Source organism: Cinclus cinclus (assembly GCF_963662255.1).
Source record: "Cinclus cinclus chromosome 1 unlocalized genomic scaffold, bCinCin1.1 SUPER_1_unloc_2, whole genome shotgun sequence".
Taxonomy (NCBI): domain Eukaryota; kingdom Metazoa; phylum Chordata; class Aves; order Passeriformes; family Cinclidae; genus Cinclus; species Cinclus cinclus.
In genome coordinates this window covers 1-62338 of record NW_026912032.1, presented here as the reverse complement: position 1 = coordinate 62338, position 62338 = coordinate 1, and the positions used below count along the sequence as shown (strand labels likewise).

The 62338-nt window shown below is 58.4% G+C and overlaps 3 protein-coding genes and 1 non-coding gene across 6 annotated transcripts; 2 read left to right on the top strand and 2 right to left on the bottom strand.

The window, feature by feature from the left end:
* Positions 1–6014: 6014 nt before the first annotated feature.
* Positions 6015–14378, bottom strand: SLC39A4 (solute carrier family 39 member 4). The gene is made up of 5 exons (XM_062514106.1): positions 14358–14378; positions 12610–12673; positions 10222–10377; positions 7901–8088; positions 6015–6632 (listed from the first exon to the last, which is right to left on the bottom strand). The coding sequence occupies exons 1-5, from the start codon at positions 14376–14378 to the stop codon at positions 6504–6506; spliced, it is 558 nt and encodes a 185-aa protein (XP_062370090.1). The 3' UTR covers positions 6015–6503.
* Positions 11695–11767, top strand: TRNAR-CCG (transfer RNA arginine (anticodon CCG)). Its single transcript has one exon. It is a non-coding gene; the product is annotated as a tRNA-Arg (tRNA).
* Positions 14379–29078: 14700 nt separating the features above from the next.
* MAF1 (MAF1 homolog, negative regulator of RNA polymerase III) lies at positions 29079–43818 on the bottom strand. Of its 3 annotated transcripts, none has more exons than XM_062514103.1 (8): positions 43525–43818; positions 42648–42799; positions 40332–40460; positions 38024–38189; positions 34768–34889; positions 32717–32836; positions 30564–30686; positions 29079–30159 (listed from the first exon to the last, which is right to left on the bottom strand). In XM_062514103.1, the coding sequence occupies exons 2-8, from the start codon at positions 42728–42730 to the stop codon at positions 30138–30140; spliced, it is 765 nt and encodes a 254-aa protein (XP_062370087.1). In that variant the 5' UTR covers positions 42731–42799; positions 43525–43818; the 3' UTR covers positions 29079–30137. The 3 variants fall into 3 exon arrangements, with proteins under 3 accessions (XP_062370087.1, XP_062370086.1, XP_062370088.1); XM_062514102.1 differs by having other exon boundaries at positions 42648–42796; XM_062514104.1 differs by lacking the exon at positions 43525–43818 and having other exon boundaries at positions 42648–43492.
* Positions 43819–44062: 244 nt separating this feature from the next.
* On the top strand, positions 44063–61029 carry LOC134057080 (ranBP-type and C3HC4-type zinc finger-containing protein 1-like; the record flags this gene model as incomplete). The annotated part of the gene is made up of 8 exons (XM_062514101.1): positions 44063–44380; positions 45350–45572; positions 46971–47066; positions 53103–53241; positions 54448–54538; positions 55372–55597; positions 58813–58952; positions 60856–61029. Coding segments are annotated over exons 1-8 (1296 nt in total), but the record flags the coding sequence as incomplete, so codon positions are not given.
* Positions 61030–62338: the final 1309 nt, after the last annotated feature.

Here is a 62338-nt window from a genome sequence, read left to right as displayed (position 1 = left end):
GGGGGATAATGGGGGGGTAATGGGGGATACTGGGGGGGTAATGGGGGATACTGGGGGGGTAATGGGGGATAATGGGGGATAATGGGGGATACTGGGGGGATACTGGGGGGGATAATGGGGGATACTGGGGGGGTAATGGGGGATAATGGGGGATACTGGGGGGATAATGGGGGATAATGGGGGGGTAATGGGGGATAATGGGGGATAATGGGGGATAATGGGGGATACTGGGGGGGATAATGGGGGATACTGGGGGGGTAATGGGGGATAATGGGGGATACTGGGGGGGTAATGGGGGATACTGGGGGGGTAATGGGGGATAATGGGGGATAATGGGGGATACTGGGGGGATACTGGGGGGGATAATGGGGGATACTGGGGGGTAATGGGGGATAATGGGGGATACTGGGGGGATAATGGGGGATAATGGGGGGGTAATGGGGGATAATGGGGGATAATGGGGGATAATGGGGGATACTGGGGGGGATAATGGGGGATACTGGGGGGGTAATGGGGGATAATGGGGGATACTGGGGGGGTAATGGGGGATACTGGGGGGGTAATGGGGGATAATGGGGGATAATGGGGGATACTGGGGGGATACTGGGGGGGATAATGGGGGATACTGGGGGGGTAATGGGGGATAATGGGGGATACTGGGGGATAATGGGGGATAATGGGGGATACTGGGGGGGTAATGGGGGGATACTGGGGGGGATAATGGGGGATACTGGGGGGGTAATGGGGGATAATGGGGGATACTGGGTGATAATGGGGGATAATGGGGGGTAATGGGGGATACTGGGGGGTACTGGGGGGGTAATGGGGGATACTGGGGGATACTGGGGGGGATAATGGGGGGGATAATGGGGGGGATAATGGGGGATAATGGGGGATAATGGGGGGATAATGGGGGGATAATGGGGGGATACTGGGGGATAATGGGGGATAATGGGGGGATAATGGGGGATACTGGGGAGATAATGGGGGATAATGGGGGGATAATGGGGGATACTGGGGGATACTGGGGGGATAATGGGGGGATAATGGGGGATAATGGGGGGATAATGGGGGATACTGGGGCATACTGGGGGGATACTGGGGGTACTGGGGGGGTAATGGGGGATACTGGGGGGGTAATGGGGGATACTGGGGGGATACTGGGGGGGTAATGGGGGGTAATGGGGGGATAATGGGGGATAATGGGGGATAATGGGGGATAATGGGGGATACTGGGGCATACTGGGGGGATACTGGGGGTTACTGGGGGGGTAATGGGGGGTAATGGGGGATACTGGGGGGGTAATGGGGGATACTGGGGGGATACTGGGGTGCTAATGGGGGATAATGGGGGATACTGGGGGATACTGGGGGGGATAATGGGGGATACTGGGGGATACTGGGGGGATACTGGGGGATACTGGGGGGATACTGGGGGGATACTGGGGGATACTGGGGGGATAATGGGGGATAATGGGGGATAATGGGGGGTAATGGGGGGGATAATGGGGGATACTGGGGATAATGGGGGATACTGGGGGATAATGGGGGATACTGGGGAGATAATGGGGGGATAATGGGGGATAATGGGGGGATAATGGGGGATACTGGGGGATACTGGGGGGATACTGGGGGGATACTGGGGGGATACTGGGGGATACTGGGGGATAATGGGGGGATACTGGGGGATACTGGGGGGTAATGGGGGGTAATGGGGGATAATGGGGGATACTGGGGGGATAATGGGGGGATAATGGGGGATACTGGGGGATAATGGGGGATACTGGGGGGTAATGGGGGATACTGGGGGATACTGGGGGATAATGGGGGATAATGGGGGATACTGGGGGGATAATGGGGGATACTGGGGGATACTGGGGATAATGGGGGATAATGGGGGGATAATGGGGGATAATGGGGGATAATGGGGGGATAATGGGGGGATAATGGGGGATAATGGGGGGTAATGGGGGATACTGGGGGATACTGGGGGGATAATGGGGGATACTGGGGGATACTGGGGGATAATGGGGGATAATGGGGGATAATGGGGGATAATGGGGGATAATGGGGGGTAATGGGGGGTAATGGGGGGTAATGGGGGGTAATGGGGGGTAATGGGGGATACTGGGGGAATAATGGGGGGATAATGGGGGAAAATAACAGGAAAAATGAGAAAAAGAACAGAAAAATGGAGAAAAAATAACAGGATTATTGGGAATATTTAGAGAGAAAAAATGGAGAAAATTGGGGTGGAAAATGGAGACAATATCAGAAAATAACAGGAAAAATGGGAAAAATAACAGGAAAAATGGGGAAAATGATAGGAAAAAATGGGAAAAAAATAACAGGAAAAATGGGGGGAAACAACAGGAAAAATGGGGGAAAAATAACAGGAAAAATGGGGGAAAAATAACAGGAAAAATGGGGGAAAAATAACAGGAAAAATGGGGGAAAATGATAGGAAAAATGGGAAAAAAATAACAGGAAAAATGGGGGAAAACAACAGGAAAAATGGGGGAAAACAACAGGAAAAATGGGGGAAAACAACAGGAAAAATGGGGGAAAACAACAGGAAAAATGGGGGAAAACAACAGGAAAAATGGGGGAAAACAACAGGAAAAATGGGGGAAAACAACAGGAAAAATGGGGGAAAACAACAGGAAAAATGGGGGAAAACAACAGGAAAAATGGGGGAAAACAACAGGAAAAATGGGGGAAAAATAACAGGAAAAATGGGGGAAAACAACAGGAAAAATGGGGGAAAAATAACAGGAAAAATGGGGGAAAATAACAGGAAAAATGGGGGAAAAATAACAGGAAAAATAGGGGAAAATAACAGGAAAAATGGGGGAAAAATTTAAAGTAGAATAAAATCAAATTATAGCAAATTTATAAAGGAAAAGGATTGCCAAAAAAAAATGAGAAATTGCTTAAAAGCCCTTCCTGAGACCCCTCCCCCCAAATTTCCCCTCATATCCCAAATTTCCCCCTCATGAACCCCACAAATTTCCCCTCAAATCCCAAAAAAATCCCAATTTTTTCCCTCACGGATCCCCCAAATTTCCCCCCAAAATCTCCCCCTCATGAACCCCCGAATTTCCCCCCCAAAATTCCCCAATTTCCCCCTCATGAACCCCCAAGTTTCCCCTCAAATCCCAAAAAAAATCCAAATTTTTTTCCCTCACGGATCCCCCTCATTCTCCCCCCGAAATCTCCCCCTCATGAACCCCCAAATTTCCCCAATTTCCCCCTCATGAACCCCCAAATTTCCCCTCAAATCCCAAAAAAATCCCAATTTTTTCCCTCACGGATCCCCCTCATTTTCCCCCCAAAATCTCCCCCTCATGAACCCCCAAATTTCCCCCTCATGAACCCCCAAATTTCCCTTCAAATCCCAAAAAAATGCCAATTTTTTTCCCTCACGGATCTCCCTCATTCTCCCCCCGAAATCTCCCCCTCATGAACCCCCAAATTTCCCCAATTTCCCCCTCATGAACCCCACAAATTTCCCCTCAAATCCCAAAAAAATCCCAATTTTTTCCCTCACGGATCCCCCAAATTTCCCCCCAAAATCTCCCCCTCATGAACCCCCGAATTTCCCCCCCAAAATTCCCCAATTTCCCCCTCATGAACCCCCAAATTTCCCCTCAAATCCCAAAAAAATCCCAATTTTTTCCCTCACGGATCCCCCTCATTTTCCCCCCAAAATCTCCCCCTCATGAACCCCCAAATTTCCCCCCCAAAATTCCCCAATTTCCCCCTCATGGACCCCACAAATTTCCCCTCAAATCCCCATTTTTTCCCTCACGGATCCCCCTCATTCTCCCCCAAAATCTCCCCCTCACGAACCCCCACATTTCCCCTCAGACCCCTCAAACCCCAAATATCCCCCCCTAAAAAAAAAGGACCGCCCCCCCTCCTCAAAATTTCCCCCCTCAGTTCCCCGATCTCCCCCTCACGGACCCCCAAAACCTCCCCTCACGCCCCCCAAACCCATCCCTACTCCCTCACCTCCCTCCTCCGCCTCCTCCATCCCTCAGTCCCCCTCAAAACCTCCCCAAAAAAAAAACCCCAAAATCCCCCCAAATTCGCGGCACCCACCTCACCGCTCCCACGCGCGCCAAACCCGCTCCCGCCGCCGCCGCCGCTACCACAGACAAACCGGAAGTGCGGCCGGAAGTGGCGCCAGAGCGGCGCCCTCGGAGCCGCTCCGGCCGCTCCCGCACTGACCATAGAGACGTGGAGTCCTCCAGCGGAGCCGGGACTCGAACCTGGGACCTTCGGAGAACCTGCCCCAAAAATTCCGCTCCAATTTTGGGGGTTCTGGGTAATCCCAAAACGGGTTGGAACCCATGGGGTCCTATGGGGCTTCCGCTCCCCCAGTAGCTCCCAGTTCATCCCAGTAACGCCCAGTGCCCTCCCAGTGCCTCCTAGTGACATCCCAGTAGCCCCCTGTGCCCTCCCAGTTCCCTCCCAGTGCCTCCCAGTGTCCCCCCAGTACCCTCCCAGTGCCCCCCCCAGTGCCTCCCAGTGTCCCCCAGTACCCTCCCAGTGCCCCCCCAGTGCCTCCCAGTGCCTCCCAGTATCTCCCAGTGCCCCCCCCAGTGCCTCCCAGTGCCTCCCAGTATCTCCCAGTGCCCCCCCCAGTGCCTCCCAGTGTCCTCCCAGTGCCTCCCTGTATCAGCCACTGCCTCCCAGTATCCCCCTGTGACCTCCCAGTATCCTCCCAGTGTCTCCCAGTGTCCCCCAGTACACTCCCAGTGCCCCCCCAGTGCCTCCCAGTGTCCCCCAGTACCCTCCCAGTGCCCCCCCAGTGCCTCCCAGTGTCCCCCAGTACCCTCCCAGTGCCCCCCCCAGTGCCTCCCAGTGTCCCCCAGTACACTCCCAGTACACTCCAGTGCCTCCCAGTGCCCTCCCAGTATCCCCCAGTGCCTCCCAGTAATCCCCAGTGTCCTCCCAGTATCCCCCAGTGCCCTCCCAGCACCCTTCCAGTGCCTCCCAGTGCCCTCCCAGTAGCCCCCAGTGTCCTACCAGTGCCCCCCCCCAGTATCCCGCAGTATCACCCCGTACCCTCCCAGTGCCTCCCAGTGTCCCCCAGTACCCTCCCAGTCAACCCCAGTGCCTCCCAATGCCCTCCCAGTACCCTCCAGTGCCTCCCAATAACCCCCAGTATCCCCAGTGCCTCCCAGTAACACCCAGTGTCCTCCCAGTGCCTCCCAGTATCCCTCCGTGCCTCCCAGTATCCCCCTGTATCCTCCCAGTATCCCCCAGTGCCTCCCAGTAACCCCCAGTGTCCTCCCAGTGCCTCCGAGTATCCCCCTGTGCCCTCCCAGTATCCCCCAGTGCCCTCCCAGTACACTCTCAGTGCCTCCCAGTATCCCCCAGTGCCCTCCCAACACCCTCCCAGTACCTCCCAGTATCCACCAGCGCCTCCCAGTAACCCCCAGTATCCTCCAAGTGCTCCCCAGTGCCTCCCAGTATCCCCCTGTGCTGTCCCAGTAGCCCCCAGTGTCCCCCAGTGCCTCCCAGTCCCCTCCCAGTCCCCCAGTACCCTCCCAGTATTCCCCAGTGCCCTCCCAGTACCCTCCCAGTCCCCTCCCAGTGTCCCCAGTACCCTCCCAGTATCCCCCAGTGCCTCCCAGTAACCCCCAGTATCCTCCAAGTGCCCCCCCTGTGCCCTCCCAGTATCCCCCAGTGCCTCCCAGTACACTCTCAGTGCCTCCCAGTATCCACCAGCGCCTCCCAGTAACCCCCAGTATCCTCCAAGTGCCCCCCCTGTGCCCTCCCAGTATCCTCCCAGTGTCTCCCAGTGTCCCCCAGTGCCCTCCCAGTACCCTCCCAGTGTCCCCAGTACCCTCCCAGTATCCCCCAGTGCCCTCCCAGTAACCCAAATCCAGACTCCAGCTCCATCTCCGCCTTTATTGCCCCAATTCCCAACCCCGGGGGGAGCTGGGGGTGCGGCCCCCTGCTGTGCCCAGGTGTGCCCAGGTGTGTCCAGGTGTGTCCAGATGTAACCCAGGTGTGCCCAGGTGTAACCCAGGTATACCCAGGTGTATCCCAGGTGTGCTCAGCTGTCCCCAGATGTTTCCAGGTGTGTCTGTGTGAGCTCAGGTGTCCCCAGGTGTATCCCAGGTGTCTCCAGGTGTGCTCAGGTGTGTCCAGGTGTGTCTTCAGGCATGTCCAGGTGTGTCTTCAGGTGTGTCCAGGTGCATTAAGGTGTCTCCCAGGTGTATCCCGGGGGCATGCAGATGCCTCCAGGTGCATCCAGTGGGATCCAGTTGTTTCCAGGTGTGTCCAGGTTTGTGTCCAGCTGCTGATCCCAATGCCAGGTGTGTCCCAGGTGTGTTCAGGTGTCTCCAGGTGTGCTCAGGTGAATCCAGGTACGTCCAGGTGTGTCCAGGTGCGCTCAGCTGCGTCCAGGTGTGTCTTCAGGCGTGTCACAGGTGTCTCCAGGTGTCTCCAGGTGTGTCCCAGGTGTGTCCAGGTGTGCCCAGGTGGGCTCAGTGCTCGTCCCCTCCCTCAGCCAGGGCCAGCAGCAGCAGCAGCGCCCATCCCCCGATCAGCCCCAGGCTCTGCAGCGCCAGCAGCGCCCAGGGCCGGCGGCTGCGCACGGACAGCATGGCCGGTACCTGCGGGACACCTGAGGGTCACCTGAGAGTCACCTGGGCACACCTGAGGGTCACCTGAGAGTCACCTGAGAGTCACCTGAGATACCTGAGGGTCACCTGAGCCCAGGGCCGGCGGCTGCGCACGGACAGCATGGCCGGTACCTGCGGGACACCTGAGGGTCACCTGAGAGTCACCTGGGCACACCTGAGATACCTGAGAGTCACCTGAGAGTCACCTGAGATACCTGAGGGTCACCTGAGCCCAGGGCCGGCGGCTGCGCACGGACAGCATGGCCGGTACCTGCGGGACACCTGAGGGTCACCTGAGAGTCACCTGGGCACACCTGAGATACCTGAGAGTCACCTGAGAGTCACCTGAGATACCTGAGGGTCACCTGAGAGTCACCTGGGCACACCTGAGATACCTGAGGGTCACCTGAGAGTCACCTGAGATGCCTAAGGGTCACCTGAGATTCACCTGAGAGTCACCTGAGAGTCACCTGAGATACCTGAGGGTCACCTGAGAGTCACCTGAGATGCCTAAGGGTCACCTGAGATTCACCTGAGAGTCACCTGAGAGTCACCTGAGATACCTGAGGGTCACCTGAGAGTCACCTGAGAGTCACCTGGGCACACCTGGGAGTCACCTGGGGGTGAGGGGGATGGGGGGGCATGGAGGCAACACCTGGAACAGCACAGGTGGAACAGGACCCCCAATGTCCCTCACCTGTCCCCAATGTCCCCAATCCCCCCAGTGATGTCCCCGATGTCCCCTCACCTGTCCCCAGTGTCCCCTCACCTGTCCCCAGTGTCCCCAATCCCCCCAGTGATGTCCCCGATGTCCCCTCACCTGTCCCCAGCGTCCCTCACCTGTCCCCAGCGTCCCTCACCTGTCCCCAGTGTCCCCAATCCCCCCAGTGATGTCCCCGATGTCCCCTCACCTGTCCCCAGTGTCCCCTCACCTGTCCCCAGCGTCCCCTCACCTGTCCCCAGTGTCCCCAATCCCCCCACTGATGTCCCCGATGTCCCCTCACCTGTCCCCAGTGTCCCCTCACCTGTCCCCAGTGTCCCCAATCCCCCCAGTGATGTCCCCGATGTCCCCTCACCTGTCCCCAGCGTCCCTCACCTGTCCCCAGCGTCCCTCACCTGTCCCCAGTGTCCCCAATCCCCCCAGTGATGTCCCCGATGTCCCCTCACCTGTCCCCAGTGTCCCTCACCTGTCCCCAGTGTCCCCTCACCTGTCCCCAGTGTCCCCAATCCCCCCAGTGATGTCCCCGATGTCCCCTCACCATGTGACACAGCGCCAGGTGTAACAGGAATCCCCCTCCCACAGCCGCCAGCCAGGTGCGAGCAGCGGGCGCCGTCCCCAGGGCCAGCCCGGCCACCACACCTGGCAGCACCGGCAGAGCCGCGGCCACCGCCAGGGCCACCACCTTCCGTGTCCCCAAACCGGACTGGGACAGCAGCAGCGCGTCACCTGTCGGGGGACAGCGACACACCTGAGGGGGACAGTGACACACCTGAGGGGACAGTGACACTGACACACCTGAGGGGGACAGTGACACACCTGAGGGGACAGTGACACTGACACACCTGAGGGGACAGTGACACTGACACACCTGAGGGGACAGTGACACACCTGAGGGGGACAGTGACACACCTGAGGGGACAGTGACACTGACACACCTGAGGGGGACAGTGACACACCTGAGGGGACAGTGACACTGACACACCTGAGGGGTCAGTGACACACCTGAGGGGACAGTGACACTGACACACCTGAGGGGTCAGTGACACACCTGAGGGGGACAGTGACACTGACACACCTGAGGGGACAGTGACACACCTGAGGGGGACAGTGACACTGACACACCTGAGGGGACAGTGACACACCTGAGGGGACAGTGACACTGACACACCTGAGGGGTCAGTGACACACCTGAGGGGGACAGTGACACTGACACACCTGAGGGGACAGTGACACTGACACACCTGAGGGGACAGTGACACACCTGAGGGGGACAGTGACACACCTGAGGGGACAGTGACACTGACACACCTGAGGGGGACAGTGACACACCTGAGGGGACAGTGACACTGACACACCTGAGGGGTCAGTGACACACCTGAGGGGACAGTGACACTGACACACCTGAGGGGTCAGTGACACACCTGAGGGGGACAGTGACACTGACACACCTGAGGGGTCAGTGACACACCTGAGGGGGACAGTGACACTGACACACCTGAGGGGACAGTGACACACCTGAGGGGTCAGTGACACTGACACACCTGAGGGGACAGTGACACACCTGAGGGGGACAGTGACACTGACACACCTGAGGGGACAGTGACACACCTGAGGGGGACAGTGACACACCTGAGGGGGACAGTGACACTGACACACCTGAGGGGACAGTGACACACCTGAGGGGTCAGTGACACTGACACACCTGAGGGGACAGTGACACACCTGAGGGGGACAGTGACACTGACACACCTGAGGGGACAGTGACACACCTGAGGGGACAGTGTCACACCTGAGGGGGACAGTGACACTGACACACCTGAGGGGACAGTGACACACCTGAGGGGGACAGTGACACTGACACACCTGAGGGGACAGTGTCACACCTGAGGGGACAGTGACACACCTGAGGGGGACAGTGACACTGACACACCTGAGGGGACAGTGACACACCTGAGGGGTCAGTGTCACACCTGAGGGGGACAGTGACACTGACACACCTGAGGGGACAGTGACACACCTGAGGGGACACTGACACACCTGAGAGGTCAGTGACACACCTGAGGGGACAGTGTCACACCTGAGGGGTCAGTGTCACACCTGAGGGGTCAGTGACACACCTGAGGGGACAGTGTCACACCTGAGGGGTCAGTGACACACCTGAGGGGGACAGTGACACTGACACACCTGAGGGGACAGTGTCACACCTGAGGGGACAGTGACACTGAGCCCCCTCAGTGTCCCCAAAACTGTCACGCCCCCCCCCCCCCCCTGAAGCCCCCCCGGGACCCCTCCCACACTCTGCCCCTCCCCCTCCCTATCCCCCCCCATTTCCCAGGCCCCGCCCCCACAACAAGCTCCACCCACTTCCGGGACCACACCCCATCACGAGGCCCCCGCCCCCTTTACCCAAGCCCCACCCATTCCCCACAATCACGCCCCTTTCCACAAAGCCCCACCCCCCTCCCTCGAGGCCACTCCCCCTTGTCTGAGGCCCCGCCCCTTTCCACGGACCTGCAGCAGCTCATGGAGTGCCAGCCCCGCCCCATCTTGAAGCCCCGCCCTTTACCCCAAGCCCCGCCTCTTTTTGAGACCCCACTGCAGCTCATGAAGAGCCAGCCCCGCCCCCCTAACCGAGGCCCCGCCCCTTTCACACATCACGCCCTTTACGTGAAGCCCCGCCCCTTCCTGAAGTCCATCCTAAGCCCCGCCCCTTGCCCCAAGCCCCGCCCCTTACTGAGCGCCCATAGCTGCTCATGCAGAGCCAGCCCCGCCCCCGTTTCCGAAGCCCCGCCCGTTCCACGAAGCCCCTCCTCTTTATCCAGGGCCACGCCCCCTTGCCCTCTAGGCCCCGCCCCTTACTGAGCGCTCGGGGCAGCTCGTGCAGGGCCAGCCCCGCCCCCGCGGCGGCCCCGGCGCTGCCGGAAGCGGAAAAGGCGGAGCCGAGCGCGAGCCCGTCCGCCAGGCGGTGAACGGCGCCCCCTGCCGACAGCAACAGCGCCTGCGCCGGGCCCGGGCCTGCCGGGACGGACACGGGACAGACGGACGGACAGGGGATGGGCAGGGGGTTCACAGACAGACAGACGGACACGGGACGGACGGACAGACAGATGGGATGGACAGACAGGGGATGGACAGGGGGTACACAGACAGACAGACAGACAGACACGGGACAGACGGACGGACGGACATGGCACAGACAGACAGACGGGGGATGGACAGGGGGTACACAGACAGACAGACAGACGGACACGGGACAGACAGACAGATGGGACGGACAGACAGACAGACAGACAGACAGGGGATGGACAGGGGGTACACAGACAGACAGACAGACGGACACGGGACGGACAGACAGACAGATGGGATGGACAGACAGACAGACAGACAGGGGATGGGCAGGGGGTACACAGACAGACAGACAGACGGACACGGGACAGACAGACAGACAGATGGGACGGACAGACAGACAGACAGACAGACAGGGGATGGACAGGGGTTACACAGACAGACAGACACGGGACAGACGGACGGACGGACATGGCACAGACAGACAGACGGGGGATGGACAGGGGGTACACAGACAGACAGACAGACGGACACGGGACAGACGGACGGGGATGGACAGGGGTTACACAGACAGACAGACACGGGACAGACGGACGGACGGACATGGCACAGACAGACAGACGGGGGATGGACAGACGGACAGACAGGGGAGAGACAGGGACACAGGGGTCACCAGGTGACACCCGGGTGGCACCCAAAAGTCCACAGGTGACCCTCAGGTGATGCCCAGGTGACACTCGGGGACACCAGGTGACCCCTAATGTCTCCAAGTGAACCCCCCCACGTGTTCCCCAGGTGACCCCAGGTATTCCCAGGTGACCCCAGGTGAGACCCCACGTGACCCCAGGTGTACCCACGTGACCCCAGGTGTCCCCAGGTGAGACCCCATGTGACCCCAGGTATCCCCAGGTGTCCCCAGGTATCCCCAGGTGCTCCCCACATGACCCCAGGTGTTCCAGGTATCCCCAGTTGTCCCCAGGTATCCCCAGGATGTCCCCAGGTATCCCCAGGTGTCCCCAGGTGTTCCCCAGGTGTTCCCCAGGTATCCCCACGTGACCCCAGGTATCCCCACATGACCCCAGGTATCCCCAGGTATCCCCAGGATGTCCCCAGGTATCCCCAGGTGTTCCCCAGGTGTTCCCCACGTGACCCCAGGTATCCCCACATGACCCCAGGTATCCCCAGGTATCCCCAGGTGTCCCTCCCCGTCCCCTCCCCTTCCCGGGAGCGCCCCCAGGTGACGCCGGGCGCGGCTGGCGCGCGCACGGCCCAGTGGCCTAATGGACAAGGCATCAGCCTCCGGAGCTGGGGATTGTGGGTTCGAGTCCCACCTGGGTCGGCTCTCACCTTTTACCTGGCCGGGGTCGGGGGGGGGCGTGGGGAGCTTTGGGGAGGGATTTGGGGGGGGGTTGGGGGGATTTTGGGGAGGTTTTGAGGAATTTGGGGGGGATTTGAGGAATTTTGGGGAGGTTTTGGGGGAGGTTCTGAGGAATTTCGGGGGGATTTGGCGGGATTTTGGGGGATTTGGGGGGATTTTGGGGGGAATTTGGGGGGATTTTGGGGGGATTTGGGGGGATTTTGGGGGGATTTGGGGGGATTTTGGGGGGATTCTGGAGGGGTTTGGGGAGGATTTGGGAGGGGTTGGGGGGATTTGGGGAGGATTTTGGGGGAGGTTTTGAGGAATTTGGGGGGGATTTGAGGAATTTTTGGGGGGTTTAGGGGAATTTTGGGGAGGTTTTGGGGGGGTTTTGAGGAATTTTGGGGGGGTTTGGGGGGATTTTGGGGAGGTTTTGGGGGGATTTGAGGAATTTTTGGGGGGATTTGAGGAATTTTGGGGAGGGATTTGAGGAATTTTTGGGGGGATTTGAGGAATTTTGGGGAGGGATTTGAGGAATTTTTGGGGGGATTTGAGGAATTTTGGGGAGGGATTTGAGGAATTTTTGGGGGGATTTGAGGAATTTTTTGGGGATGGATTTGAGGAATTTTTGGGAGGATTTGAGGAATTTTTGGGGATGGATTTGAGGAAATTTTGGGGGGGATTTGAGGAATTTTTGGGGGCATTTGAGGAATTTTTGGGGATGATTTGAGGAATTTTTGGGGATGGATCTGAGGAATTTTGGGGATGGATTTGAGGAAATTTCGGGGGTGTTTTGGTGAATTTTGGGGGGTTCGGGGCCGCACCGTGATTGGTCAGTTCCTCCCTGCTGTGGGCGGGGTCAGGGGTGGGGTCTCCATCCTTCACCTCCTTGCGGGAGGGGGGGGGGAATTGGAGGAATTTTTGGAACCCCAAAAAATCTCCCTCGGTCCCACCCCCAGGTTCATTAAACCCCCCCCCCCCAAAATTCCCCGCCCCCCCCCCCAAAAAAAAAGAAAAAAAAAAGCAACAAAATCCTCCCAAATCCACCTGAAATCCCCCAAATTTTTACCCCTTAAAATCCCCCGAAAAAAACCCCAAAAAATCCCCAAATATCCCTTCAAATCCCCCCAAATTTTTCTTGCAACCCCCCCCTAAAAAAATCAAAAATTTCCCCCCCCCGAATTCCCCGAAATCCCCCTAAAATTTCCCCCAAATCCCCCTCAAAATCCCCCCCAAAAATCCCCCAAAATTCCCCCTCAAATCCCACAAAACCCCGACCAAAATCCCCCCATAAATCTCCCCAAATTTTTTTCCCCAAAATCCCCCCAAAAAAATCTAAAAATCCCTAAAAAATCCTCCCGAAATCCACCCAAAAATTCGGGAAAAAAAAATCCCCCCAAATCCACCCAAAATGCCCCAAATCTCCCCAAAATTTCCCCCCAAAAAAACAAAAATCCCCCCCAAAAAATCCCAAAAAAATCCCAAAAATCCCCAAAATCCACCAAATCCCCCCCAAAAATTCCCAAAACTCCAAAAAATCCCGAAAAAATCCCCAAAAATCCCCCCAAAAAATCCCCAAAAAATCCTCAAAAAATCCCCCCAAAAATCCCAAAGAAACCCCAAAAAATCCTCAAAAAATTCAAAAAAATCCCAAAAAATCCCCAAAAAGAAATCAAAAATCCCGAAAACCCCCCAAAAAAACCCCAAAAAATAACTAAAAAATCCCCAAAAAATCCCCAAAAAGTCCCCAAAAAATCCTCAAAAAATCCCCAAAAAATCCCCAAAAAAACCCCAAAAAATCCCCAAAAACCCCCAAAAAATCCCAAAAAATCTTCCAAAAAATCCCCAAAAAATCCCAAAAAATCCCCAAAAAATCCCCAAAAAATCCCCAAAAACCCCCAAAAAATCCCAAAAAAATCTTCCAAAAAATCCCCCAAAAAACCCCCCAAAAATCCCCAAAAACCCCCAAAAAATCCCAAAAAATCTTCCAAAAAATCCCAAAAAATCCCCAAAAAATCCCCCAAAAAATCCCTAAAAAATCCCCAAACCTCCCCAACTCCCCCCAAACCCCTCCCCCCCTTGTCCCCCCCCTTGTCCCCAAACCCCTCCCCCCCTGTCCCCCCCGTCCCCAAACCCCTCCCCCCCTGTCCCCCCCCCTGTCCCCAACCCCTCCCCCCCTGTCCCCCCCCTTGTCCCCAAACCCCTCCCCCCCTGTCCCCCCCCTGTCCCCAACCCCCTCCCCCCCTGTCCCCCCCTTGTCCCCAAACCCCTCCCCCCCTGTCCCCCCCGTCCCCAAACCCCTCCCCCCCTGTCCCCCCCCGTCCCCAAACCCCTCCCCCCCTGTCCCCCTCTGTCCCCAAACCCCTCCCCCCCCTTGTCCCCCCCCGTCCCCAAACCCCTCCCCCCCCCGTCCCCCTCTGTCCCCAACCCCTCCCCCCCTGTCCCCCCCCTGTCCCCAACCCCTCCCCCCCCGTCCCCTCTGTCCCCAAACCCCTCCCCCCCCGTCCCCCCCGTCCCCAAACCCCTCCCCCCCTGTCCCCCCCTGTCCCCAACCCCTCCCCCCCGTCCCCACCTGCTCGGGGGTCTCGCCCATCCCCCCCAGCAGCCGCTCCAGGACGAAGCCCCCGTAGAGCCCCCCCAGGACCCCCAAAAGCTCCCAGGGGGGTCCCGGGGGGTCCCCGCGTGTCCCCCCCCGAGGGTTCGTGAATGCCCAAAGCCTGCGGGGGAGGGGACAGGGCCGGTGACATCGCTGTCCCCCCCCGGAATGTCCCCGGTGTCCCCAATCCCCCCAGAATGTCCCCAATCCCCCCAGTGATGTCCCAGTGTCCCCAGTGATGTCCCCAGTGATGTCCCCAGTGATGTCCCCAGTGTCCCCAGTGTCCCCAGTGATGTCCCCAGTGATGTCCCCAGTGTCCCCAGTGATGTCCCCAGTGTCCCCAGTGTCCCCAGTGATGTCCCCAGTGATGTCCCCAGTGTCCCCAGTGTCCCCAGTGATGTCCCCAGTGATGTCCCCAGTGTCCCCAGTGTCCCCAGTGATGTCCCCAGTGATGTCCCCAGTGATGTCCCCAGTGTCCCCAGTGTCCCCAGAGCTGTCCCCAGTGATGTCCCCAGTGTCCCCAGTGATGTCCCCCAGTGATGTCCCCAGTGATGTCCCCAGTGATGTCCCCACACCCATGGAGCTGTCCCCAGTGTCCCCAGTGATGTCCCCAGTGATGTCCCCAGTGTCCCCAGTGTCCCCAGTGATGTCCCCAGTGTCCCCAGTGATGTCCCCAGTGTCCCCAATCCCCCCAGTGTCCCCAGTGATGTCCCCCAGTGATGTCCCCAGTGATGTCCCCAGTGTCCCCAGTGTCCCCAGTGTCCCCAGAGCTGTCCCCAGTGATGTCCCCAGTGTCCCCAGTGATGTCCCCCAGTGATGTCCCCAGTGATGTCCCCAGTGTCCCCAGTGTCCCCAGTGATGTCCCCAGTGTCCCCAGTGATGTCCCCCAGTGATGTCCCCAGTGATGTCCCCAGTGATGTCCCCACACCCATGGAGCTGTCCCCAGTGATGTCCCCAGTGATGTCCCCAGTGATGTCCCCAGTGTCCCCAGTGTCCCCAGTGATGTCCCCAGTGTCCCCAGTGTCCCCAGTGTCCCCAGTGATGTCCCCAGTGTCCCCAGTGATGTCCCCAGTGATGTCCCCAGTGTCCCCAGTGTCCCCAGTGTCCCCAGTGATGTCCCCAGTGTCCCCAATCCCCCCAGTGTCCCCAGTGATGTCCCCAGTGTCCCCAGTGATGTCCCCAGTGTCCCCAATCCCCCCAGTGTCCCCAGTGATGTCCCCAGTGTCCCCAGTGTCCCCAGTGATGTCCCCAGTGATGTCCCCAGTGTCCCCAGTGTCCCCAGTGTCCCCACCTGGGGCAGCACGTGCAGCAGCGCGTCCCCGCTCAGCGCTCCGGCCGCCAGCCCGTCCAGCAGGGGGCGCCACCAGCGCCGGGGACAGCCGCGACATCGGCGACATCGGCGACATCCGTGGGGACAGCGGGAGCACGGGGCACAGCGGGGACACAGCACCAGGGCCAGGGCCACCAATGGCACCAGAGCCAGCGCCAGCGCTGTCAGTGTCCCCAAAAGGTACCCTGGGACAGGGACAGGGACAGGGGGACAGGGGACAGCGCTGTCAGTGTCCCCAAAAGGTACCCTGGGACAGGGACAGGGGCTTGGGGACACGGGGTCAAAGGGACAGCAGGACACTGCCCCATCCCTGTCCCTGTCCCCTGTCCCTGTCCCCGTCCCCGTCCCTGTCCCTGTCCCCGTCCCTGTCCCTGTCCCTGTCCCTGTCCCCGTCCCCGTCCCTGTCCCTGTCCCTGTCCCCATCCCTGTCCCCGTCCCCTGTCCCCTGTCCCTGTCCCTGTCCCCATCCCCGTCCCTGTCCCCATCCCTGTCTCTGTCCCCCTGTCCCTGTCCCCTGTCCCTGTCCCCCCTCCCTGTCCCTGTCCCCATCCCTGTCCCTGTCCCCATCCCTGTCCCTGTCCCTGTCCCTGTCCCCATCCCTGTCCCTGTCCCCATGTCCCTGTCCCTGTCCCCTGTCCCTGTCCCCATGTCCCCATCCCTGTCCCTGTCCCCTGTCCCTGTCCCTGTCCCCATGTCCCTGTCCCTGTCCCTGTCCCTGTCCCCATGTCCCTGTCCCTGTCCCCTGTCCCTGTCCCCATCCCTGTCCCTGTCCCCTGTCCCTGTCCCTGTCCCCCTGTCCCTGTCCCTGTCCCCTGTCCCTGTCCCCTGTCCCTGTCCCCATGTCCCTGTCCCTGTCCCCTGTCCCTGTCCCTGTCCCCTGTCCCCCTGTCCCCTGTCCCCATCCCTGTCCCCATCCCTGTCCCCATCCCTGTCCCTGTCCCCTGTCCCTGTCCCTGTCCCCTGTCCCTGTCCCCACTCACTCTGGGCACTGCTGAGCTCTTCCCCAGCCTCGGTGCTGTTGGTGGCCGTGGGGACAGTGACGTTGTCACCGCTGTCCCCAGAGCTGGAGCTGGGCACCGTGGGGCTGTGCCGGCTCTCGGTGTCCCCACGGGTGGTGGCCCTGTGCTCGACGTCACCGCTGTCCCCATAGCGCCAGCTGTTGTCCCCACAGCAGCTCTCGGTGTCCCCACATTTGGGTCTGGGGGCGTCCCCGGTGTCCCCGATGTCCCCAGGGCAGAGGTGGCGGCCACGCAGCACCAGGACCCCGAGTGCCACCAGCACCCGCCCTGTCCCCACCCTTGGGGACATTCCGCCGGTGGCCGCCAGCACCTCCCGAGCGTCCACGCAGGCCTGTGACACCCAGATGTCACCGTGTCACCTTCAGGTGACACAAATGTCACCATGTCACACCCCCGGACGTGAGGGGCTGGGCGGTGGTGGCAGCGACAGGTGTGTCACCTCCCCGGGACACGCGTGTGACATTTGTCACCTGTCTGTGCGCCACGGTCACCTGCCACTTGCCGCACCGGTGGTCACAGCCTGTGTCACCTCTGCCACCCGTGTCCCAATGTCCTTCTGTCCCTCTGTCCCCACGTCCCCCTGTCCCCAAATCCCCAAATCCCCAAATCCCTCTGTCCTCCTGTCCCTCTGTCCCCCTGTCCCAGTGTCCCCCTGACCCCTGTCCCCGTGTCCCCATGTCCCTATGTCCCTGTGTCCCAATTTCCCCCTGTCCCCCTGTCCCTCTGTCCCCCTGTCCCTCTGTCCCCATGTCTCCTCTGTCCCCAAATCCCCCTGTCCCCATCCATGTCCCCATGTCCCAATGTCCCCAACTCCCCAAATCCCCATGTCCCCCTGTCCCCATGTCCCAATGTCCCCATGTCCTCCTGTCCCTGTGTCGCTGTGTTCCCAAATCCCCATGTCCTTGTGACCCCTGTCCCCATGTCCCCAATGTCCCCAAATCTCCCTGTCCCCCTGTCCCCTCTGTTCCCCTGTCCCTCTGTCCCCCTGTCCCTCTGTCCCCTCTGTCCCTCTGTCCCTCTGTCCCCTCTGTCCCCCTGTCCCCTCTGTCCCCCTGTCCCTGTCCCCGTGTCCCCCTGTCCCCCCATGTCCCCTCACCTGGTGGCCGTTGTCACCGCGGTAGTTTGGCTCGATGGCCGCCAGCAGCTCGGCCACCTCCAGCAGCCCGGGGCCACCGTGGCCAGCGACAGCGACAGCGACGGTGACATCGCAGGTGACATTACCGGTGACATCGCAGGTGACATTACCGGTGACAGCGGCGGTGAATTCACGGTGCAGGGCACGGACACGGCTGGCCCAGGACCCCGTGGTGGCCTCGTTGTCCCCATCGGTGTCACCCTCGGTGTCCCCGCAGGTGGCCGGGGGGTCCCTGAGCGTGGCCACCACGGCCGCCCCCAGCCAGGACAGCTCGGTGGCCCCGAGCCCGGCGCTGTCACCTGGGTCCTTCCCGGCCAGGGCCAGCAGAGCTGGCACCGAGGGACACTGCGGGGACAGGGACAGGGACATGGGGACAGGGACAGGGACAGGGACAGGGGACAGGGACATGGGGACAGGGACAGGGACAGGGACAGGGGACAGGGACATGGGGACAGGGACAGGGACAGGGACAGGGGACAGGGACAGGAGACAGGGACAGGGACAGGGGACAGGGACGGGGGACAGGGACAGGGGACAGGGACAGGGGACAGGGACGGGGGACAGGGACAGGGACAGGGGACAGGGACAGGGACAGGGACATGGGGACAGGGACAGGGACAGGGGACAGGGACAGGGACAGGGACATGGGGACAGGGACAGGGACGGGGGACAGGGACAGGAGACAGGGACAGGGGACAGGGACGGGGGACAGGGACAGGGACGGGGGACAGGGACAGGGACAGGGACAGGGACAGGGACAGGGGACAGGGGACAGGGACAGGGGACAGGGACAGGGACAGGGACAGGGGACAGGGACAGGGACGGGGGACAGGGACAGGAGACAGGGACAGGGGACAGGGACGGGGGACAGGGACAGGGACGGGGGACAGGGACAGGGACAGGGACAGGGACGGGGACGGGGGACAGGGACAGGGGACAGGGACAGGGACAGGGACAGGGACAGGGACAGGAGACAGGGGACAGGGACAGGGACAGGGGACAGGGACAGGGACAGGGACAGGGACGGGGGACAGGGACAGGGACAGGGACAGGGACAGGGGACAGGGGACAGGGACAGGGACAGGGGACAGGGACAGGGGACAGGGACAGGGGACAGGGACAGGGACAGGGACAGGGACAGGGGACAGGGACGGGGGACAGGGACAGGGGACAGGGACAGGGACAGGGGACAGGGACAGGGGACAGGGGACAGGGACAGGGGACAGGGACAGGGACAGGGACAGGGGACAGGGACAGGGACGGGGGACAGGGACAGGGGACAGGGACAGGGGACAGGGACGGGGGACAGGGACAGGGGACAGGGACAGGGACAGGGGACAGGGACAGGGGACAGGGACAGGGGACAGGGACAGGGGACAGGGACAGGGACAGGGACAGGGACAGGGACGGGGGACAGGGACAGGGGACAGGGACGGGGGACAGGGACAGGGACAGGAGCATGGCAAGGAAAATACAGGTGGCACAGGTGGACAGGTGACACACCTGGGACAGGTGACACTCATGGCACAGCACACACGGGACAGGTGATGTGGCACAAATGACCTGGCACAGGTGACGCACCCAGTGCACACGGCACCACCCACCTGTCCCACACAGCACACGTGGCACAAGTGACAAAGGTGACACGGCACAGGTGGCACTAATGGCCTGGTACAAGTGGCACAGGTAAGAGCACAGGTGACACAGCACAGGTGACACAAACGGCCTGGCACACACAGCACAGGTGACACACATAGCACAGGTGACACAGCCCAGGTGCACACGGCACCACCTGGCGCATGGCACAGAGGTGCCATACACGTCCCAGGTGACACAGGTAACACAGGTCACACAGGTGCCACAGGTGACACAGCTAACACAGGTGACACTGATAACACACAGGTAAAAGCTAACACAGGTGACACAGGTGACACACAGGTAACTCAGGTGACCCAGCTAACACAGAGGTGACCCAGGTGACCCAGGTAACACACAGGTGACACAGGTGACCCAGCTAACACAGGTGACACAGGTGACACAGCTAACACAGGTGACCCAGCTAACACACAGGTGACACACAGGTGACCCAGCTAACACAGAGGTGACCCAGGTGACCCAGGTGACACACAGGTGACACAGGTGACACACAGGTAACACAGGTGACCCAGGTGACCCCGCTAGCACACAGCTAACACAGGTGACACACAGGTAACACAGGTGACCCAGCTAACACACAGGTGACACAGGTGACACACAGGTAACACAGGTGACCCAGCTAACACAGAGGTGACACAGGTGACACACAGGTAACACAGGTGACCCAGCTAACACAGAGGTGACACAGGTGACACACAGGTAACACAGGTGACACAGGTGACACACAGGTAACACAGGTGACCCAGCTAACACACAGGTGACACAGGTGACACACAGGTAACACAGGTGACCCAGCTAACACAGAGGTGACACAGGTGACACACAGGTAACACAGGTGACACAGGTGACACACAGGTAACACAGGTGACCCAGCTAACACACAGGTGACACAGGTGACACACAGGTAACACAGGTGACCCAGGTGACCCCGCTAGCACACAGCTAACACAGGTGACACACAGGTAACACAGGTGACCCAGCTAACACACAGGTGACACAGGTGACACACAGGTGACACAGGTGACACACAGGTAACACAGGTGACCCCGCTAACACAGAGGTGACACAGGTGACACACAGGTGACACAGGTGACCCTGCTAACACAGAGGTGACACAGGTGACACACAGGTGACACACAGGTGACACAGGTGACACACAGGTAACACAGGTGACCCCGCTAACACAGGTACGACAGGTACCACACCTCTAACACCCCCCTCCCCTCCCCTCCCGCCCGGACTTTGTCCCCTGTCGCTGTCGCTGTCGCCGTCGCCGTCACCTGCTCCACCTGTCCCGAGTCCCCGCGGGGGCGGGCGCGGTCTCACCTCTCCGCACGGCTCTGCAGGGCACTGCGCACGGCCGGTCACCTGCGCCACGAGTTCCCCCAAGGTATCGCGACACAATTGTCCCTCTCCCGACGCCACCAACGCTTCCAAAGCCTCCAGGGCTACCTGGGCTCGCCTTTTGGCTAGCGGCCCCGAGGGCGCGGCCAGCGCGGTGACCACGGCCAGGGCCAGCGGCAGCCACGGGGACGACATGGCGGGGCGCTGCAGGTGCGGGTGGCCGCGCAGGTGGCACTGGGGGTGGCCGCGCAGGTGGCACTGGGGGTGGCCACCGTTTGGGGGGAGGGGGGGCTGTAAAACCCGCCCTGGGTCCCAGGAGCTGATTGGTCCAGAGGGAGATTGGCCCGGGTTAACGATTCATTCATGTCGCGACAGGGCCCGGCCCGGATAGGTACGGGATACACCTGGGGTACACCTGGGGTACACCTGGGGTACACCTGGGGTACCTGGGACACTCCAAAACCACACCTGGGACACTCCAAAACCACACCTGGGACACCTGGGACACAACTGGGATACCTGGGACACCTCAAAAACACACCTGGGACACCTGCGACACACCTGGGACACTCCAAAACCACACCTGGGACACTCCTAAACCACACCTGGGACACAACTGGGATACCTGGGACACCTCAAAAACACACCTGGGACACCTGGGACACTCCAAAACCACACCTGGGACACCTGGGACACAACTGGGATACCTGGGACACCTCAAAAACACACCTGGGACACCTGCGACACACCTGGGACACTCCAAAACCACACCTGGGACACTCCTAAACCACACCTGGGACACCTGGGACACAACTGGGATACCTGGGACACCTCAAAAACACACCTGGGACACCTGGGACACTCCAAAACCACACCTGGGACACCTGGGACACAACTGCGATACCTGGGACAGCTCAAAAACACACCTGGGACACCTGCGACACACCTGGGACACTCCAAAACCACACCTGGGACACTCCTAAACCACACCTGGGACACCTGGGACACAACTGGGATACCTGGGACACCTCAAAAACACACCTGGGACACCTGGGACACTCCAAAACCACACCTGAGACACCTGGGACAGCTCAAAAATGCACCTGGGATACACCTGGGATACCGCAAAAACACACCTGGGATACCTGGGACAGCTCAAAACCACACCTGGGACACCTGGGGCAGCTCAAAAACACACCTGAGACACCTGGGACACACCTGGGACACCCCAAAATCACACCTGGGACAACTGGAACAGCTCAAAAACACACCTGGGATACACCTGGGACACACCTGGGACTCAGCTAGGACTCCACAAAACACACCTGGGACACCTGGGACACCCTCAAGTGACCCCCCAGGACACCTGAACCCCACCTGTGCCACACTCCCAGTCTGGGTGCCAGGTGCAAGGAGCTGATTGGTCCAGAGGGAGATTGGCCCGGGTTAACGATTCATTCATGTCACGACAGGGCCCGGCCCGGATAGGTACGGGATACACCTGGGGTACACCTGGGGTACACCTGGGATACCTGGGACACCTCAAAAACACACCTGAGACACCTGGGGCAGCTCAAAAACACACCTGGGACACCTGGGACACACCTGGGACAGTCCAAAACCACACCTGGGACACCTGGGACACAACTGGGATACCTGGGACAGCTCAAAACCACACCTGGGACAGCTCAAAAACACACCTGGGATACACCTGAGATACACCTGGGACACACCTGGGACACTCCAAAACACACCTGGGACAACTGGAACAGCTCAAAAACACACCTGGGACATCTGGGATATCTGGGATGCCTGGGACACCTGGGACACTCCAAAACCACACCTGGGACACCTCCAAAACACACCTTGGATATACCTGGGACACACCTGGGATACCCCAAAAACACACCTGGGATACCCCAAAAACCTGGGACACCTCGGACGCCCTCAGGTGATCCCAGAACACCTGAACCCCACCTGTGCCACCCTCCCATTGTGGGCGCCGGGTCCCAGGTGTCACCTTGTGTCACCTTGTGTCACCCACAGGTGCTGGGGGCACCTCCAGCTCCGGCCTCAGGTGTGGCGGTCACCTGTGGGTCACCCTTGGGTCACACCTGGATGTCACCCAAACCCCCCAGACCAGGCCCTGGGGTCACCTGTGGGTGTTGGTGTCACCTGTGGGACCCCGATGTCACCTTCAGGGGACTCTGGTGTCACCTGCGTCACCTGGTGCCACCCTATGCCACGCTGCCAGGTTGGAATTTGTCCCCAAGGCCACGCCCACTCACCACGTGGCCCAGGGTCGGTGTCACCTGTTGGTGCTGGGGACACCTGTGGGTGAAGGTGTCACCTGTGGGTGTCCCAGGGCCACCTGCCACCCTGTCCTTTTGTCCCTTTGTCCCCATGTCCATCCCAGTGTCCCTCTGTCCCTCTGTCCCCCTGTCCCTCTGTCCCTCTGTCCCCCTGTCCCTCTGTCCCCCTGTCCCTCTGTCCCCCTGTCCCCCTGTCCCTCTGTCCCTCTGTCCCTCTGTCCCTCTGTCCCCCTGTCCCTCTGTCCCCTCTGTCCCCCTGTCCCTCTGTCCCCCTGTCCCTCTGTCCCTCTGTCCCCTCTGTCCCCCTGTCCCCCTGTCCCTCTGTCCCTCTGTCCCCCCTGTCCCTCTGTCCCCTCTGTCCCTCTGTCCCCCCTGTCCCTCTGTCCCTCTGTCCCCCCTGTCCCTCTGTCCCTCTGTCCCCTCTGTCCCTCTGTCCCCCCTGTCCCTCTGTCCCTCTGTCCCCTCTGTCCCTCTGTCCCCTCTGTCCCTCTGTCCCCCTGTCCCCTCTGTCCCTCTGTCCCCCCTGTCCCTCTGTCCCTCTGTCCCTCTGTCCCCTCTGTCCCTCTGTCCCCCCTGTCCCTCTGTCCCTCTGTCCCCTCTGTCCCCTCTGTCCCCTCTGTCCCCTCTGTCCCCCTCTGTCCCCCTGTCCCTCTGTCCCCCTGTCCCCCTGTCCCTCTGTCCCTCTGTCCCTCTGTCCCTCTGTCCCCTCTGTCCCCTCTGTCCCCCTGTCCCTCTGTCCCCCTGTCCCCCTGTCCCCCTGTCCCTCTGTCCCTCTGTCCCTCTGTCCCCTCTGTCCCCTCTGTCCCTCTGTCCCTCTGTCCCTCTGTCCCCCTGTCCCCTCTGTCCCTCTGTCCCCCTGTCCCTCTGTCCCCTCTGTCCCTCTGTCCCTCTGTCCCCCTGTCCCCCTGTCCCTCTGTCCTCTGTCCCTCTGTCCCTCTGTCCCCTCTGTCCCCTCTGTCCCCTCTGTCCCCCTGTCCCTCTGTCCCCCCTGTCCCCTCTGTCCCCCTCTGTCCCTCTGTCCCCCTGTCCCTCTGTCCCCTCTGTCCCTCTGTCCCCTCTGTCCCCTCTGTCGCCCTGTCCCTCTGTCCCCTCTGTCCCCACATCCACCCCCCCGTCCCCGCCCCGCTCCGTTCCCACGGGACACCTCGGGGACTTTGTCCCGTCGACGTCGCCGCGGTGGCACTGGGAAGTGCCACCAACACAGGGACCTCGTCACACACCCAGCGGGGCCCGGATCCGACCGCCCCGATCGGGGTCACGAATTAACCCCGAGCCCCATTCGGGGCAATCCAGGAACCACGAGCGGGACGGGGACGGGGACGGGGACGGGGACGCGGCACCGAGAGCCGAGGGGACACAGGGGACAGCGGGGACATGACGGGGAATTTTATAGGAAAATAAAAAAAAAAAAATTCGGGGAATTAGGATCAAAAATCCTAAAACCGGTTCAAAAATCCTAAACCAGTTCAAATATCCTAAAACCAGTTCAAAAATCCTAAACCAGCTCAAAAATCCTAAAACCGGTTCAAAAATCCTAAAACCAGTTCAAAAATCCCAAAACCGGTTCAAAAATCCCAAACCGGTTCAGAAATCCTAAAACCAGTTCAAAAATCCTAAACCAGTTCAAAAATCCTAAAACCAGTTCAAAAATCCTAAAACCGGTTCAAAAATCCTAAACCAGTTCAGAAATCCTAAAACCGGTTCAAAAATCCAAAACCGGTTCAGAAATCCCAAAACCAGTTCAGAAATCCTAAAACCAGTTCAAAAATCCTAAAAACCAGTTCAAAAATCCTAAAACCGGTTCAAAAATCCTAAAACCGGTTCAGAAATCCCAAAACCGGTTCAGAAATCCTAAAACCGGTTCAGAAATCCCAAAACCAGTTCAGAAATCCCAAAACCAGTTCAGAAATCCTAAAACCAGTTCAAAAATCCTAAAACCAGTTCAAAAATCCTAAACCAGTTCAAAAATCCCAAAACCGGTTCAAAAATCCTAAAACCAGTTCAAAAATCCTAAAACCGGTTCAAAAATCCCTTAATTCCGGTTGAAATCCCCTCAGTCAGGCCTAACTCTGTTAATCCTGGTTGAGATCCCCCTGAACTCCTTAATTTGGGCCTAAATCCCCTAAACTGGGTTTTAATCCCTTAATTTGGTCCTAAATACCCTGAACTGGGCCTAAATCCAGTAAATCAGGCCTAAATCCCATAATTTGGGCCTAAATTCCCTAAACCAGGCCTAAATCCCTAAATTTGGGACTCAATCCACTAAACTGGGTTTAAATCCCTTAATTTGGGCCTAAATCTCCTAAACTGGGCCTAAATCCCTTAATTTGGGCCTAAAACCCCTTAATTTGGGCCTAAATCACCTAAAATGGGCCTAAATCCCTTTATTTGGATCCTAAATCCCCTAAACCAGGCCTAAATGCCTTACTTTGGGTCTCAATCCCCTAAAGTGGGTTTTTAACATGTTAGTTTGGGTCTAAAACCCCGTAAACCAGGCCTAAAACCCGTAATTTGGTAAACCCCCTAAACTGGATTTAAATCCCATAATTTGGGTCTGAATCACCTAAACCAGGCCTAAATCCTTAATTCGGGCCTAAATCCCCTAAACTGGCTTTAAATCCCTTAATTTCGGCCTAAATCTCCTAAACCAGGCCTAAATCCCCTGAATTGTGCCTGATTCCCTTAATTTGGGCCTAAATCCCCTAAACTGGACCTAAATCCACTAACCCCGACCTAAATCCCATAATTTGGGCCTAAATCCACTAACCCAGGCCTAAATCCCATAATTTGGGTCTAAATCCACCAAACCAAGCCTAAACCCCTTAATTTCGTCCTAAATCTCCTAAACTGGATTGAAATCCCATAATTTGGGTCCAAATCCCCTAAACCAGGCCTAAATCCCCTGAACTGTGCCTGATTCCCTCAATTTGGGCCTCAATCACTTAAACCAGGCCTAAATCCCTAAATTTGGGTATAAATCCCCTAAAATGGGCCTAAATCCCTTAATTTGGACCTAAATCCCCTAAACTGGGCCTAAATTCACTAACCCAGGCCTAAATCCCATAATTTGGGTCTAAATCCACCAAACCAAGCCTAAACCCCTTAATTTCGTTCTAAATCTCCTAACCTGGATTGAAATCCCATAATTTGGGTCCAAATCCCCTAAACCAGGCCTAAATCCCCTGAACTGTGCCTGATTCCCTCAATTTGGGCCTCAATCACTTAAACCAGGCCTAAATCCCTAAATTTGGGTCTAAATCCCCTAAAATGGGCCTAAATCCCTTAATTTGGACCTAAATCCCCTAAACTGGGCCTAAATCCCCTAAACCAGGCCTAAATCCACTAAACCTGTCCTAAAGCCCATAATTTGGGCCTAAATCCCCTAAAATGGGTTTTAATCCCTTATTTTGGGCCTAAATCCCCTAAACCAGGCCTAAATGCCTTAGGATCTGGTGTCTCCAGTCCCCTGGGAGTGACTGGGAATGGCACAGAGGGTATTGGGAGGGCACTGGGAGGGCCCTGGGAGGCATTGGGCTTGACTGGGAGGGTAGTGGGAGTGACTGGTGGAGCACTGGGAGGGCACTGGGAGTTACTGGGAGTGACTGGGAGGGCACTGGGAGTGACTGTGAGGGCACTGGGAGGGCACTGGGAGTTACTGGGAGTGACTGGGATTGCCGCAATTACCACAGCGCCCCCCGCCGGTCACGGTCACCCTCACACCGGAAGCGACACCGGAACCGGAAGTGGCACCGGAACAGGAAGCGACACCGGAACCGGAAGCGGCCCGCACTGGACTGGAATCTCCGTTTCTTCTTCTTCTTCGTTTTCTCTTTTCCCCTTTTTATATTTTCTAGCAAACCAAATTATTCTTAATTCCTAATCATTAATTATTAATTCTATTCTTCCTTTTCCCACCTTTTTCCCCGAAATCCACCCAATTTTTCGTAGCCATGCTGATTTGGGCAGAGCGCTCTCCTCTTTCCATTTCTGGAACGTTCTTTCTCCCTGGGCAGACATTTTGTATTTTAAAGGCAGAGACCCTACAATGTCCAACCGCTCCCCTCCAAATTCCACGGAAAATTCCCAGACTTTGATTCCCGGTTTTGACTCCAGAGCCTGAAATTCCAATGTTCTCTTCCAGCAGTGCGAGAAAAAAAACCTGGAATTAGCGCTCGCCTCCAGTGGAGGTGGGGGGGGGGGGGGGGGGGTGTCTAAAATTGCTAATTTTAAAATAATTATAATTATTATTTCTGGGTTCAGATAAAGCCCCGGAGTTTCCTCCTCGTTCTTCCCCACCTGATCCTGTTCTGGTGATTTTGGAGGGACAGGAAATGACTTCCAGAGGGGCAGGATTGTGGGATTTTGGGATGGAATTCCTGCCCGTGAGGGACCCAAACCACCCCGGGATTTATTTATTTTGTTTTTAAATGGAAAACGGAAACAGTAAGAGGAGAAAACGGATGTTAAAGGAGAGGAAAAAGGGATAAAGAAGATAAAGTTGGGCTGGGGCACCACAGGGATCCCCCCCCCATGGAAAGGGCGACATTCCAGGGGGATACCTCAGGAACTGGGGGCAAATCCCAGAAATCCTTTACTGGCAGGAGTGGAATTCCAACTTTTCAAAGGGAGTTCAGTGGGGAAGGAAGAGCTGGGGGATCCCAGGTGGGTTTGGTTTTTTTTTTTTGTTTTTTGGGGGGGGGGGGGGGGGGGGGGGGGCTCAGTGGCCCCTCCTTGTGCGTGGCCAGCTGGAGCCCGGAGCGGGAACAGGGAATCAGAGCCCGGAATGTGCACCTGGGGCGGTCGGGGGAGGAAGGTGGGACCCCCCAGATCCGGATCTGGGATCCCAACGGGGACCCTGCTGCTCCAGAGCCCCCCTCGGGATGGGAGGGGCACCCCCAGGTGCTCCAGAATTCCATTGGGATCCAATTCCCAGGGAAGCGCAGGTGGGATCCCCCAGATCCTGATCCCAAAGGAGGGGCAGGTGGGATCCCCAATCCCAAAGGAGGCGCAGGTGGGATCCCCCAGATCCTGATCCCAAGGGAGGCGCAGGTGAGATCCCCCAGATCCTGATCCCAAAGGAGGCGCAGGTGGGATCCCCAATCCCAAAGGAGGGGCAGGTGAGATCCCCAGTCCCAAAGGAGGCGCAGGTGAGATCCCCAATCCCAAAGGAGGGGCAGGTGAGATCCCCAATCCCAAAGGAGGGGCAGGTGAGATCCCCAGTCCCAAAGGAGGCGCAGGTGAGATCCCCCAATCCCAAAGGAGGCGCAGGTGGGATCCCCAATCCCAAAGGAGGCGCAGGTGAGATCCCCAATCCCAAAGGAGGCGCAGGTGAGATCCCCCAGATCCTGATCCCAAGGGAGGCGCAGGTGAGATCCCCAATCCCAAAGGAGGGGCAGGTGAGATCCCCAGTCCCAAAGGAGGCGCAGGTGGGATCCCCAATCCCAAAGGAGGCGCAGGTGGGATCCCCAGTCCCAAAGGAGGCGCAGGTGAGATCCCCAATCCCAAAGGAGGGGCAGGTGAGATCCCCAGTCCCAAAGGAGGCGCAGGTGAGATCCCCAATCCCAAAGGAGGGGCAGGTGAGATCCCCAATCCCAAAGGAGGCGCAGGTGAGATCCCCAGTCCCAAAGGAGGCGCAGGTGAGATCCCCCAATCCCAAAGGAGGCGCAGGTGGGATCCCCAGTCCCAAAGGAGGCGCAGGTGAGATCCCCAGTCCCAAAGGAGGCGCAGGTGAGATCCCCCAATCCCAAAGGAGGCGCAGGTGAGATCCCCCAATCCCAAAGGAGGGGCAGGTGAGATCCCCCAATCCCAAAGGAGGCGCAGGTGGGATCCCCCTGCCCCAGGCACCGCCCAGGCTCACCTGGCCAGGTGAGATCCCAGCAGGAAAAGCAGAGCTGGAGCAGCTGGAGAGCAAAGCCAAACTCTTGAAACACACGGACTCGGGGCGGGGTTTGGGGGGCGGGATTTGGGATTTTGGGGCTTTTCCTGCCGGGCAGTGCCGGGAAGGACGGACGGACGGACGGAGCCCGGGCAGGTGGGACAGGGGTCAGTGCAGCCGAGGGCAGGAGCCATAAAGTGCAGCGAAGCTTCCCGGAGCTCCGGGATTCCTGGGGGGGCTCCAGTGTCCAGGGGGGACATGGGGACACCTGGGGGGGACACCTGGGGGAACACCTGGAGGGGACACGGCTCAGTAAGGACCAGCAGCACCAGGGCAGGGCCGGCTCCTTTCCCAGTTCCGTTCCCAGTTTCATTCCCAGTTCCTCTCCTGGTACCAGTCCCGGTGCTGGTTCCATTCCCAGTTCCTTTCCTGGTTCCATTCCCAGTTTCATTCCCAGATCCTCTCCTGGTACCAGTCCCGGTGCTGGTTCCATTCCCAGTTCCTTTCCTGGTTCCATTCCCAGTTCCTTTCCTGGTTCCATTCCCAGTTTCATTCCCAGATCCTCTCCTGGTACCAGTCCCGGTGCTGGTTCCATTCCCAGTTCCTTTCCTGGTTCCATTCCCAGTTCTGTTCCCAGTTCCTCTCCTGGTACCAGTCCCGGTGCTGGTTCCATTCCCAGTTCCTTTCCTGGTTCCATTCCCAGTTCTGTTCCCAGTTCCTCTCCTGGTGCCAGTCCCGGTGCTGGTTCCATTCCCAGTCCGTTTCCGGTGCTGATTCCATTCCCAATTCCTTTCCTGGTTCCATTCCCAGTTCTTTTCCTGGTTCCATTCCCAGTTCTTTTCCTGGTGCCAGTCCCATTCCCAGTACTGGTTTCATTTCCCAGTACTGGTTTCGTTTCCAGTCCCGGTTTCATTCCCAGTCCTGTTCCCAGTGCTAGTTCCATTCCCAGTACTGGATTTGCTCCCAGTCCCATTCCCAGTACTGGTTTCATTCCCAGTCCCATTCCCAGTGCTGGTTCCATTCCCAGTCCATTTCCAGTCCCATTGCCGGTTCCGTTCCCGGTGTCTCGGATCCCGTTGGGAATCTCACATGCACATCACCTGCAACCTGAAATGAGGACAAAGTGGGGGGGGTCTCACCTGCCTGTCCTGCAGCCACACCCACCTGTGCCCCGCCCCATCTGTGCCCTACCCCATGCCCCACCTGTGCCCCACCCCATGTCCCACCTGTGCCCCACCCATACACACCTGTGCCCTGCCCCACCCATGCCCACCTGTGCCCCACCCCATGCCCCACCCCTTCCCACCTGTGCCCCACCCATACACACCCATGCCCACCTGTGCCCCACCCATGCCCACCTGTGCCCCACCCCACGCCCCACCCATACACACCTGTGCCCTGCCCCACCTGTGCCCCACCCCATGCCCCCACCTGTGCCTCACCACATGCCCACCTGTGCCCCACCCATACACACCTGTGCCCTGCCCCACCTGTGCCCCGCCCCTGCCCACCTGTCCTCCTCGATGCCGCCGCCCTCGCGGTCGCCGCCGTCGCCCTTCCCGGTGTCGGTGTCGCCCTCGCCCAGGTCCATGTCCAGCTCGTTCCCGGTGTCCGGCCGGGTGTAGGTGTAGCCACTGCGGGAAGGGAACGGCCTCAGAGCCGGGGCTGGAATTCCGGGGGATCCCCTTGGGAATAACCCTGGAGTTCTGGGGGACCCCTTTGGGAACAGCCCCTGGAATTCTGGGGAATCCCCTCAAGAACGTCCCTGGAATTCCGGGGGATCCCCTCGGGAATGCTCCTGGAATTTTGGGGAATTGCCTCATGAACGGCCCCAGGAATTCTGGGAATCACTTTGGCATCAGTCCCTGGAATTCGGGGGGTTCCTGTTCAGAATATCCCCGGAGTTCTGGGGAATCCCCTCAGGAACAGCACCTGGAATTCTGGGAAATCCCACTGGGAACGACCCCAGAATTCCAGGGAATCCCACTGGGAATGACGCTGGAATTCGGGGGAATCCCACTGGGAATGACCCTGGAATTCGGGGGAATCCCACTGGGAACGACCCTGGAATTTGGGGGAATCCCCTCAGGAAGGCCCTGGGGAATCCCGTGGGGAATTCCCGGGAATGCTGTCCTGTCGGGAATCCTGCCAGGAATGCTGTGTGTAATTCCCGTGGGCAATCCCACCCTGAGTAATTCCAGTCCCGTGCGTGATTCCCACTGGGAACGCCGTGTGCAATTCCATCCCATGTGTAAATCCCATCCCATGCGTAATTCAATCCCGCCAGGAATGCTGTGTGCGATTCCTGCGTGTAATTCCATTCCTGTGTGTAATTCCCGTGTGTAATTCCCATCCTGTGTGTGATTCCTGTGTGTGATTCCATTCCCGTGTGTAATTCCCGTGTGCGATTCCCGTGTGTAATTCCATTCCCATGTGTGATTCCATTCCCGTGTGTGATTCCTGTGTGTGATTCCCATCCTGTGTGCGATTCCCATGTGCGATTCCCGTGTGTAATTCCTGTAATTCCTGTGTGCAATTCCCATGTGTGATTCCCATGTGTAATTCCCGTGTGATTCCCATTACCGTGTGTGATTCCATCCCCGTGTGTGATTCCTGTGTGTGATTCCCATCCTGTGTGCCATTCCCATTCCCGTGTGCCCCATTCCCATCCCCATTCCCATTCCCATCCCCATTCCCATTCCCATCCCCATCCCCATCCCCATCCCCCATCCCCCATCCCCATCCCCATCCCCCATTCCCATCCCCATTCCCATCCCCATCCCCATTCCCCATTCCCATTCCCCATTCCCATTCCTATCCCCATTCCCATTCCCCATTCCCATTCCCATCCCCATCCCCATTCCCATTCCCCCATCCCCATCCCCATCCCCATTCCCATCCCCATTCCCCATTCCCATCCCCATTCCCATCCCCATCCCCCATCCCCATCCCCATCCCCATCCCCCATCCCCATCCCCATCCCCATTCCCCATTCCCATTCCCCATTCCCATTCCCCATTCCCCATCCCCATTCCCCATTCCCATTCCCCATTCCCATTCCCCATCCCCATCCCCATTCCCATCCCCATCCCCATTCCCCATTCCCATCCCCATTCCCATCCCCATTCCCATCCCCATTCCCATTCCCCATTCCCATCCCCATTCCCATCCCCCATTCCCATTCCCATCCCCATCCCCCATTCCCATCCCCATTCCCCATCCCCATTCCCATCCCCATTCCCATTGCCATCCCCATTCCCATAATCCCTATTCCCCCATTATCCCCCATTCCCCCATTCCCATTCCCCCATTCCCCATCCCCATCCCCATTCCCATCCCCATTCCCATTGCCATCCCCATTCCCATTATCCCCCATTCCCCCATTATCCCCCATTCCCCCATTCCCATTCCCCCATCCCCATTCCCCATCCCCATTCCCATCCCCATCCCCATCCCCATCCCCATCCCCATTCCCATCCCCCATCCCCATTCCCATTATCCCCCATTCCCCCATTATCCCCCATTCCCCCATTCCCATTCCCCCATCCCCATCCCCATCCCCATCCCCATCCCCATTCCCATCCCCATCCCCATCCCCATTCCCCATTCCCATCCCCATCCCCATTCCCGCGCGCGGTTCCCGGCGGCAGCGCGGCCGGCGCACCTGACGGAGCGGCAGGTGAAGAAGACGATGCGCTTCAGCCTCTTGTTGTAGAAGAAATAATTGAAGGACCAGAGGTTGCCGTCCTCTCCAAAGGGATCCGAGTCCAGGTCCGGATTGTAGCTGGGAACGGGAGAGAAAACGGGAATTCTGGAGGGAATGGGAATTCCGGAGGGGACGGGAATTCCGGAGGGGATGGGAATTCCAGACAAAATGGGAATTCCAGACAAAAAGGGAATTCCGGAGAAAATGGGAGTTCCAGAGAAAACGGGAATTCCGGAGGGGATGGGAATTCCGGAGGAGACAGGAATTCCAAGGAAAATGGGAATTCCAGAGAAAACGGGAATTCTGGAGGGGATGGGCATTCCAGATGAAATGGGAATTCCAAAGATAACGGGAATTCCGGAGGGAACAGGAATTCTGGAGGGGGATGGGAATTCCAAGGAAAACGGGAATTCCAAAGAAAATGGGAATTCCAGGGAAAACGGGAATTCCAGAGGGGACGGGAATTCCAGACAAAATGGGAATTCCAAAGATAACAGGAATTCCAGAGAAAACGGGAATTCCAGAGAAAATGGGAATTCCAGGGAAAACGGGAATTCCAGAGGGGATGGGAATTCCAGACAAAATGGGAATTCCAAAGATAACAGGAATTCCAGAGAAAACGGGAATTCCAGAGAAAATGGGAATTCCAGAGGGGATGGGAATTCCGGAGAGGATGGGAATTCCAGAGGGGAGCGGGAATTCCCAGGGAAAGGGAACAGAATCCCATGGAAAAAAAGCCAGAATTCCATGGAAAAGGGCCGGAATTCCCAGGAAAAGGGGCGCATATCCCAGGAAAAGCGCTGGAATTCCCTGGACAAATTCCAGAATTGCCAGGAAAAGAGCCTGGAATTCCCCAGAAAAGGGCCAGAATTCCCAGGAAAAGGGCTGGAATTCCATGGAAAAGGGCCAGAATTCCCAGGAAAAGGGCTGGAATTCCATGGATAAAAAGCCGGAATTCCCATAAAAGGGACAGATTTCCCAGGAAAAGGGCTGGAATTCCATGGATAAAAAGCCGGAATTCCATGGAAAAGGGCTGGAATTCCATGGATAAAAAGCTGGAATTCCATGGGAAAGGGCTGGAATTCCTCGGACAAACTCCAGAATCCCCTAGAAAAGGGCCTGGAATTCCCAGGAAGAGGGCTGGAATTCCATGGAAAGGGGATGGAATTCCATGGAAAAAAGCCGGAATTCCATGGAAAAGGGCCGGAATTCCCAAGGGAAAGGGCTGGAATTCCATGGAAAAGGCCAGAATTCGCAGGAAAAGGGCCTGGATTTCCCCCGAAAAGGGCCAGAATTCCCAGGAAATGGCCAGAATTTGCAGGAAAAGGGCTGAAATTCCATGGAAAAGGGCTGGAATTCCATGGAAAAAAGCCAGAATTCCCAGGAAAAGGGCTGGAATTCCATGGAAAAGGGCCGGAATTCCATGGATAAAAAGCCGGAATTCCCAAGGGAAAGGGCTGGAATTCCTTGGACAAACTCCAGAATCCCCTGGAAAACGGCCTGGAATTCCCCGGAAAAGGGCCGGGATTCCCAGGAAGAGGGAGGGAATTCCATGAAAAAGGGATGGATTTACCCAGAAAAGGGACAAAATTCCCAGGAAAAGGGAGATGCAATTCCTCAGAAAAATTCCAGAATTCCCAAGAAAAGGGCCGTTATTCCCAAGAAAAGGGATGGAATTCCCAGGAAAAAAGCCGCATTTCCCAGGAAATGGAATGGAATTCCCAGGAAAGCATTCAGAATTCCATGGAAAAGGACCAGAATTCCCAGAAAAGGGCCGGAATTCCATGGAAAAGGGCCGGAATTCCCAAGGGAAAGGGCTGGAATTCCTCAGACAAACTCCAGAATCCCCTAGAAAACGGCCTGGAATTCCCCAGAAAAGGGCCCGGAAATCCCAGGAAAAAAAAAGCCGGAATTCCCAAGGGAAAGGGCGTGGAATTCCCAGGAAACAGGGCCTGGAATTCCCAAGAATTCCGGCATTCCCAGGAGAAGGCGCGGAATTCCGCGGGCACCTGTAGATGTCGCACTCGGCCAGGCTGATCTCCTCATCCACGGCGTCCCAGAGCAGCGGGCGCAGGGCCTTGAAATCCTCACGGACGGCCGAGAAGAGGCTGCAGTTCACGGCATTGACCACCTGGGAACGGGAAAAAGGTGGGAAAAAGGTGGGAAAAGGGTGGGAAAAGGGTGGGGAAAGGGTGGGGGAAAGGTGGGGAAAAGGTGGGAATGGGAAAATGGGAATGAGGGGAACGGGGGAAGTTCAGGGCCTTGAAATCCTCACGGACGGCCGAGAAGAGGCTGCAGTTCACGGCATTGACCACCTGGGAACGGGAAAAAGGTGGGAAAAAGGTGGGAAAAGGGTGGGGAAAGGGTGGGAAAAGGTGGGAAAAGGGTGGGGGAAAGGAGGGGAAAAGGAGGGGAAAAGGTGGGGAAAAGGTGGGAAAAGGGTGGGAAAAGGAGGGGAAAAGGAGGGGAAAAGGAGGGAAAAAGGTGGGAAAAAGGTGGGAAAAAGGTGGGAAAAAGGTGGGAAAAAGGTGGGAAAAGGGTGGGGAAAGGGTGGGAAAAGGAGGGGAAAAGGAGGGGAAAAGGAGGGGAAAAGGAGGGAAAAAGGTGGGAAAAAGGTGGGAAAAAGGAGAGGAAAAGGAGGGGAAAAGGAGGGGAAAAGGTGGGGAAAAGGTGGGAAAAAGGTGGGAAAAAGGTGGGAAAAAGGTGGGAAAAAGGTGGGAAAAGGGTGGGAAAAAGGTGGGAAAAGGGTGGGAAAAAGGTGGGAAAAAGGTGGGGAAAGGGTGGGGGAAAGGAGGGGAAAAGGAGGGGAAAAGGTGGGGAAAAGGTGGGAAAAGGGTGGGAAAAGGGTGGGGAAAGGGTGGGAAAAGGAGGGGAAAAGGAGGGGAAAAGGAGGGAAAAAGGTGGGAAAAAGGTGGGAAAAAGGTGGGAAAAGGGTGGGGAAAGGGTGGGAAAAGGAGGGGAAAAGGAGGGGAAAAGGAGGGAAAAAGGTGGGAAAAAGGTGGGAAAAAGGAGAGGAAAAGGAGGGGAAAAGGAGGGGAAAAGGTGGGGGAAAGGTGGGAAAAAGGTGGGAAAAAGGTGGGAAAAAGGTGGGAAAAAGGTGGGAAAAAGGTGGGAAAAAGGTGGGAAAAAGGTGGGAAAAAGGTGGGAAAAAGGTGGGAAAAAGGTGGGAAAAAGGTGGGAAAAAGGTGGGAATGTGGGATGTGGGAACGGGGGGACACAGGAAGGGGAATGGCAGAATGAGACCGGGGACACAGAAATGGGATGTGGGACACGGAATGTGGGAATGGGAATGAGGACATGGGAATGGGAACAGGGACAAGGAACGGGATGTGGGAACAGGGATATGGGAACAGGGGAATGGGATGTGGGACACGGGAACGGGAACGGAGACGGGGACAGGGAACTGGAACGGGAACAGGGACGGGAACGGGAATGGGAACAGGAATGGGAATGGGAACGGGAACAGGAACGGGAATGGGAACGGGAACAGGAATGGGAACGGGAACAGGAACAGGAATGGGAACGGGAACAGGAATGGGAACGGGAACAGGAACAGGAATGGGAACGGGAACAGGAATGGGAACGGGAACAGGAACGGGAACGGGAACAGGAACGGGAACGGGAACAGGAACGGGAATAGGGAACGGGAATAGGAACGGGAACAGGGACAGGAATGGGAACAGGAACGGGAACAGGAACAGGAACAGGAATAGGAATGGGAACGGGAATGGGGACAGGAATGGAAACGGGAACAGGAACGGGAACGGGAACAGGAACAGGGAACAGGGACAGGAACGGGAATGGGAACGGGAACAGGAACAGGAATGGGAACGGGAACAGGGACAGGAACAGGGAACAGGAAGAGGGACAGGAACAGGAACAGGGAACAGGAACAGGGAACAGGAACAGGAACAGGAACGGGAACGGGAACAGGAACGGGGACAGGAACGGGAACGGGGACAGGAACGGGAATAGGAACAGGAACACCAAGTGGAACAGGAAGTGGAAGAACAGGAAGTGGAGCAGGAACAGGAAGTGGAAGAGGAAGTGAAACAGGAACAGGAAGTGGAACAGGAAGGGGAAGCAGAACAGGAAGCAGAAGAACAGGAAGTGGATCAGGAACAGGAACAGGAAAGGAACGGGAACAGGAAGTGGAACAGGAGCAGGAACGGGAAGTGGAACAGGAACAGTAAATGGAAGTGGAACAGGAAGTGGAACAGGAAGCAGAACAGGAAGTGGATCTGGAACAGGAAGTGGAGCAGGAGTGGAAGAGGAACAGGAAGTGGCTGCCCAGGGAATCCGTGCGTTCCTCGCTCCCGGGAGTGCCCAAGGCCACCCTGGATGAGTTTGGGGTTGGAAAATCCCACCTGAACACGCTCTGCCAGCTGAGTGCAGCGGATCCCAGTCCTTCCCAGTGCTCCCAGTCCTTCCCAGTGCTCCCAGTCCCTCCCACTCCTATCCCAGTGCTCCCACTCCCATCCCAGTGCTCCCAGTCCTATCCCAGTGCTCCCAGTCCTGCCCAGTGCTCCCAGTCCTTCCCAGTGCTCCCAGTCCCTCCCACTCCTATCCCAGTGCTCCCACTCCCATCCCAGTGCTCCCAGTCCTATCCCAGTGCTCCCAGTCCTTCCCAGTGCTCCCAGTCCTATCCCAGTGTTCCCAGTCCCTCCCAGACCACCCCAGTGCCTCCAGTTAATTCCAGCCCATACCCAGTTCAGGCTGGGCTCTTGGCTGAACTCGTAGCTCTCCCAGTCCTGCCCAGTGCATTCCAGTCCTTCCCAGTGCTCCCAGTCCCACCCCTTTCCCTCCCAGTCCAACCCAGTCCCTCCCAGTCCCATCCCAGTCCAATCCCAGTCCCTCCCAGTGCGTACCCAGTTGAGGCTGGGCTCTCGGCTGAACTCGTGGCCAACCCAGTCCCATCCCAGTCCACCCCAGTCTCTCCCAGTCCCATCTGAGTCCAACCCAGTCCCACCCGTCCCTCCCAGTCCCTCCCAGTGCGTACCCAGTTCAGGCTGGGCTCTCGGCTGAACTCGCGGCCATCCCAGTGCCATCCCAGTCCCTCCCAGTCCCACCCCAGTCCCTCCCAGTCCGTACCCAGTTCAGGCTGGGCTCTTGGCTGAACTCATGGCCATCCCAGTGCCATCCCAGTGCCATCCCAGTCCCTCCCAGTCCCTCCCAGTGCGTACCCAGTTCAGGCTGGGCTCTCGGCTGAACTCGTGGCCATCCCAGTCCCATCCCAGTCCCACCCCAGTCCCTCCCAGTGCGTACCCAGTTGAGGCTGGGCTCTCGGCTGAACTCGTGGCTCTTGGCGGCGCTGAAGTCGTAGTCGGGCCGGAACGCCTCGTTGAGGGTGGCGATCAGGTAGAAGAGAGTCTTACGGCTGCAGGTGTCACTGAGGGGACTGTCCTCGTCCCCAGGCTGTCCCCTGCCCAGTCTGTCAGTGCAACTGGTGTTACTGGTGTTACTGGTGTCACTGAGGGGACTGTCCCCGTCCCCAGGCTGTCCCCTGCCCAGTCTGTCAGTGCAACTGGTGTTACTGGTGTTACTGGTGTCACTGAGGGGACTGTCCTCGTCCCCAGGCTGTCCCCTGCCCAGTCTGTCAGTGCAACTGGTGTTACTGGTGTTACTGGTGTCACTGAGGGGACTGTCCTCGTCCCCAGGCTGTCCCCTGCCCAGTCTGTCAGTGCAACTGGTGTTACTGGTGTTACTGGTGTCACTGAGGGGACTGTCCCCGTCCCCAGGCTGTCCCCTGCCCAGTCTGTCAGTGCAACTGGTGTTACTGGTGTTACTGGTGTCACTGAGGGGACTGTCCTCGTCCCCAGGCTGTCCCCTGCCCAGTCTGTCAGTGCAACTGGTGTTACTGGTGTTACTGGTGTCACTGAGGGGACTGTCCTCGTCCCCAGGCTGTCCCCTGCCCAGTCTGTCAGTGCAACTGGTGTTACTGGTGTTACTGGTGTCACTGAGGGGACTGTCCTCGTCCCCAGGCTGTCCCCTGCCCAGTCTGTCAATGCAACTGGTGTTACTGGTGTTACTGGTGTCACTGAGGGGACTGTCCTCGTCCCCAGGCTGTCCCCTGCCCAGTCTGTCAATGCAACTGGTGTTACTGGTGTTACTGGTGTCACTGAGGGGACTGTCCTCGTCCCCAGGCTGTCCCCTGCCCAGTCTGTCAGTGCAACTGGTGTTACTGGTGTTACTGGTGTCACTGAGGGGACTGTCCTCGTCCCCAGGCTGTCCCCTGCCCAGTCTGTCAGTGGAACTGGTGTTACTGGTGTTACTGGTGTCACTGAGGGGACTGTCCCCGTCCCCAGGCTGTCCCCTGCCCAGTCTGTCAGTGGAACTGGTGTTACTGGTGTTACTGGTGTCACTGAGGGGACTGTCCTCGTCCCCAGGCTGTCCCCTGCCCAGTCTGTCAGTGGAACTGGTGTTACTGGTGTTACTGGTGTCACTGAGGGGACTGTTCCCATCAGTCTCATGACTGATCCTGGTGTTCAGCTCATATTCCCAGTACAATCCCAGTACTCCCAGTATATTCCCAGTACATTCCCAGTGCCCATTCCCAGTGTTCCCAGCGCTATTCCCAGTACTCCCAGTGTTCCCAGTGCCATTCCCAGTACAATCCCAGTACTCCCAGTACCTTCCGGGGCTGATTCCCGCGGTCTGGGGTGGGGACTCCCAATACTCCCAGTATACTCCCAGTACATTCCCAGTACCCATTCCCATTGTTTCCAGCGCTATTCCCAGTACTCCCAGTGTTCCCAGTGCCATTCCCAGTACAATCCCAGTACTCCCAGTACCTTCCGGGGCTGATTCCCGCGGTCTGGGGTGGGGACTCCCAATACTCCCAGTATACTCCCAGTACATTCCCAGTACCCATTCCCATTGTTCCCAGCGCTATTCCCAGTACTCCCAGTGTTCCCAGTGCCATTCCCAGTACAATCCCAGTACTCCCAGTACCTTCCGGGGCTGATTCCCGCGGTCTGGGGTGGGGACTCCCAGTACTCCCAGTATACTCCCAGTACATTCCCAGTACCCATTCCCATTGTTCCCAGCGCTATTCCCAGTGTTCCCAGTGCCATTCCCAGTACAATCCCAGTACTCCCAGTACCTTCCGGGGCTGATTCCCGCGGTCTGGGGTGGGGACTCCCAATACTCCCAGTATACTCCCAGTACATTCCCAGTGCCCATTCCCAGTGTTCCCAGCGCTATTCCCAGTGTTCCCAGTGCCATTCCCAGTACAATCCCAGTACTCCCAGTACCTTCCGGGGCTGATTCCCGCGGTCTGGGGTGGGGACTCCCAATACTCCCAGTATACTCCCAGTACATTCCCAGTACCCATTCCCATTGTTCCCAGCGCTATTCCCAGTACTCCCAGTGTTCCCAGTGCCATTCCCAGTACAATCCCAGTACTCCCAGTACCTTCCGGGGCTGATTCCCGCGGTCTGGGGTGGGGACTCCCAATACTCCCAGTATACTCCCAGTACATTCCCAGTACCCATTCCCATTGTTCCCAGCGCTATTCCCAGTACTCCCAGTGTTCCCAGTGCCATTCCCAGTACAATCCCAGTACTCCCAGTACCTTCCGGGGCTGATTCCCGCGGTCTGGGGTGGGGACAGGGCCTCCAGGGCGTGGGGCTGCCCCTCCTGGCAGAACTGCTTGAAGAGCTGCTTGTCAATGCCAGCCAGCTTGCAGGAATAGCTCTCGATCCTGGGGAGGGGAAAATCGGGAATAAAACCCGGGAAAAGGGGGGGGAAATGGGGGGGAAATGGGGGGGAAAAGGAGGAAAAGATGAGGGGAAAGATGAGGGAAAAGATGAGGGAAAAAAATGAGGGGAAAAAATGAGGGAAAAAGGGAGGGGAAAAGGGGGGGGAAAGGGGGGGAAAGCAGGGGCAAAAATGTGGAAGAAAAAGGGAGTAAAAAGGGAGTAAAAAGGGGGGAAAATGAGGGGGAAAATGAGGGGGGAAATGAGGAAAAAAAGAGGAAAAAAAGAGGAAAAAAAGAGGGAAAAAAGAGGGAAAAAAGAGGGAAAAAAGAGGGAAAAAAGAGGAAAAAAAGAGGAAAGAAAGAGGAAAGAAAGAGGAAAGAAGAGGAAAAAAGAGGAAAAAAGAGGAAAAAAGAGGAAAAAAGAGGAAAAAAGAGGAAAAAAGAGGAAAAAAGAGGAAAAAAAAAGAAAAAAAGAGAAAAAAAAGAGGAAAGAGGAAAAAAAGAGGAAAAAAAGAGGAAAAAAGAGGAAAAAAAGAGGGAAAAAAGAGGAAAAAAAGAGGGGGAAAATGAGGGGGAAAATGGAGAAAAAGGGGGGAAAAGGGGGGAAGGGTGGAGGTGGCTCTTGGGGACACAGGAAGGGCAAAATTCCCAGATTCCTGGAGCTTTTCCCGGGACAGAATTCCCAAGAACGACCAGGTCAGAATTCCCAAATTCCTGGAGCTTTTTCCCGGGTCAGAATTCCCAGATTCCCACAGCAGAATTCCTAAGACTTACCGGGCCAGAATTCCCAGAGCTTTTCCAGGAGCAGAATTCCCAGATTCCTGGGCCAGAATTCCCAGATTCCCAGAGCTTTTCCAGGAGCAGAATTCCCAGATTCCTGGGCCAGAATTCCCAGATTCCCGGAGCTTTTCCAGGAGCAGAATTCCCAAATTCCTGGGCCAGAATTCCCAAATTCCTGGGCCAGAATTCCCAGATTCCCAGAGCTTTTCTTGGGACAGAATTCCCAGATTCCTGAGCCAGAATTCCCAAATTCCTGGAGCTTTTCCCAGGTCAGAATTCCCAGATTCCCACAGCAGAATTCCCAAGAATAGCCGGGACAGAATTCCCAGATTCCCAAAGCTTTTCCCAGGACAGAATTCCCAGATTCCCGGGCCAGAACTCCCAGATTCCCAGAGCTTTTCCTGGGACAGAATTCCCAAGAATGACCAGGTCAGAATTCCCAGATTCCTCCAGCTTTTCCAGGAGCAGAATTCCCAAATTCCTGGGCCAGAATTCCCAGATTCCCAGAGCTTTTCCAGGAGCAGAATTCCCAAGAATTACCGGGTCAGAATTCCCAGATTCCCAGAGCTTTTTCCAGGCCAGAATTCCCAGATTCCCGGGCCAAAATTCCCAGATTTCCAGGTCAGAATTCCCAGATTCCCAGAGCTTTTCCAGGAGCAGAATTCCCAAATTCCTGGGTCAGAATTCCCAGATTCCCAGAGCTTTTCCAGGAGCAGAATTCCCAAATTGCTGGGCCAGAATTCCCGGGCCAGAATTCCCAAATTGCTGGGCCAGAATTCCCAGATTCCTGGGCCAGAATTCCCAGATTCCTGGGCCAGAATTCCCAAATTCCTGGAGCTTTTCCTTGGTCAGAATTCCTAAGAATTACTGAGCCAGAATTCCCAGATTCCCGGAGCTTTTCCTGGGCCAGAATTCCCAGATTCCCGGGCCAGAATTCCCAGATTTCCAGGTCAGAATTCCCAGATTCCCAGAGCTTTTCCCGGAACAGAATTCCCAAGAATGACCAGGTCAGAATTCCCAGATTCCCCGAGCTTTTTCCGGGTCAGAATTCCCAGATTCCTGAAGCTTTTCCAGGAGCAGAATTCCCAAATTCCTGGGCCAGAATTCCCAGAGCTTTTCCTGGGACAGAATTCCCAAGAATGACCAGGTCAGAATTCCCAGATTCCCAGAGCTTTTCCAGAAGCAGAATTCCCAAATTCCTGGGCCAGAATTCCCAGATTCCCAGAGCTTTTCCCAGGCCAGAATTCCCAGATTCCCGGGCCAGAATTCCCAGAGCTTTTTCCAGGCCAGAATTCCCAAATTCCCGGGCCAGAATTCCCAGATTCCCAGAGCTTTTTCCTGGCCAGATTTCCTGGGATTCCCAGAGCAGAATTCCCAAGAATTCCCAGAGCAGAATTCCCGACCCCTCACCTGCCGATGATGTGAGCGTCACCTGTCTCCACCGTCAGCTGGGAGTTGATGGCCTCGAAGCTGGAATTCTCCAGCAGCTTCATCCTCCCCGGAGCGATTCCCGGCTGGATTCCCGGGAAAAATTCCCAGCACAATTCCCACTGCAGCTGCTGCTTCCAGGAAAAAAAAAAACAAACAGGTAAGGGGAAAGGGGGAGGGGGGATGTGAGCGCCACACCGGGTGGATTTTCCAGCCCCAGGGATTCCTTCAGGGAACGGGGAAATTGGGAATGGGAAGAAGGAGGAAAGGGAAGCTGGAAAAGAAAAATAAAAGGGAAAAGAAGAGGAAAAGGAGCTTGGAGCGGAGCTGGCCCGGCACCACAAAGGGGGAAACAGTGACAGGGGCAGGGGGAGAGGCAGAGAGGGAGGAGGAAGAGGGAGAGGAGGGAAAAGACGAGGAAAAGGAGGAGAAAGAGGGAAAAGATTAAAATAAAAAAAAAAAAAAAAAAACCAAAATAAAAAAGGAGGAAGAAAAGGACGCGGAAAAATCTCCCCCGGTCCCGGGCGGCGCCACAGGAAGCGCCGTCCCGGCGTGCCCCGCGCGCTGGACTACAGCTCCCGGCATGCCCCGCGCGGCGCAGAGCAGCCATGCGTTGGTGGACTACCACTCCCGGCATGCCCCGCGCGGCGCATAGCAGCGATGCACTGGCGGATTGTTACTCCCGGCATGCCCCGCGCGGGCGGCCCAGCACCGCCGCTACGGGACTACTGCTCCCATCCTGCCCCGCGGCTGCGCGCGCTGCCGGGCCTCGCCTAGGAGGCGCGGGGCACGCTGGGAGCTGTAGTCCGCGCGGCTTCTGGGCGCGCAAGGGAGGGGGCGGCGGGCCGTGCGGACTTACCGGAGCGTCCCGCTCCTTATCGGTGCCTCCTCGCCGTGGCAGCGCCTTCAGGCTCGGGGCGCGTGTAATGGGAGGCGTCTCCGGGGAAAGCTCGAGGAGGGCGAGTGTGCCGCGGCCGCCGTCCGCCGTCTGGCGCCGGCCCACCGGGCTTCCGCCCACCTCGACATGTCCCCGAGTGCTCGGGACGGCGGGAGCGGCTGAGCGAGATCCTGGGATTTCCCGGGAGCGAGCGGGCGAGCGGGCGACCTTCTCCTACGGCACCGGACGGCAACAGCGGCGGCACCGCCCCGCCCGCGCCCGCCCCGCCCGAGCGGCGCCCGCCGCCCGCGACCCCATTGGAGAGGACACCTGTCAATCACCGCCTCGCTCGCCTTTCATTGGCTAAGTCCAACGTCAGTCAGCGCAGAGCCCACGGTCCCACCCACCGCGGGGGCGCTCGGCGCCCTGATTGGCTGGCGCGGACAAAGAAGGGGGGAGCAGCTGTCAATCAAAGCGGGGCGGAGGCGCGGCCAGGGGCGTGGCCGCGGCGGAACTCTCCTCCCGCGGAACTCTCCCGCGCGCGGCCGCGTTTCCCGGCGGCCCCCCCCCGGAACGGTGCCCTTTGGCTGCCGGACCGCCCGGGCGGGAGACCGGAAGTGGCGGGGCCGCCATGGCGGCGCCCGGAGCGCCCGGCCCGGGCCCGGCAGCCGCGCCCCCCACGGTGTTGATGGCGGCCCGGGCGGAGCTGGCCGCGCCCTGCCGCCTCCTACCCGACGCCGGCGCCGCGCTCCGCCTGCAGCTCAGCGTGCAACCGGGAGCCGACGGCCGGCGCCGCTTCCGCCTGGGCCTGCGGCTGCCGGAGGCGGGGGGCGGCGCGGTGAGGGGAAGGGGAGGGGGCGGGGGAGGGGCCCGCGGGGTCGCCCCGGGGTTCGGGGGGGTGGGAGGGGAGGGGGAGGGGGAGGGGGCGGGGCTTTCCCCGGGCGTTCCGGGGCCGGTCCCGTGGATCTGGCGGAGTTTGGGGGGCGGGGGGAGGTCCCGGGGTTTGGGAAGGATGGGACCCCCCTAGCCCCGGGATCGTGCGGTGTCCCCTGCGGCCATGGACAGGGACAAGGGACAGAGATGGGGACACGTCCGCGAGGGGCTCAGGGTACCCCGAGAGTGACCGGGGCACCCCAAGGGTGACCAGGGGCCCCCAGGAGGGACCAGGACATCTCAGGGGTCACCAGACCCTCCCAGTGGGTCAGGGGCTGTTCAGAGCCGGTGGGGACCCCGAGGTGACCCCTCTGTCCCTGTCCCCATGTCCCCCTGTCCCCATGTCCCGTGTTCCCTGTCCCCTGTACCCATCCGTGTCCCCATGTGCCCATGTCCCTGTCCCCATCCCTGTTTCCTGTCCCCCTGTCCCCATGTCCCCATGTCCCCCTGTCCCCATTCCTATCCCCTGTCCCCTGTCCCCATGTGCCCATGTCCCTGTCCCCATGCATGTCCCTGTTCCCATGTCCCTGTCCCCATCCGTGTCCCCATGTCCCCTGTCCTCATTCCTATCCCCTGTCCCTGTCCCCATGTCCCCATGTCCCCTGTCCCCATGTCCCTGTCCCCATCCGTGTCCCCATGTCCCCTGTCCATGTCCCCTGTCCCCCATCCCTCTCCTCATGTCTCCTGTCCCCGTCCCTGTTTCCGGTCCCTTGTCCCCATCCCTGTCCCCATGTGTCCATGTCCCCTGTCCCCATCCGTGTCCCCATGTCCCCTGTCCCCATTCCTATCCCCTATCCCCTGTCCCTGTCCCTGTCCCCATGTCCCCTGTCCCCTGTCCCTGTCCCCATGTCCCCTGTCCCCATGTCCCCTGCAGCCCCTGGCCGAGTTTGACCTGCGGGACGTTTCCTACCGAGTGTGCGGCCCCACGAGCCACGAGCTGCAGCTGCCACCCGAGGGGACAGAGGGGACAGCAGGGACAGAGGGGACAGCGGGGACATCGGGGACATCGGGGACGGTGGCACTGCGGTTCCCCGAGGAGCGCGAGGCCCAGCAGTGGTGGACAGTGCTGAGCAGCTCCCTGAGGGAGGCACGGAGAGGTGGGACAGGGACGTGGGGACACGGGGACAGGGACAGGGGGACAGGGACAGGGGGACATGGGGACACGGGGACAGGGACAGGGGGACAGGGACAGGGGGACATGGGGACACGGGGACATGGGGACAGGGACATGGGGACACAGGGACAGGGACGTGGGGACACGGGGACAGGGACAGGGGGACAGGGACAGGGGGACATGGGGACACGGGGACAGGGACAGGGGGACACGGGGACAGGGACAGGGGGACACGGGGACATGGGGACAGGGACATGGGGACACAGGGACAGGGACAGGGGGACACGGGGACAGGGGGACAGGGACATGGGGACAGGGGGACAGGGACAGGGGGACAGGGACACAGGGACAGGGGGACAGGGACATGGGGACAGTGACACGGGGACAGGGACAGGGACATGGGGACATGGGGACAGGGACAGGGACATGGGGACAGGGACAGGGACATGGGGACAGTGACACGGGGACAGGGACAGGGACACGGGGACAGGGGGACAGTGACACGGGGACAGGGACAGGGACAGGGGCAGGGGGACAGTGACACGGGGACAGGGACAGGGACAGGGGGACAGGGGGACAGTGACACGGGGACAGGGACAGGGACAGGGGCATGGGGACAGTGACACGGGGACAGGGACAGGGACAGTGACACGGGGACATGGGGACAGTGACACGGGGACAGGGACAGGGACATGGGGACAGTGACACGGGGACAGGGACAGGGACAGTGACACGGGGACAGGGGGACAGTGACACGGGGACAGGGACAGGGACAGGGGCATGGGGACAGTGACACGGGGACAGGGACAGGGACAGTGACACGGGGACAGGGACAGGGACAGGGGCATGGGGACAGTGACACGGGGACAGGGACAGGGACAGTGACACGGGGACAGGGGGACAGTGACACGGGGACAGGGACAGGGACAGTGACACGGGGACAGGGGGACAGTGACACGGGGACAGGGACAGGGGCATGGGGACAGTGACACGGGGACAGGGACAGGGACAGGGGGGACAGGGGGACAGTGACACGGGGACAGGGACAGGGACAGGGGCATGGGGACAGTGACACGGGGACAGGGACAGGGACAGTGACACGGGGACAGGGGGACAGTGACACGGGGACAGGGACAGGGACAGGGGCATGGGGACAGTGACACGGGGACAGGGACAGGGACAGGGGGACAGGGGGACAGTGACACGGGGACAGGGACAGGGACAGGGGCATGGGGACAGTGACACGGGGACAGGGACAGGGACAGGGGCATGGGGACAGTGACACGGGGACAGGGGGACAGTGACACGGGGACAGGGACAGGGACAGTGACACGGGGCTGGTGACAGCGGTGCCAGCCCCGTCCCCACCGTGCCCCCGCAGCGCTCGAGGGTGACACGGGGACATCGCTGGTGGCACCCCCTGAGGATCCCGAGCAGGACACGGAGCAGGCGCAGCTCCTGGAGCTGGCACAGACAGGTATCCGGGAATTCTGGGAATTCTGGGAATTCTGGGAATTCGGAAATCCGGGAATTCTGGGAATTCGGGAATCCGGGAATTCTGGGAATCTGGGAATTCAGGAATTCGGGAATCCGGGAATTCTGGGAATCTGGGAATTTTGGAATTTGGGAATCCGGGAATTCTGGGAATTCTGGGAATTCTGGGAATTCGGGTATCTGGGAATTCTGGGAATCTGGGAATTCAGGAATTCGGGAATCCAGGAATTCTGGGAATTCTGGGAATCTGGGAATTCAGGAATTCGGGTATCCGAGAATTCTGGGAATCCGGGAATTAAGGTATCCGGGAATTCTGGTAATTCTGGGAATCCGGGAATTCTGGGAATCCGGGAATTCCAGGAATTCGGGAATTCTGGGAATCGAGGAATTCGGGAATCTGGGGATCTGGGAATTCCGGGAATTCGGGAATTGGGGAATCTGGGAATCTGGGAATCTGGGAATTTGGGAATTGGGGAATCCGGGTATCCGGGAATTCCGGGAATTCGGGAATTGCGGGGGACAGGGACAGCCCCTCCCGTGTCCCCAAGTGCCACCTCTGTAGGGATGGGGGTGGGGACGTTCCCTGAAATCCCCCTGGGACCTCACCTGGTGTCACCTCCTGTCCCCCCAGTATCCCCCAGTATCCCCCATTATCCCCCATTATCCCCCAGTATCCCCCCAGTATCCCCCCAGTGTCCCCCCAGTATCCCCCCAGTATCCCCCAGTATCCCCCAGTATCCCCCCAGCATCCCCCAGTATCCCCCAGTATCCCCCCAGCATCCCCCAGTATCCCCCCAGCATCCCCCAGTATCCCCCAGTATCCCCCAGTATCCCCCAGTATCCCCCATTATCCCCCATTATCCCCCAGTATCCCCCATTATCCCCCAGTATCCCCCCAGTATCCCCCAGTATCCCCCCAGTATCCCCCCAGTATCCCCCCAGTACCCCCCAGCATCCCCCATTATCCCCCCAGCATCCCCCAGCATCCCCCAGTATCCCCCCAGTATCCCCCAGTATCCCCCCAGTATCCCCCCAGCATGCCCCAGCATCCCCCAGTATCCCCCCAGTATCCCCCCAGTATCCCCCAGTATCCCCCATTATCCCCCCAGTATCCCCCCAGCATCCCCCAGTATCCCCCAGTATCCCCCCAGCATCCCCCAGTATGCCCCAGTATCCCCCAGTATCCCCCCAGTATCCCCCAGTATCCCCCCAGTATCCCCCCAGTATCCCCCCAGTATCCCCCAGTATCCCCCCAGTATCCCCCAGTATCCCCCAGTATCCCCCCAGTATCCCCCCAGTATCCCCCCAGTATCCCCCAGTATCCCCCCAGTATCCCCCCAGCATCCCCCAGTATCCCCCCAGTATCCCCCAGTATCCCCCATTATCCCCCCATTATCCCCCAGTATCCCCCATTATCCCCCAGTATCCCCCCAGTATCCCCCAGTATCCCCCCAGTATCCCCCCAGTATCCCCCCAGTACCCCCCAGCATCCCCCATTATCCCCCCAGCATCCCCCAGTATCCCCCAGTATCCCCCCAGTATCCCCCAGTATCCCCCATTATCCCCCCAGTATCCCCCAGTATCCCCCAGTATCCCCCCAGCATCCCCCAGTATGTCCCAGCATCCCCCAGTATCCCCCCAGTATCCCCCAGTATCCCCCATTATCCCCCCAGTATCCCCCCAGCATCCCCCAGTATCCCCCCAGCATCCCCCAGTATGCCCCAGTATCCCCCAGTATCTCCCCAGTATCCCCCAGTATCCCCCAGTATCCCCCCAGTATCCCCCATTATCCCCCCAGTATCCCCCAGTATCCCCCAGTATCCCCCAGTATCCCCCCAGTATCCCCCCAGTGTCCCCTCGGTGTCTCCATTGTCCCCATTCCCACCCTGGGTGTCTCTGGGTGTCATCCTGTCCGTGTGTCCCTGTGTGTGTGTCCCTGTGTGTGTCCGTGTGTGCCTGTGTCCGTGTGTCCCTGTGTGTGTCCCTGTGTGTGTCCCTGTGTGTGTCCCTGTGTGTGTCCCTGTGTGTGTCCGTGTGTCCCTGTGTGTGTCCCTGTGTGTGTGTCCCTGTGTGTGTCCGTGTGTCCCTGTGTCCGTGTGTCCGTGTGTGTGTCCCTGTGTGTGTCCGTGTGTCCCTGTGTGTGTCCGTGTGTGTGTCCCTGTGTGTGTCCCTGTGTGTGTCCGTGTGTCCCTGTGTGTGTCCCTGTGTGTGTCCGTGTGTCCCTGTGTGTGTCCGTGTGTGTGTCCCTGTGTGTGTCCCTGTGTCCCTGTGTGTGTCCCTGTGTGTGTCTGTGTGTGTCCGTGTGTCCCTGTGTGTGTCCGTGTGTCCCTGTGTGTGTCCCTGTGTGTGTCCGTGTGTCCCTGTGTGTGTCCCTGTGTCCCTGTGTGTGTCCCTGTGTGTGTCTGTGTGTCCCTGTGTGTGTCCGTGTGTGTGTCCCTGTGTGTGTCCCTGTGTGTGTCCCTGTGTGTGTCCCTGTGTGTGTCTGTGTGTCCCTGTGTGTGTCCGTGTGTGTGTCCCTGTGTGTGTCCGTGTGTGTGTCCCTGTGTGTGTCCCTGTGTCCCTGTGTGTGTCCCTGTGTGTGTCTGTGTGTCCCTGTGTGTGTCCGTGTGTGTGTCCCTGTGTGTGTCCCTGTGTCCCTGTGTGTGTCCCTGTGTGTGTCTGTGTGTCCCTGTGTGTGTCCGTGTGTCCCTGTGTGTGTCCGTGTGTGTGTCCGTGTGTCCCTGTGTGTGTCTGTGTGTCCCTGTGTGTGTCCGTGTGTGTGTCCCTGTGTGTGTCCCTGTGTGTGTCCCTGTGTGTGTCCGTGTGTCCCTGTGTGTGTCCCTGTGTGTGTCTGTGTGTCCCTGTGTGTGTCCGTGTGTGTGTCCCTGTGTGTGTCCCTGTGTGTGTCCCTGTGTGTGTCCCTGTGTCCCTGTGTGTGTCCCTGTGTGTGTCCCTGTGTGTGTCCCTGTGTGTGTCCGTGTGTGTGTCCCTGTGTGTGTCCGTGTGTCCCTGTGTGTGTCCCTGTGTGTGTCCGTGTGTCCCTGTGTGTGTCCCTGTGTGTGTCCCTGTGTCCGTGTGTCCCTGTGTGTGTCCGTGTGTCCCTGTGTGTGTCCGTGTGTCCGTGTGTGTGTCCCTGTGTGTGTCCGTGTGTCCCTGTGTGTGTCCCTGTGTGTGTCCCTGTGTCCGTGTGTCCCTGTGTGTGTCCGTGTGTCCCTGTGTGTGTCCCTGTGTGTGTCCCTGTGTGTGTCCCTGTGTGTGTCCGTGTGTGTGTCCCTGTGTCCCTGTGTGTGTCCGTGTGTCCCTGTGTGTGTCCGTGTGTCCCTGTGTGTGTCCCTGTGTCCGTGTGTCCCTGTGTGTGTCCCTGTGTCCGTGTGTCCGTGTGTGTGTCCCTGTGTGTGTCCCTGTGTCCCTGTGTGTGTCCCTGTGTGTGTCTGTGTGTCCCTGTGTGTGTCCGTGTGTGTGTCCCTGTGTGTGTCCCTGTGTGTGTCCCTGTGTGTGTCCCTGTGTCCCTGTGTGTGTCCCTGTGTGTGTCTGTGTGTCCCTGTGTGTGTCCGTGTGTGTGTCCCTGTGTGTGTCCGTGTGTGTGTCCCTGTGTGTGTCCCTGTGTCCCTGTGTGTGTCCCTGTGTGTGTCTGTGTGTCCCTGTGTGTGTCCGTGTGTCCCTGTGTGTGTCCGTGTGTCCCTGTGTGTGTCCGTGTGTGTGTCCGTGTGTCCCTGTGTGTGTCTGTGTGTCCCTGTGTGTGTCCGTGTGTGTGTCCCTGTGTGTGTCCCTGTGTGTGTCCCTGTGTGTGTCCGTGTGTCCCTGTGTGTGTCCCTGTGTGTGTCTGTGTGTCCCTGTGTGTGTCCGTGTGTGTGTCCCTGTGTGTGTCCCTGTGTGTGTCCCTGTGTGTGTCTGTGTGTCCCTGTGTGTGTCCGTGTGTGTGTCCCTGTGTGTGTCCGTGTGTCCCTGTGTGTGTCCGTGTGTCCCTGTGTGTGTCCCTGTGTGTGTCCCTGTGTGTGTCCCTGTGTGTGTCCCTGTGTCCCTGTGTGTGTCCCTGTGTGTGTCTGTGTGTCCCTGTGTGTGTCCGTGTGTGTGTCCCTGTGTGTGTCCGTGTGTCCCTGTGTGTGTCCCTGTGTGTGTCCGTGTGTCCCTGTGTGTGTCCCTGTGTGTGTCCGTGTGTCCCTGTGTGTGTCCCTGTGTGTGTCCCTGTGTCCGTGTGTCCCTGTGTGTGTCCGTGTGTCCCTGTGTGTGTCCGTGTGTCCCTGTGTGTGTCCCTGTGTGTGTCCCTGTGTCCGTGTGTCCCTGTGTGTGTCCGTGTGTCCCTGTGTGTGTCCGTGTGTCCGTGTGTGTGTCCCTGTGTGTGTCCGTGTGTCCCTGTGTGTGTCCCTGTGTGTGTCCCTGTGTCCGTGTGTCCCTGTGTGTGTCCGTGTGTCCCTGTGTGTGTCCCTGTGTGTGTCCCTGTGTGTGTCCCTGTGTGTGTCCCTGTGTGTGTCCGTGTGTGTGTCCCTGTGTCCCTGTGTGTGTCCGTGTGTCCCTGTGTGTGTCCGTGTGTCCCTGTGTGTGTCCCTGTGTCCGTGTGTCCCTGTGTGTGTCCCTGTGTCCGTGTGTCCGTGTGTGTGTCCCTGTGTGTGTCCCTGTGTCCCTGTGTGTGTCCCTGTGTGTGTCTGTGTGTCCCTGTGTGTGTCCGTGTGTGTGTCCCTGTGTGTGTCCGTGTGTGTGTCCCTGTGTGTGTCCCTGTGTCCCTGTGTGTGTCCCTGTGTGTGTCTGTGTGTCCCTGTGTGTGTCTGTGTGTCCCTGTGTGTGTCCGTGTGTCCCTGTGTGTGTCCGTGTGTGTGTCCGTGTGTCCCTGTGTGTGTCTGTGTGTCCCTGTGTGTGTCCCTGTGTGTGTCCCTGTGTGTGTCCCTGTGTGTGTCCGTGTGTCCCTGTGTGTGTCCCTGTGTGTGTCTGTGTGTCCCTGTGTGTGTCCGTGTGTGTGTCCCTGTGTGTGTCCCTGTGTGTGTCCCTGTGTGTGTCCCTGTGTGTGTCCCTGTGTGTGTCTGTGTGTCCCTGTGTGTGTCCGTGTGTGTGTCCCTGTGTGTGTCCGTGTGTCCCTGTGTGTGTCCGTGTGTCCCTGTGTGTGTCCCTGTGTGTGTCCCTGTGTGTGTCCCTGTGTGTGTCCCTGTGTGTGTCCCTGTGTCCCTGTGTGTGTCCCTGTGTGTGTCTGTGTGTCCCTGTGTGTGTCCGTGTGTGTGTCCCTGTGTGTGTCCGTGTGTCCCTGTGTGTGTCCCTGTGTGTGTCCGTGTGTCCCTGTGTGTGTCCCTGTGTGTGTCCGTGTGTCCCTGTGTGTGTCCCTGTGTGTGTCCCTGTGTCCGTGTGTCCCTGTGTGTGTCCGTGTGTCCCTGTGTGTGTCCGTGTGTCCCTGTGTGTGTCCCTGTGTGTGTCCCTGTGTCCGTGTGTCCCTGTGTGTGTCCGTGTGTCCCTGTGTGTGTCCCTGTGTGTGTCCCTGTGTGTGTCCCTGTGTGTGTCCCTGTGTGTGTCCGTGTGTGTGTCCCTGTGTCCCTGTGTGTGTCCGTGTGTCCCTGTGTGTGTCCGTGTGTCCCTGTGTGTGTCCCTGTGTCCGTGTGTCCCTGTGTGTGTCCCTGTGTCCGTGTGTCCGTGTGTGTGTCCCTGTGTGTGTCCGTGTGTCCCTGTGTGTGTCCGTGTGTCCCTGTGTGTGTCCGTGTGTGTGTCCCTGTGTGTGTCCGTGTGTCCCTGTGTGTGTCCCTGTGTCCGTGTGTCCCTGTGTGTGTCCCTGTGTCCGTGTGTCCGTGTGTGTGTCCCTGTGTGTGTGTCCCTGTGTGTGTCCGTGTGTCCCTGTGTGTGTCCCTGTGTCCGTGTGTCCGTGTGTGTGTCCCTGTGTGTGTCCGTGTGTCCCTGTGTGTGTCCCTGTGTGTGTCCGTGTGTCCCTGTGTGTGTCCGTGTGTCCCTGTGTGTGTCCCTGTGTCCGTGTGTCCGTGTGTGTGTCCGTGTGTGTGTCCGTGTGTCCGTGTGTGTGTCCGTGTGTCCGTCCGTGTGCCGGTGACGCTGTCCCCGCTGTCCCCAGAGGAGCAGGCCCTGCTGCTGTCCCGGTCCATCTCTCAGGGTGACGCGGCGGGGGCGGCGCGTGCCGCGGTGGCGCTGGCTCGGAGACGCGCGGAGCTCGGCGTGACCCTGAGGGACGGCGAGCCCGGAGCCCACATCAGGTCAGGGGCCCGGCAGCCTTCCTCCTCCTCCTCCTCATCGTCACCCTCCTCATCCTCATCCTCATCATCCTCCTCCTCCTCCTCATCGTCACCCTCCTCATCATCGTCATCGTCACCCTCCTCATCCTCCTCCTCATCATCACCCTCCTCTTCATCCTCCTCATCCTCATCCTCATCATCATCCACATCTTCATCCTCCTCATCCTCCTCCTCCTCCTCCTCATCCTCCTCCTCCTCCTCATCCTCCTCCTCCTCATCATCACCCTCCTCATCATCATCACCCTCCTCATCCTCCTCATCCTCCTCCTCATCATCATCCTCATCTTCCTCATCCTCCTCATCCTCATCATTGTCATCATCCTCATCACCATCCTCGTCATTCTCCTCCTCTTCATCCTCATCATCCTCATCATCATCATTATCTTCCTTCTCCTCATCCTCCTCATCTTCATCATCATCCTTATCATCCTCCTCATCCTCCTACTCTTCATCCTCATCCTCCTCCTCATCATCATCTTCATCATCCTCAACCTCATGCCGCCTTCCTCACCATCATCATCATCATCACGCCGCCTTCCTCATCATCGTTCTGCCTTCCTCATCCTCTGCCTTCCTCCTCATCATCCTCATCCTCGTTGTCGTTGTCATCGTTCCCACCCTCCTGTCCCCATCCTCTTCCCCATCCTCATCTCCTGCCTTCCTCCTCCTCTTCCTCCTCCTCTTCCTCCTCCTCTTCCTCCTCCTCTTCCTCCCCACACAATCCCCTCCTCTTCCTCCCTCCTCCCACTGTTCCCAGTATGCCCAGTCTCACATCCCAGTATCTCCCAGTGTTCCCAGTATGCCCAGTCTCACTTCCCAGTTTCTCCCAGTGTTCCCAGTATGCCCAGTCTCACATCCCAGTATCTCCCACTGTTCCCAGTATGCCCAGTCTCACATCCCAGTATCTCCCACTGTTCCCAGTATGCCCAGTCTCACATCCCAGTATCTCCCACTGTTCCCAGTATGCCCAGTCTGCCATCCCAGTATCTCCCACTGTTCCCAGTATGCCCAGTCTCCCATCCCAGTATCTCCCACTGTTCCCAGTATGCCCAGTCTCCCATCCCAGTATCTCCCACTGTTCCCAGTATGCCCAGTCTGCCATCCCAGTATCTCCCACTGTTCCCAGCATGCCCAGTCTCACATCCCAGTATCTCCCACTGTTCCCAGTATGCCGGTGGGGGTGGAGGATGCCACCTCCTCTGCCAGCATCACCCTGCAGGTTCAGCCTCACCTGAGCATCAGCAGCCTCAAGGAGCAGGTACGGCTCACCTGGGCTCACCTGGGGACACCTGGGGACACCTGGGCTCACCTGGGGACACCTGGGGTCATGTGGGGTCACCTGGGGACACCTGGGCTCACCTCGGGTCTCACCTGGTCTCACCTGGGGACACCTGGGCTCACCCGGGGTCTCACCTGGGCTCACCTGGGGACACCTGGGCTCACCTGGGGCTCCTCTGGATCTCACCTGGGATCTCATGTGGGGCTCACCTGAAATCTCACCTGGGGTTCGCCTGATATCTCACCTGGGACCTCACCTGGGATCTCACCTGGGGACACCCGGGATACCTTAGATCACCTGGGTCTCACCTGGGATCTCACCTGGGATCTCACCTGAGATCACCTGGGGGCTCACCTGGGGCTCCCCTGGGTCTCATGTGAAATCTCCCCTGGGTCTCACCTGGGATCTCACCTGGGGTCTCACCTGGGGCTCATCTGGGGTCTCACCTGAGATCTCACCTGAGATCACCTGGGGTCTCTCCTGGGGGCTCACCTGTGTCTCACCTGGGATCTCACCTGTGGCTCACCTGAGATCTCACCTGTGTCTCACCTGGGATCTCACCTGTGGCTCACCTGAGATCTCACCTGTGGCTCACCTGGGATCTCACCTGTGGCTCACCTGAGATCTCACCTGTGGCTCACCTGGGATCTCACCTGAGATCACCTGGGGTCTCACCTGGGGCTCCCCTCGGTCTCACGTGAAATCTCCCCTGGGGCTCACCTGGGATCTCACCTGAGACCTCACCTGCGGCCTCACGGGTTTCCCCCATGCCCCCGGCACCCCTGAGCGTGACCCCTCGGTGCCCGTCCCAGGTGTACCTGCAGTACGGGTTCCACCCCCTGGCGCAGCGCTGGATCATCGGGCAGAGCCTGTGCCAGGACGGGCGCACCTTGGGCTCCTACGGCATCCGGCGCCACGGGGACCCTGCTCACCTGTTCCTGCTGTCGGCGCGGGCCGCGGGGCTGGGCCCCGAGCGCTACCGCCAGCTGCAGGTGCGCGGCCTGCTCCGCGCCGCGGGGAGCGGCTCACCTGGCGCAGGTAACGCCGCCTCGCCGTCGTCGTCTGCACCTTCCTCGTCGTCCTGCTGCTTCCTCCTCCTCCTCATCATCCTCACCTTGCTCCTTCCTCCCCATCCTGCTCCTCCTGCTGCTCCTTCCTCACCTGGCGCAGGTAACGCCTCATCATCATCGTCTGCATCTTCCTCATCGTCCTGCTGCTTCCTCCTCCTCCTCATCATCCTCACCTTGCTCCTTCCTCATCATCATCATCCTCACCTTGCTCCTTCCTCATCATCATCCCCATCCTGCTCCTCCTGCTGCTCCTTCCTCACCTGGGGCAGGTAACGCCTCGTCATCATCGTCTGCATCTTCCTCATCGTCCTGCTGCTTCCTCCTCATCATCATCATCCTCACCTTGCTCCTTCCTCCCCATCCTGCTCCTCCTGCTGCTCCTTCCTCACCTGGCCCAGGTAACACCGCCTCGTCGTCGTCTGCATCTTCCTCATCATCCTGCTGCTTCCTCCTCCTCCTCATCATCCTCACCTTGCTCCTTCCTCATCATCATCATCCTCACCTTGCTCCTTCCTCCCCATCCTGCTCTTCCTGCTGCTCCTTCCTCACCTGGCGCAGGTAACACCGCCTCGCCGTCGTCTGCATCTTCCTCATCATCCTGCTCCTTCCTCATCGTCCTGCTGCTTCCTCATCATCCTCACCTTGCTCCTTCCTCCCCATCCTGCTCCTGCTGCTGCTCTTTCCTCACCGGGCCCAGGTACAGGCACAGCCCTCGGGGTCCTTGTTCTGCTCCTTCCTCACCCTGCTCCTTCCTCCTCATCATCCTCGCACAGATCCTGCTCCTTCCTCACCATCCTCACCCTCACCCTGCTCCTTCCTCACCATCCTCATCCTCACCCTGCTCCTTCCTCACCATCCTCATCCTCACCCTGCTCCTGTTCTTTTCCTTCCTCCCATCCCTCCCTTCTTCACCCTCCTCCTCCTCGCCCCGCCCGGTTCCCTTTCCCACCCCCCCTGTCCGGGTGGATCCCGTTACCCCATTAATTATCCCACTAATTATCCCACTAATTATCCCATTAATTATCCCACTAATTATCCCATTAATTATCCCACTAATTATCCCACTAATTATCCCATTAATTATCCCACTAATTATCCCATTAATTATCCCACTAATTATCCCACTAATTATCCCACTAATTATCCCATTAATTATCCCACTAATTATCCCACTAATTATCCCATTAATTATCCCATTAATTATCCCACTAATTATCCCATTAATTATCCCACTAATTATCCCACTAATTATCCCATTAATTATCCCACTAATTATCCCATTAATTATCCCACTAATTATCCCACTAATTATCCCATTAATTATCCCACTAATTATCCCACTAATTATCCCATTAATTATCCCATTAATTATCCCATTAAATATCCCATTAATTATCCCACTAATTATCCCACTAATTATCCCATTAATTATCCCATTAATTATCCCATTTAATATCCCATTAATTATCCCACTAATTATCCCATTAATTATCCCACTAATTATCCCACTAATTATCCCATTAATTATCCCACTAATTATCCCACTAATTATCCCACTAATTATCCCATTAATTATCCCATTAATCATCCCATTAAATATCCCATTAATTATCCCACTAATTATCCAACTAATTATCCCATTAATTATCCCATTAATTATCCCATTAAATATCCCACTAATTATCCCATTAATTATCCCATTAAATACCCCATTAATTATCCCACTAATTATCCCACTAATTATCCCATTAATCATCCCACTAATTATCCCACTAATTATCCCACTAATTATCCCACTAATTATCCCATTATGCCACTAATTATCCCATTATCCCATTACCCCACTAATTATCACATTAATTATCCCATTAATTATCCAATTATTTCATTAATTATCCCATTATTTATCCCATTACCCCATTATCCCATTACCCCATTAATTACTCCATTACCCTATTAATTACCTCGTTATCCCATTATTCCATTATCCCATTAATTATCCCATTATCCCATTATCCTCTTACCCCATTAATGACCCCATTCATTACCCCATTCATGACCCCATAACCCCATTAATGACTCCATTCATAACCCCATTAATCACCCCATTAATGACCCCATTAATTACCCCATTAATTACCCAATTCATTAATGACCCCATTCATAACCCCATTCATGACCCCATTCATGACCCCATTAACGGCCCCATTAACGGCCCCATTAAGGCCCCCCTACCCCATTAAGGACCCCATTAAGGACCCCATTAAGGCCCCCCTACCCCATTAAGGACCCCATTAAGGACCCCATTAAGGACCCCATTAAGGACCCCATTAAGGCCCCCCTACCCCATTAAGGACCCCATTAAGGACCCCATTAAGGACCCCATTAAGGACCCCATTAAGGCCCCCCTACCCCATTAAGGACCCCATTAAGGACCCCATTAAGGACCCCATTAAGGACCCCATTAAGGCCCCCCTACCCCATTAAGGACCCCATTAAGGTTCCCCTACCCCATTAAGGACCCCATTAAGGACCCCATTAAGGCCCCCCTACCCCATTAAGGACCCCATTAAGGTCCCCCTACCCCATTAAGGACCCCATTAAGGTCCCCCTACCCCATTAAGGACCCCATTAAGGACCCCATTAAGGCCCCCCTACCCCATTAAGGACCCCATTAAGGTTCCCCTACCCCATTAAGGACCCCATTAAGGACCCCATTAAGGTCCCCCTACCCCATTAAGGACCCCATTAAGGTCCCCCTACCCCATTAAGGACCCCATTAAGGACCCCATTAAGGCCCCCCTACCCCATTAAGGACCCCATTAAGGTTCCCCTACCCCATTAAGGACCCCATTAAGGACCCCATTAAGGCCCCCCTACCCCATTAAGGACCCCATTAAGGTTCCCCTACCCCATTAAGGACCCCATTAAGGTCCCCCTACCCCATTAAGGACCCCATTAAGGTCCCCCTACCCCATTAAGGACCCCATTAACGGCCCCATTAAGGCCCCCCTACCCCATTAAGGACCCCATTAAGGCCCCCATTAAGGACCCCATGAAGGACCCCATGAAGGACCCCATGAAGGACCCCATTAAGGACCCCATGAAGGACCCCATTAATTACTGGTTCCCAATCCATTGATTGCCCCGTTCATGCCAATCCCATCAATCCCGTGTCCCCAGGGGGTGTCCCCGACCCCGCGGAGGGGCCGGACTCCGGGGACGGGGGGGACGTCCCGGGGGACGTCGGGGACCTGCGGGATCACCTGGGCTCCCTGCAGCTCCGGGACGGCGCCGAGCCCCGCCCGGCCTCACCTGAGCAGGTACGGGGCGAGGGGAGGGGAGGGGAGATCCCAAACCTGATCCCTGATCCCGATCCCTGAGCCCAAACCTGAGCCCAAACCCTGATCCCAAACCCTGATCCTTCATCCCAATCCCTGATCCTGATCCTGATCCCTGATCCCAATCCCTGATCCCAAACCTGATCCCAAACCCTGATCCTTCATCCCAATCCCTGAACTCTGATCCCAAACCCCGATCCCCGATCCCGATCCCAGCTCCCAGTCCCAGTGGTCCAGGCTGGACACTGCCCCTGACCCCGCCCTGCTCTCACCTGAGCAGGTACGGGGGGCGGGGCTGGGCTGGGCTGGGGGTGCCGGACCCTTCCCCATTCCCATTCCCCCGTCCCACACGGCCCCTCGTGCCCCATTCCCATTATCCCCATTATGCCCATTATCCCCATTTCCCCCATTCCCATTCCCCCATTCCCCCATTTCCATTCCCCCATTCCCCCATCCCCATTCCCCCATTCCCATTATCCCCATCCCCATTCCCCATCCCCATTCCCATCCCCATTCCCCCATCCCCATCCCCATTCCCCATCCCCATTCCCATCCCCATTCCCCCATTCCCCCATCCCCATTCCCCCATTCCCATTCCCCCATCCCCATTCCCCCATTCCCATTATCCCCATCCCCATTCCCCCATTCCCATCCCCATCCCCATTCCCCATCCCCATTCCCATCCCCATTCCCCCATTCCCATTCCCCCATTCCCATTATCCCTATTCCCCCATTATCCCCCATTCCCCCATTCCCCCATTATCCCCCATTCCCATTCCCCCATTCCCATCCCCATTCCCCCATCCCCATTCCCATCCCCATTCCCCCATCCCCATTCCCATCCCCATTCCCCCATCCCCATCCCCATTCCCCATCCCCATTCCCATTCCCATTCCCCCATCCCCATTCCCCCATTCCCATCCCCATTCCCCCATTCCCATTCCCCCATTCCCCATCCCCATTCCCATCCCCATTCCCATCCCCATTCCCCATCCCCATCCCCATTCCCCATCCCCATTCCCATTCCCATTCCCCCATTCCCCCATTCCCATCCCCATTCCCCCATTCCCCCATTCCCCCATTCCCCCATTCCCATTCCCCCATTCCCCATCCCCATTCCCATCCCCATTCCCCATCCCCATTCCCATCCCCATTCCCCCATCCCCATTCCCCCATTCCCCATCCCCATTCCCATCCCCATTCCCCCATTCCCATCCCCATCCCCATCCCCATTCCCATCCCCATTCCCATCCCCATTCCCCCATTCCCCCATTCCCCCATTCCCATTCCCCCATTCCCATCCCCATTCCCCCATTCCCCCATTCCCCCATTCCCATTCCCCCATTCCCATCCCCATTCCCATCCCCATTCCCATCCCCATTCCCCCATTCCCATCCCCATCCCCATTCCCATCCCCATTCCCATCCCCATTCCCCCATCCCCATCCCCATTCCCCATCCCCATTCCCATTCCCATTCCCCCATTCCCCCATTCCCCCATCCCCATTCCCCCATTCCCATCCCCATTCCCATCCCCATTCCCCCATCCCCATTCCCCCATCCCCATTCCCCCATTCCCATCCCCATTCCCCCATCCCCATCCCCATTCCCCATCCCCATTCCCATTCCCATTCCCCCATTCCCCCATTCCCCCATCCCCATTCCCCCATTCCCATCCCCATTCCCATCCCCATTCCCCCATCCCCATCCCCATTCCCCATCCCCATTCCCATTCCCATTCCCCCATCCCCATTCCCCCATTCCCATCCCCATTCCCATCCCCATTCCCCCATCCCCATTCCCCCATCCCCATTCCCCCATTCCCATCCCCATTCCCATCCCCGTTCCCCACACCCCCGTGCCCCATTGCCGTGTCCCGTTCCCAGCCGGGCTGGCCGTGTCCCCGCTGCACGTTCCTGAACAAGCCCACCCGGCCGGGCTGTGAGATGTGCAGCTCCCCCCGGCCCGAGGGCTACCGGGTGCCCGGGGACCACCGGCCCGACCCCGCCGAGCTCCGCAGGCTGCAGAGGGAGCGCGACGGCACGCGCCAGTGCCAGCAGGTATGGGGGGACTGGGGTACTGGGGATACTGGGGGTACTGGGGGGAATGGGGGTACTGGGGTACTGGGGATACTGGGGGTACTGGGGATACTGGGGATACTGGGGATACTGGGGGTACTGGGGGTACTGGGGGGAATGGGGATACTGGGGGTACTGGGGATACTGGGGGTACTGGGGATACTGGGGATACTGGGGGTACTGGGGTACTGGGGGGAATGGGGGTACTGGGGTACTGGGGATACTGGGGATACTGGGGGGAATGGGGGTACTGGGGTACTGGGGTACTGGGGGGTACTGGGGGTACTGGGGGTACTGGGGGTACTGGGGGTACTGGGGTACTGGGGGGGTACTGGGGGTACTGGGGTACTGGGGATACTGGGGATACTGGGGGGAATGGGGGTACTGGGGTACTGGGGATACTGGGGGTACTGGGGATACTGGGGATACTGGGGATACTGGGAGTACTGGGGGTACTGGGGTACTGGGGATACTGGGGGGGTACTGGGGGTACTGGGGTACTGGGGATACTGGGGATACTGGGGGGAATGGGGGTACTGGGGTACTGGGGATACTGGGGATACTGGGGGTACTGGGGGTACTGGGGATACTGGGGATACTGGGGGTACTGGGGGGAATGGGGGTACTGGGGATACTGGGGTACTGGGAGTACTGGGAGTACTGGGGATACTGGGGATACTGGGGGTACTGGGGATACTGGGGTACTGGGGGTACTGGGGGATACTGGGGGTACTGGGGTACTGGGAGTACTGGGGTACTGGGGGTACTGGGGTACTGGGGTACTGGGGGATACTGGGGGTACTGGGGATACTGGAATGGGGGATAATGGGGGATACTGGGGGATACTGGGGTACTGGGGTACTGGGGATACTGGGGGTACTGGGGTACTGGGAGTACTGGGGTACTGGGGGATACTGGGGGTAGTGGGAGTACTGGGGTACTGGGGGTACTGGGGTACTGGGGGTACTGGGGTACTGGGGGGAATGGGGTACTGGGGTACTGGGGGATACTGGGGGTACTGGGGTACGGGGGATACTGGGGGATACTGGGGGTACTGGGGTACTGGGAGTACTGGGGTACTGGGGGGAATGGGGGTACTGGGGGTACTGGGGTACTGGGGATACTGGGGGTACTGGGGGTACTGGGGATACTGGGGGTACTGGGGGATACTGGGGGTACTGGGAGTACTGGGGATACTGGGGTACTGGGGGGAATGGGGGTACTGGGGTACTGGGGTACTGGGGGTACTGGGGATACTGGGGATACTGGGAGTACTGGGGGTACTGGGGTA

What these genes read in the sequence shown, in the direction of transcription:
- SLC39A4 (XM_062514106.1), bottom strand. Translation starts at nt 14,378, where the DNA reads ATGGGCGAGACCCCCGAGCAG. An exon ending in CGAGCTGCCCCGAGCGCTCA is followed by an intron (nt 8,089 to 10,221) that starts GTAAGGGGCGGG and finishes GTCCCCCGACAG; the next exon opens with GTGACGCGCTGCTGCTGTCC. An exon ending in ACCTGGCGCTGTGTCACATG is followed by an intron (nt 6,633 to 7,900) that starts GTGAGGGGACAT and finishes GGTGTCCCGCAG; the next exon opens with GTACCGGCCATGCTGTCCGT.
- MAF1 (XM_062514103.1), bottom strand. Translation starts at nt 42,730, where the DNA reads ATGAAGCTGCTGGAGAATTCCAGCTTCGAGGCCATCAACTCCCAGCTG. An exon ending in GCGGGAATCAGCCCCGGAAG is followed by an intron (nt 38,190 to 40,331) that starts GTACTGGGAGTA and finishes TTGCACTGACAG; the next exon opens with ACTGGGCAGGGGACAGCCTG. An exon ending in GCCGAGTGCGACATCTACAG is followed by an intron (nt 32,837 to 34,767) that starts GTGCCCGCGGAA and finishes TCCCGTTCCCAG; the next exon opens with CTACAATCCGGACCTGGACT.